The 72089-nt window shown below is 33.4% G+C and overlaps 3 protein-coding genes and 1 long non-coding RNA gene across 5 annotated transcripts; 3 read left to right on the top strand and 1 right to left on the bottom strand.

Moving 5' to 3' along the window:
* Positions 1-2434: 2434 nt before the first annotated feature.
* LOC112027312 (uncharacterized) lies at positions 2435-3283 on the bottom strand. Its single transcript, XM_024059991.2, has one exon. It carries the CDS (start codon positions 3281-3283, stop codon positions 2435-2437), a length of 849 nt encoding a protein of 282 aa, XP_023915759.2.
* A 26512-nt stretch (positions 3284-29795) lies between these two features.
* On the top strand, positions 29796-31939 carry LOC136063917 (uncharacterized). The gene is made up of 2 exons (XR_010625568.1): positions 29796-30488; positions 31711-31939. It is a non-coding gene; the product is annotated as an uncharacterized LOC136063917 (long non-coding RNA).
* Positions 31940-43853: 11914 nt separating this feature from the next.
* LOC111996103 (transcriptional regulator SUPERMAN) lies at positions 43854-47411 on the top strand. 2 transcript variants are annotated; one of them, XM_024028042.2, is made up of 2 exons: positions 43854-44931; positions 46819-47411. In XM_024028042.2, exons 1-2 carry the CDS (start codon positions 44159-44161, stop codon positions 46865-46867), a joined length of 822 nt encoding a protein of 273 aa, XP_023883810.2. In that variant the 5' UTR covers positions 43854-44158; the 3' UTR covers positions 46868-47411. The 2 variants fall into 2 exon arrangements, with proteins under 2 accessions (XP_023883810.2, XP_065621029.1); XM_065764957.1 differs by lacking the exon at positions 46819-47411 and having other exon boundaries at positions 43855-45125.
* Positions 47412-66306: 18895 nt separating this feature from the next.
* On the top strand, positions 66307-70145 carry LOC111996119 (tropinone reductase homolog At5g06060). Its single transcript, XM_024028058.2, has 5 exons — positions 66307-66524; positions 66645-66852; positions 68424-68640; positions 68746-68852; positions 69708-70145. The coding sequence occupies exons 1-5, from the start codon at positions 66430-66432 to the stop codon at positions 69900-69902; spliced, it is 822 nt and encodes a 273-aa protein (XP_023883826.2). The 5' UTR covers positions 66307-66429; the 3' UTR covers positions 69903-70145.
* Positions 70146-72089: the final 1944 nt, after the last annotated feature.

Below are 72089 nucleotides of genomic sequence, written 5' to 3'. Positions count from 1 at the left end.
CGCCAAACAAAGTTAAAATAAAAAAATAAAATCGCTTTTAAAGAAAACAAAGTTAAATTAAAAACACACCCCAGCAAACTGTCTCCAAAACCAAGAGCCACTCGTTCCATTTTAAGAAGTAAGGTGAAACACCACGAACAAAAGTGCCCACAAATATGAGAATCAAGCACCATATTTTCACCAATACCAATATACTACCAAGTAGCGTAATCCCCTTAAATATATATATATATATATAAAAGAAAATTTCTATAATAAAAAAAGTTTGTATTTGATTCTACGACAAAATAAATAAAAAGAGCCCTTACCAATATACTTTCTCAAGCAAAGCAGCCAGTTCAAGCACAAACGGGTAATAAGCAACCGTCAAAAGAGCCCTTAGCAATATACTTTCTCAAGCAATGCAACCAGTTCAAGCACAAATGGGTAATAAGCAACCGTCAAACACCCTTAAATACTTTGTAGCCATGGCAGGTAAGAACTAAAAAAAAAAGTCAGTGATAAACAAAACAAAACAAAAGAAACAGAAACTTGCAAAAGATAGAACCTGAAAGCTGTTGGAGCCTTTAACAAAGTCTGTTAAAATTGTTTAGAAACCAAATCTGAAAGTAGAAGAAGAAGAAAGGAGAATGTAGAACTAAACTGAATGTCTTTAATCTAAAGATAAACTGAATGTCTTTAATCTAAAAAAGAGAAACTGACAAAGTGTATGTGAGTTTGTAGGCCTTAAAGTATAAGAGTTTTAATTTACATATTTNGGGTTTTTTTTTTTTTTGGTGATTAGAAAATGTAGTAATCCCAAATTTTAATAAATGCTCTAAATTAACCCTTATCCAAAAAATGGAAGAGCCTCTGAGCACGCACATGAGCGCGTGCTCAGAGGCTAGTATTCCATAATTATTATATTTTTTTGCCAATTTTGTTTATGTAGTAATCAACGTGTTATTAATTGGAAGATAATGGTATAATTTAGTATTAACCTGTAGGGGGAGGACAAAAAGATCCATTGAATAAATCTTATAAATAGTGCATATAATGAAAATGCATAATGAAATCGTAACAATAAAACTATTTACAAAATACATGAGGTGACCTTTACAAAAGCTATTATGAAAATTTGATGGATCAATGTAGAAAAGTGAAATACTTACATCAGGTAAAACTATAAAATAATTCACTACATCTGAAACATGGAATATGTGAACTTATTAATATTATGCCGGCTATGGTGGAGAAGTTGGTGGAGCAATGTTATTTGTTCCACATTCTAATTGTTTTCTAGCAGCATTTGCCATGAACCTATGATACAAAATGTGTGTGTCTGTGTTATTAATAGAGACTTTAAAACATACATAATAATGATAAGTACAATAAACATCAAGCATAAACTTGTGAAATGAAATATTTAAACTAACCTTGTGATGATATTGCATAGCTCCATGTATGTGAAATGGTCTACTTCAGCTTGGGACTTGAAGAACTATCATTTAATTACCAATTTTTTTAAAAAAAAAAATTTATATCCAAACTATGTGATTAAGTATTTTTTTTTTTTTTTTTAATTTTAAAAAGTAGATGTTGTAATGATTTGTACCTGCTTTATTATTGCATCGTCCTTCACTCTTATTTTCTGTTTGTCTTTACTGTTTTGGATGTTGAAAATTGCATCGTCCTTAGTTTTTTTTGTTCGTTTATTTTTTTTCTCATGGATGTTGGAAACCACATTGTCCTTGATTTTAATTCTTCATTTGTCTCTGTTGGCAGGAGAGTTAGAGATCACTTCGTCCTTCATTTTTCCTTTTTCTTTATTCTTATGGATGTTGGAAATTTGATTGCTCTTGACATTGATTTGTTGTTTGTCTTTGTTCTTGGAACTTCAAAATGAAGAAAAAAAATTGTTTGTATATTAAGACTATCAATTAGTTATTTTCCTATTTTAAAAAATAGCTTAACATACCTTTCCAATTCTTGTGACTCTAAAACTCGTTTCACTTCTTTCCAAAGCTCTTTCTTGTCAACTCGAATAGTGAATCCCCAACCAGGTGAATAAATTTCCAATTTTTGAACCTAACCCATACGCAGCATGACATTTTTCTTAATATTAATTTTGATAAAATAATAGAAAGGGATGCTAATTAAAGATATCATTAAAAAGAAATATACCTTGTTATCAATGGCCTCCATGTTTAATATTGAATGATCATCCTTCCAATTCTCCCAATGAACAATAGGAACAGCATGCACTCCATTATTTAGCATAGTGGACTCAATCCTCACATTTGAGTTGGGCATCCTTCCTATTACCAATTAATTGTATACATAAAAAATATCAAGATTTAAAATATTAAAACGTAGACTACACAACCATTAAAATTTGTAAATTATTAAAATAAATCTATATGTAAGACAGTTCTTTTCAGTTGTTAATTAATACCTATGATGAAGGGAACAAAACATCTTTATACACAATATTTCTTGTGTGAACACCTTCCTCCTCAGGTATTCTTCCTTTTTGCACCAATAGTTTTGTGGTGGATTGGGAGACTCCCCTTGACAACGCCACATATAATTGGCCATGACTAAAAACATGATCAGGAAGATAAATTCCAACATTTGGAATTGTCTGACCTTGCGCTTTGTTTATTGTAAGTGCAAAGCTCAAACGTACAGGAAATTGTCGTCTGATCATTACAAATGGTAGGTGTACATTTTCTGTTGTCTTCAAAGGGATTCTTGGCAAAAAAACACGTGTACCCACATATTGTCCAGTCAAAATTTCAGCGTCAATTATGTTGTTAAAACATCCATGGCATATCAATCTTGTACCATTACATAATCCGGCTTTTGGATCTATATTGCGCAACAACATAATTGGAGCACCCTTTTTCAGCCTTAATATATGTGGTGGTAAACCCCCTGGAGATATAGAATTTAGGAATTCTTGTTGATATAGATGTTGCGTATCTCCTTCAACCTCGTCAAAAGAATGTAACATAAACTCATCTCCTGGAAACTGAGAAATTATCTTTGCATTAAGCTGTTCAACATCATCATTTATAGGTGTTAGCAAAGCCCTATCAACCATATACCTTGCATCATTGGCATGTTCTTGCAAACTTTGGAAAACTTGATCAATCAAGTTGTATATAGAATGCTGACCCTCCCATTGCATTGTCATTGAAGGTGGTAGTTTAATCAAATCATTCATTATAAATGGTTCATTCCCATCATCGATGTGTTGTATATACTTAGCAAACTCTTCATCATTAATAATTATAGACATTTCTCAAAGTTTTACAAAGTTTCTCTGACCTAGGGCTCCACGAAACCCTAGCCGCCAGTAGAATACGTGCCTGCTCTTTGAGTGAGGCTTGCTTGTTTTCTCCTTTATCGAGTGAGGCTGGTGTAGTGTCTGGTCATTTACGTTTTTTCAGCAAGTCTAGTGTTCTCAGTAAAACTGGTATGGAGACTTTGTCCAACATGTGGGAGAAGTTCTCGTTGACTGAATCAGAAGGTGACAAATATCAAGTGCTGGACAGTGGTTCTGTAGGGCAGTACTTGCTTGCTGCAAGATTTTTTACGAGTCGAGTATTGAACATGGAAGCCGTTGCGCGGACTTTTAAACTCCTTTGGCATACTAAAAAGGGTTTCGAGGTTCGAGAAATGGGTGACCACAAGGTTTTGTTCGTTTTTTCAGATGCTTCGGATGTTGACAAAGTTCTATTAGGGGAGCCGTGGTCTTTTGATAAATCTCTGGTAGCTTTGAAGAGGGTACAGCGGCACACTGACTTGAAGGGTCTAAAGTTCGAATCCACAAGTTTCTGAATACAAGTCCATGATCTGCCTCTGAACGGTATGTCTTTGGGAGTAGCTAAGGATATTGTTTCAACGGCAGGAAAGGTGATTAACTGTAAGGCAGAGGATGAGGAGTATGTGGGGGGAAATTTCATGCGAGTTAGGGTCAGTATAGATCTTTCAAAACCACTTTGTCGAGGTCGAAAACTTGGATTGAGCAATGGGGAGGAGAGCTGGGTTAGTTTTAAATACAAGCGTTTGCCAAATGTGTGTTATTGGTGTGGACGATTGACTCATCATGATAAGGAATGTTCTCTTTGGCAACAGAGGAAGGGCACTCTGAAGGAAGGGGATCAACAATTTAGATCATGGCTACGGGTAAACACTCCAAATTTTTCCAAGAAAACAATAGTCCGGGTTGAAGGGTTTGAGGAAAGGGGAGATGATAATACACGGCAGGAACCAAGTCACAGGCAAACTGCATCAGTAGATCAGGTGGGTTTGGAAACTGAACTGGACTGCAATGATCACGTTGATGAACGTAATGAGCAAGGAGATGTTGGGGGGAATACAGTGGACAATATGAGGGAGCATGCCGAAGAGCAGATGGGTCCGGATTCCACTACTGCTGGTCCTGAGTTGATTAGGCCGATGGATGGGTTTACTCCAAATAATATAGTGGTGCAATCCAGTCAGGTTTTTCAGGCACAAGTGGACGCTATTGATGAGGATTTGGCTCGTTATGATACAGTGGAAGAGGGTGGAGGGTGTGCCTTAAAGGTTCAGTCAGGAGGGGTGGGTTCTAAGGTGGTAGGCTCGGCAAAGTTTCTAACAAACTTGTTTACTCAGACCGAGGCACGCAGAAATATTCTAAGGACTTCCAAGCACAGCCAAATGGTTCGGACTTCAACTTCTGAGCCTATTGCTAGCTGTTTAGCAAAGAGAATGAGGTCAGATTTGGAGGAGGATGGGACAGAGGGGTCTGAATGCAAGAAGAAGAGGGTAATTGGTTTTGATAATCCAACGGTGGAGGCTGCTGAGCAGCCCCGCCGACAGCTATGAAACTCTTAGCATGGAACTGCAGGGGGCTTGGGAACCGTCGTGCAGTTCAAGAGCTTGTCGATATTGTACAAGCACAAGATCCCATGATTGTGTTTTTGTCAGAAACATGGTCAAATAAGGAAAGGATGAAATGGATTCGGGATAAGATATTTTTTGATGGGTGTTTTACGGTACCTACTGAAGGGAGGGGAGGTGGCTTGGCTCTTCTTTGGAAAGCAGGAGTTAATGTATGGGTAGATAGTTTTTCTAAGTATCATATTGATTCTGTTATTCATGGTGGTTCAATTCAGGCGTGGAGATTGACCGGGTTTTATGGAGAGCCTGATACTAGTCTTAGGAGTGAGGGATGGAACATGTTAAGAATGCTAAGCTCGAAGCCGCTACTACCTTGGTGTTGCTTTGGTGACTTTAATGAGTTAGTGGAGGTACATGACAAACGAGGTGGACCACCTCGAGCTCATCATTTGATGCAAAATTTTCGGGAGGTTTTGGATCATTGTGGTTTTGTGGATTTAGGTTTTTCGGGACCGGAATTTACCTGGCATGGAAGACGTGGTGGGGAGCTGATTTGGGAAAGATTAGATAGAGGGGTTGCAAATTATGAGTGGTTGGCTAGATTTCCTACTGGGAGGATTAAGCATTTGAATTGTTTTACTTCAGATCATCGGCCGATTCTTCTATCCTTGGATGCGGGTGGGGAGCACAAAAAATGGAATAGGAAGCCTTTTCGTTTTGAGGCAATGTGGGTGTCAGATTCTGGATGTCGTGATGTGATCACTAGAGCCTGGGATTGTACTCCTGAGGGTACTCCTATGTTTGTTACTGCATCAAAGATGAAAAGATGTAAACAAAGTTTAAAACTTTGGAGTCGAGAGCACTTTGGCAATGTTAAGAAGCGCATAAAGGAAGTGAAAGACAGGTTGTGGAGGGCTGAGGATGATTCGGCCAGGTCTGGGAATTTTGAGGAGGTTGAGTGTTTAAAAAGGGAGTTGCATGTTCTGTATGATAAGGAAGAGAAAATGTGGCAGCAGCGGTCTAGGGTTTCATGGTCGCAACATGGTGATCGTAACACAAAATTTTTCCATGGTTCTGCAACCCAAAGGAAGAGGAAGAATTTCATTAAGGGAATGCGGGATGGGAATGGGGTGTGGCAAGAAGGGGATGAGGTAGTTTCGGCCATGCTTGTGGATTTTTATTCCCAACTCTTCTCCTCCTCAAACCCTCAGGATTTGGATCGGATTTTGAGTGGGGTTCAGCCTGTGGTATCTGATGCAATGAGAGCAGATCTTGATAAGCCTTTTTCTAGTGAGGAGGTTGGTCGGGCAATTAGGGAGATGGCCCCACTAAAAGCACCAGGTCCGGATGGCATGCCACCTCTTTTCTTTCAGACTTACTGGACTGAAGTAGGTATGGATGTTACTCAGGCTGTGCTATCTTGTTTAAATTCTGGGTCTATTCTGAAATCTATTAATCATACTTTTATTGCTTTGATTCCAAAAGTCAATAATCCGGAGAGAGTATCTGATTTTAGACCTATTAGCCTCTGTAACGTAATCTATAAGATTATAAGTAAGGTGATTGCCAACCGCCTTAAGCCAATGCTTAACTCAATCATTTCAGAGACTCAAAGTGCTTTCATTGCAGACAGATTGATTTCTGATAATATTTTAATTGCTTTTGAATCTCTACATCATATGAAGACCAACTGCACAGGGAAAAAAGGTTTTATGGCCATGAAGATTGATATGAGCAAAGCTTATGATAGGGTGGAGTGGTGCTTTCTTAAGCAAATCCTCCTTAAAATGGGTTTTCAGGAGTCATGGGTGGCTTTGATAATGGAATGTGTTACCACAGTGTCTTATTCTATCCTGGTAAATGGTGAACCGAAAGGCATGATCAAACCTTCCAGGGGATTGCGACAAGGAGATCCCCTTTCTCCTTATTTGTTTCTCTTTTGTGCGGAGGGGTTGATTGCTCTTCTGCGGCAAGCAGCGGCTGCTGGTGATATCCATGGGTTCTCTTTGTGTCGAAATGGGCCTAAACTAACCCACCTATTTTTTGCAGATGATTGTTTGATTTTCTGTAGGTCTACCCTGGAAGAATGTGCTAAGATCCAAGAGTTGCTTGCTGTGTATGAGGCTGTTTCAGGTCAGATGATTAACAGGGAGAAAACAACCTTATTTTTTAGTAAGAGCACAGCTACGCAAGCTCAGGAGGCTATTAAAGTGGCACTGAATGTCCCGGCCATCCAGCATTATGAGAAGTACCTGGGATTGCCTTCTTTTGTTGGTAGAAACAAAAAGGCCTGTTTCACACAGATTAAAGAACGGATTTGGGCTAGAATGCAAGGTTGGAAGGAAAAGCTGTTGTCTCAAGCTGGCAAGGAAGTGATGATCAAGGCGGTGGTCCAATCTATACCGGCCTACTCTATGGGTGTTTTCAAGCTTCCGGTTGGTTTATGTAAAGATATTGAAGCAATGATTCGTAAGTTTTGGTGGGGTAGTGGTGACTCGAAGAAAATCCATTGGGTGAAGTGGAGTTCACTTTGTTCCTCAAAATCAATTGGAGGGATGGGCTTTCGGGATCTTCAGAAGTTTAATAATGCAATGCTAGCAAAACAAGTGTGGCGTCTTATTCACCAAAAAGATACCCTTCTTTTTAAAGTGTTTAGTGCAAAGTATTTTCCACATGGTTGTGTTCTTGATGCTCCTATTCACCCAAAATGTTCCTATGCATGGAGGAGCATTTTGCAAGCTCGTGATGTAATTAATCAAGGAGCAATTTGGAGAGTTGGGAATGGGGAATTGATCGACATTTGGAGGCATAGGTGGCTGCCTAACCTGCATCATAGCAGAATTATTTCTCCGCGGACCAATATCTCTATTAATCGGGTTTGTGAGCTTTTTATTCCCCACACAAAAATCTGGGACCCGGGTAAATTGGAACTTTGTTTTTTGCCTTGGGAAGTTGAGATTGTTAGACAAATTCAGGTTTGTATGGATGGGGTGGAGGATGTGTTGATATGGCCGTTGACGGCAGATGGTGAATATAGTGTTCGAAGTGCCTATCATTTTCTTGTTACTGCTGAGGACTGTCTTGCGCCTAGCTCATCCTCATTGCCAAATGATCATGCTGTATGGAAGAAGATTTGGAAGATGAAGGTCCCCAATAAAATCCGGCACTTTATCTGGCGTGCAGCGAAGGATTCGCTTCCTACAAAGGTGAACTTAAAGGCTCGGCATGTACCTGTGGATGATGTTTGTGAGGGGTGTGGAGATTATTCGGAGTCGACAATGCATTCCCTGTGGCTGTGTGATCAAGCTCAGGCAGTTTGGATGTCAGGCCCAGAGTTTCAGTTTTTGATCCGGAAAGGATGCAGGACGTTTATTGAACTGTTAGAGCACTTGTTCAAAGAAGGGTCGGGATTACAGGTGGCTGTGTTTGCCACGACTTGCTGGTGTCTATGGGAACGACGGAACAGGATGAGAGTGTGTCAAACCTCATGGCAGATTCATGAGATTGAAGGCCGAGCACGTATGATGGTCAGTGAGTTCTGGAATGCGAATGAACAGGAGCAGCAACGGTCTTTGCGTCGCACTCAAGCTCGTCGGTCCCCCCCACCTGCTAGTACTTACAAGGCGAATTTTGATGCTGCGTTATTTGATGAGCTGGACTGTGCTGGACTTGATGTGGTATCGGGATCATTCAGGCCACGTTATTGCTGCATTAAGTCAGAAGATTGGCCTACCCCGTTCAGTGGAGATGGCTGAAGCCTTGGCTACCAGACGAGCTGTGGAATTTGCCAGAGAACTCAGCCTTTTTGATGTCATAGTGGAGGGTGACTACTTGCAGGTTGTGAGAGCTTTAAGCGCTTCTGGTGGCTGCAATACTTTGTATGGTCATATAGTCAATGAGACTAAGAGGTTAGGGGCTGGTTTAAGGTATTGTAGTTATCAGCATGTTGGTCGGGAAGGAAATAAATTAGCTCATTGTTTAGCTAGGAGAGCAGCTTCAGCTGCAGATATTGATGTTTGGGTAGAAGATCTACTTGGGGATTTGGACGTTGTGTTCCAATCCGACTTGTCTTAATTTGTCCTTTTTCTTTAATAAAACTACGCTTACATTCTTCTCAAAAAAAAAAAAAAAAAAAAACTCTTCATCGTTAACAGACCTCATATTCTGCTTCAAATGTAACACTTTGACGTCTTTCCATAATGGGGACTTGACTATGCATGCATCAATCATTTCTACCTTTGTACCCTTTGGAACAACCGGAAGTACTTGACGAAAATCTCCCCCCAAAATTAGCACCTTCCCACCAAAAGGTAAATTTTCTTCCATAATATCTTTAAATGTTCTGTCTAAAGATTCAAGTGCACGTCGATTTACCATTGGGGCTTCATCCCAAATAATTATTGTGGCACATCTAATAAGTTCAGCTAAGTCTGATTGTTTACTTATTGAGCAAGTAGATGAAGCATTAGGAGTTAAAGGAATCTTAAACCTGGAATGCGTTGTTCTTCCACCAGGGAGTAATGTTGCTGCTATGCCAGATGTAGCTGTGGCAATTGCAATGTGACCGGCTTTTCTCAAGGTTGCTAATATTGTTTGATACAAAAATGTTTTCCCAGTTCCTCCTGGCCCATCGACGAAGAATATCATGCTTTTCTTACGATCAATAACTGTTATGATTGTCTCATATGCAACTCTCTTATCATTATTCAACTTCTCAATTAAAGTGAGTTCTTCATCTACATTAGGAACAGTTAGCTCATCTTGTATGAGTCTTGGTACAGTTGAATCATTATCACATTCTCTAGTTGAAATCGGCAAATCATACTCTGTGATGTGTTTTCCATGTTGCAAGAGCAACGTCTCTAAATCATTGAGAAGTTTATTTGTACGACGTGTCTCTGTTGTAACAGATGTTGATTGGTAATCTTCTGCCATATATAGGTAGAACTCATTCCACAATTCTCTTACTCCAGTTGGTAGACAAAATACCAATATTGTTGCAAACAATCTTCTTAAAGCTGACGGCATTCGAATGTCTCTTGCTTCAAGCAAACACTGTCGTATGCTATTATCATTCTCTAGTAAACCCCTTTGTTCAGCAGCTTGCTTAAAAGTTGGATAGGTTATCCCATTGACAGTCAATAAATCATCAAATCATGTTGGCCCCTTGACATGATTAAGAAGAACACGCAGATTGAACTTCTCTCCATCAAATGGTGAAACAGTATATATCCTGCCCACTACTTTTTTATGAGATCTTCTTCGTGTCCATGTCTTGTTTTTATAATCCCAACAATAATGCTCAGGGAACTCTCTATATAAATAATTTCGTGCATTATGATCAGTCATATTCATATAAAAAAATTCAGTGAGCATTGTCTTTTTACTTCGCTCCAAAACATTAGCAACAGGTTCATGTGGTCTAAAACGTACCTGTTGTCTATCTGGAAGATGAATTTGCAAACGAAAAACGGCAGGGTACATTTGATACATAGGAAAAGAAAATATCTTCCAACATGCCTCTAAAGCACATACCCATCTTGCATCAATGTACTATTGGACCTTATCATAATTTGGGCCTGGTCTAACTTCCATGGAGACACGATCTGGGCCTTTATACACATATTTATATAAGTATTTTACACTCTTGATACTGCAACATATTTCAACATTAATATGGCAATTATATTTCAACAGTAACCAAGGATTATATGGAACAACCCAAGTGTTGTCTACCATAATCCTGCAATGATTATTCAATGGAACAGGATTATTAGTATCATATCGTTTGTAAACAGGATATGAGTCATTGCCTTGGTAGGTTTCAGGCGAGAAAGGCTTTGGGTATCCTTTTTTACATCGCCCATTTTTTATGCACGGTGATCTTGGATTTTGTACTCCACAAGGACCATGTATCATATGCTTTAGTACAGCTTTATGTAACTGAGGTTGTTCCTCCTTACACGGTATTTCTGCTTTAACAACTCGATCGTAATCCTCTGGATTATGTAATTTATCATCTTCATCGAGAATTATAAGCATGTATGCATGTGGTAAACCCCTTTTTTGGAACTCAAAGACTTGCACATATACAATAACTCTTCTGAGAACCCCCTTAACCACAATATAATCTTTCAATTCTTCAAATTTTGATTTGAAAACTCTTGCAAGCAAGTCTGGACGATCTTGTGCGGTTTGTGCAGGTAAAAGCTCATTTTGAATTTCTTCCCATCCTAGATTACACGTCATTGTGATGAATAAATCTGGTTTCCCAAACTTTTGAACCAATGACATTGCATCTTGAAATCGTTGGATCATATCGCGCGGGCTTCCCACAAATGATGAAGGTAGAATGGTTCTATGTCCAACATTTCCTAAATATAAGATGAAAAAGTTGGGTCATTAATAAATATTGATACCAATTTTCCATTAATAAAGTAATGTAAATTTCAAGTGTAAAGTTTACATTACCAGTATCACTCTCTCCTTCATGGAAAGCATCTTGTAGGCCTTGGTACAGATCTGCCCTAATAGAATCTTGATTGTGCTTAAACCACCTAAGCTTGTGTGTTTCAATTTTTACATAATTATCAACAATATACTGTTGTGAAAGGTGTCCTCCATACCAAATCATTGATAGAGCATCGTCGCGAATCTTGGACATTAATAAAAATAGATGTAGGTTCAGTTATTTTATAATGTAAGCAGCATTTTGAAGTAAAAATTTTTTTGAAAATAACAAAACTATTACCTGAAAGATGTATGCATAATAATCACGACATGACACTTTAGTTCTATTAGTGTCACGTGTGTTGATATCCCATCAATATGTTCCAAATGGGAAAAGTATTGGGTACTACAATGGATCATAATATCCTGCTGTATCTTGAACATTGATCAAATTACCACCAAACGTTTGAACCAAAATATCTCTACCACTTAAATGACCAGCTTCTTCTCCTCCTACAATAATAGCTGCCACTTGGGAAGCACTGGGAAGGCAATATTGAGGTTGGTTTAGAGGTTGTTCTTTAATGAGGAGTTTACATTGATGTAAATTTGGACTTCGAGATAGTTGACAAAATTTCTCCACAAATGGGTTATGAATGTCTAAAATCCTTTGAATAAGTCGCACAATATCTTCATGAGCTTCTACAGATTGAGACATTCTGCGTTGTATTTCAAGATCGGTGTCGTAGATATACAATTTTAGGTGTCGTACACTTAGAGGTGTATGTGGTAAAAGACTACCAATTCTATGATAGATGGCACCTTGGGCACGAAATGTATATATTCCTCGACTATTCAAGGCCATGCTTTCATCCACGTGCACACCCATTGAGGTAAATGCAAACATGTTGTTGTAAAACCGTATATATTGCCTAAAATGTCTGCCCCGTGGCGTTTGCTCACAAATGAGCTCCCTAAATTCAGGACAAATTGGTATGTTGGGTAAGGATATTTTTCCATCCTTGTAACACATCGAGGATGTCTCTCGATGGAACAAACGGGCATTACAAAAGCAACATGTCTTTGGTTGTGGTAGTTGGTACCTAATGGTCTCTATACCTTCTTTAAAATCCTTTGCACAATTGGATCTACCTCGCATAAAATTTATTACATGTGCAGTACCATCAAACATGTTGTCAACACCTAATTTTTATTTTAAGGAAAAAATTAGTGATAAAGAGTGTTATGATAGTTGTGAAAGAAAAAATTAAAATTGTACCAAATATTATGTTGTGAAATAAGCAAAATATTAATAATGTTTCGAATATACAACTTGTTAACAAATAAAAAAATTGATAATGATAAACATGTAAATTGAAATTAAAATGGTGACATTGAGTAACAAACCTTGTTCTCTGTAGCCATCCCCGTGATTTTGATCATTTAGATTTTCAACTTCTTCAGTTCTTTCTACACCTACAATGTAATTATAGAAAATGCTCAATTGGTGAAATTATATATAAAAAATAATGATGAAAGCTTTATAGAAGAATATAAACATGAAATTGAAGATAAAAATGGTGACATTGAGTGGTGAACCTTGTTCTCTATAGGCATCCCCTTGGTTTTGCTCAACTATATTTTCAACTCCTTCAATTTTTTCTGTAACTGCAATGTATTTATATAAAATGCTCAATTGGTGTAATTACATATAAAAAATAATGGTTAAAACTTTATCAATATATTATATAAAACTTACTAGTATTAACAGTAGAATTTATATGACTTGGTCCAGCCTCAAAGTCATTTGCCATTATAGTTGGATAGGTTGGAGGGAGACCTAAATTTAATATTATAAACAGTGACTTAGTATCTTTGTATACATTGACATACAACTAACATGCCAGAAACTATGGATTTTCTCAAAATAATAAGATTCCAAGCAATGAAGAATGTTTAAAGATACAAAACTATAATCTCACCACTGACTTCTTGCATAGCCCTATGCTCAACTTGCATATTGCGTGCCAAGTTACAAATATGTGTAAGGCGACGACTTTGTCTATTCTCGTGATTAGGTGGTATTAGTGATGGGTTTGTTGATGTTGAATTAGAATGTACAACATCTTCTTCATTTAAATTTGCTGGGCCTCCCACTAAAATGTGATCACCACCCAAAGTTTGTTGTCTTTGTCTTGAGTAATTAGCATGGCGTCTTGCCAATCGAATATTTCTGCTTTCATTGTCTTCACATTGTCTTCTCAAGCGAGCATAATATCTCCATCGTTCTCGACGACGTTCTATGTCATCGGTATTCACCATCGCTGTATTTTGCGAACTCATTTTTACATAAAATAAAATTAAATTTATAGTGGTCGTTGCGCATACATACACAATAATCAATAGATTTTTCTGTGTCACAAATAGGGTGTATTAAAACCTCAATAAAGTAAATTAATTTTGAACAAATTAATCACATGTAAGAATTGTAATAATATGTGTAATTGTAATAAATTTTTAATAAAATAGGAGAAATAAGTTACACTTCTTAAAATTATTAAATTATTATTTTAGTTAGAAGTTTTGAGAATATATTTAAATTTAGGCTATGATTTGTTAGATCAATATGATGAAAATATAATTTAGAAAATGTTTAATTTATTTCACAGAATCATTTATAGTTAAAATTAGATTAAATTATCCGTACTCATTTCACACGCTTAAAAAAAAAAAAAAAAACCATGCCATTTTGGTTAATTTGGATGAGAAAATAATGTGTCTGATTGTAATTTTATGTGTCTGTGTGTAAAGGTAAGAGAGAGAAGAAGTGGCTTAGTGAGTTTAGAAGTTGAGAGTTGTGGAGGTGATGATTTAAAGGATTTGAATGTACATTTAATTTCTTACTTTACCGGATATAAATATAATATCAAACAAATATGCAAAGAGGCACCAAAGTCAGAAAAGAAAAATATTGTTGTTTTACGTTAAAACTTTTTTAATCTCTTATTTACTAAAGTGCCCTTAATTATCCATAAAAAAAATACTCTTAATTACGTGGGACATACTGATACATGGCTTGCATTTTTGGATTGGGATTTGGATGCTTCTACTAATTTTTGGGTAAAAGTTAATTTAAAGCATTTATTATAATTTTGGATTACTACATTTTCCAATCACAAAAAGAAAAAAAAAAAAAAGAAAAAAACGTAAGGGTGTGATGAAAAATTATTTCACCGCACATAATACTCATCAATGGCCTGCATGTTCGATATTGCTTGATCATGCACTCCATTATTTAAATAGTACATTTTCTATGTACTATTTTAAAAAATCGCACTTTAAATTTAGACCAAAGCATTAAACTAAGTATATTCTCCTCTTTTAATTTAATCTTTAATTTACTTTTTGAATTAAATAATACGTTTTTTTTAATGAAAAATAAAATCGTTTTTACTGTTTTCTCTTTTTCGAAAATTCAAAGTATTTGCATCTTGTACTTTGTCCTTTTTATTTATTTATTTATTTATTTATATATATACATCTATCGATGTACTAACCATGTACTATTTTAAAAAAATCCCACTTTTTATCCCACGTTAAACATCTCACGTTTTCCTTTTTTTTTTTTTTTTTTTAAATCTCTTCCATATTTTGGGAGAAAAAAAAGACTCCTACTATAAAACTATTACTATAATTTCTCCATCCATATCCTTATATTTAGGCACTAACATATATGATTTTGAAAGAAAAGAAAAGGCTAAATTTTAGGGAAATTTAAAAGATTAAGGTGGGGAATTGGTGTGACCGTATCCTTATTTAAAATTTTATCAAAAAAAGAAAAAGTACATGTTTGAAAAAATTCCATGTTCTATCCATGTACTATTTTAAAAAATCCCACTTTCTATCCCACGTTAAACATCTCAAGTTTTCCTCTCTAAATTTTTTTTTTTTTTTAAACCTTTTTGGTGTTGTTGATGTTGTACTTTTTTTCAAATTTTATATATGACAATTATCATTTTTTGTCTAATCCTAAGATGTAGTTTTTTTAATCCTAAAATTTAGTCGTTTACTACACATCCATAACATAAGTAAATAAAAGTTTAAATTGAAAACTTTATGGCAAAAGATACACGTTAATTGTATACAAAAGAAATATAGTTTCTATTACAAAAGAAATTTTTTAGAACACTTTCTTAGATAACAACCACGTTATGTGAGGTTTAATACATATAATAATTCTTGTAAAGTCTCTCACCCGAACTTATCTAATATTCCATTCCAATGGCTCCTCAATGCAATCCAAAAAATTTGTGCATACGTGAACCTGAGAGAGATAAAAGAATTAGGGTTAAACCAAGAATTAAAAAAAAAAAAAAAAAAAACTTTAATCAACAAACCAAAGTTAGTGTGCGTGAGATCTCAGATTACTATGTTTGCCAAGTATTTAAAAAAAATAATTATTAATGAAGGATGAAAATTACATTGGTACATCAGAAATGACAGCTTGCATAAACTGAGCAAACGAATCTTCCAACCAATTACGATCATCATTAATAAAAACAGCATATTGCTAACATTATGCAACACTATTAATTTGGGTGGAAGAAAGCAATGAAGAAACAAAATGTATATAAATAGCAAACTGAGCAACACAGTTGTTTCAAAGATGCCAACATCAATAGCAAACTGAGCAACGTAATATGAAGCCTATAATGAAGTGTCCACATTCCACAATGCCTTGAATTGCAGAGCAACTCTATGGAGGACCTACAATAATCTTAAACCACATAGGATGCAGAGGAGTCCATTGAGTTGAATCCAACACATGCACCTGAATCATTGTCAAATCCCCACCTATTCCCACGCAATCCACATTCAAATACTATCCCACGTTCTTTTTTTAAAAAAAAAAAACTACCTCGGCCACCCCAAAAAAAGACACTCCAGTACACCAAAAACTCCCCACGTTCATCAACGAAAAAAAAAAAAAAAAATCTCCATGTTCAAATAAAAAACTCTTCCAGCAAAACCTTTAGTAATTCAAGTAAAAAAAAAAAAAAAACTAAACACACACTCTATCAAATATCTACCCACATTCCTATTGGAAAAAAAGGTTTTTTTTTTTTGAAAAAAAAAAAAAAAACACTCCCAGTACACCAAAACACTCCCCACGTTCATTAAAAAAAACTTCTCAGTAGTTGAACTTCTCACAAACACAAATGCATAATATTTATTTTTTATTTTTTTAAACTTCACTTTCTTACTCACGTTTAAAATTATTCAGTCACCACCAACGTTTCAAAATTACATTTAAAAAAAAAAAAGAATAGACTTGTAGAACTCAAGGTTGCTACATACCTAAATAAAAAAAATAAAAAAGTTTAAAAACATATACATTCAATCATCACCAACATTTCAAAATTACATGTAAAAAAAAAAAAAGAGAGAGAGAGTTAACATGATACATAAAAAAAAAAAAAATGTAGAAATCAAGGTTGCTACATACCTAAATAAAAAAAATAAAAAATTTAACTCCAAAAACATATACAATGATGTTAAAAAAAAAAAAAAAAAAACTTTCTTCAGGTTTAATACCTATAATAATTCTTGTAAAGTCCCTCACCCGAACTTATCTAATATTTCATTCCAATGACTCCTCAATGCAATCCAAAAAATTTGTGCGTACGTGAAGCTGAGAGAGATAAAAGAATTAGGGTTAAACCAAGTATTTAAAAAAAAAAAAAAAAAACCTTTAATCAACAAACCAAAGTTAGCGTGCGTGTTATTAAAGATAATAGCATAAGTTTGTTAGAGTTTGTGTTTGATTTAAATTTTGATGAGATCATTTTTCCTAAAAATCTTATTAAAATTGTTCAAAATAAAGATACATATCTAACTCCCTACAAAATTAGACAAATTTATGTTAGTTTTCAAAGCAAACTCACTTCACTTTCGTTACTCACGTTTGAAATTATTTAGTCACCACAACATTTCAAAATTACATTTAAAAAAAAAGAGAGTTAACGTGTTACATAAAAAATAAATAAATAAATAAAAAGAAAAAAAGAGAGAGAGAAAGAAAGAAGTAGAACTCAAGGTTGCTACAAACCTAAATAAAAAAATAAAAAAATTTCACGCTAAAAACATATACATTTAGTCACCACCAACATTTCAAAATTACATTTAAAAAAGAAAAAGAAAAAAAAAGATAGTTAACGTGATACATATAAAAAAAAATACATTTAGTCACCACCAACATTTCAAAATTACATTTATAAAAAAAAAAAAAAAAAAAAAAGATAGTTAACGTGATGCATATTAAAAAAAAGAAGAAGTAGAACTCAAGGAAAAAAGAAAACTTTCTTATAAAGAAAAAAAAAGACTTAACGTGATACATATAAGGAAAAAAAAAGTACAACTCAAAGAAAGTCAATCATAAATAAACAAAAGAAAAGAAAACAAAGAAGAACTTGCAAAAGATAGAACCTGAATATTTGTTAGAGCCGCCGAGAGAAAATATCTTTAATTTGAAGAAAAAGAAGAAGATGTAGAGCTAAACTAAATGTCTTCAATTTGAAGAAGAATGAGAGATAGAAAGTGAGATAGAAACTGCAAAGCATACGTGAGTTTGTGAGTTTGTGGGTCTTAAAGTGTAGAAGTTTTAATTTACATATCCATCCCCGTTGTTGAAAACTTGTAAGTGGGTATGATGAGGGTATTTAGGCATAAAAAAAAAAAAAAGGAAAGTGCATTTTTACCGGAATGTCCTTTAGTTTTGTTTCTACTTAAATATAAAGATGTAGGGGCATTTTTGAACTAAAAATTGTGGAATCCAAACAGTGGAAGCCCCTTAAATAGTAGTATAGATGAGAGATAGAAAGTGAGATAGAAACTACAAAGCATACGTGAGTTTGTGAGTTTGTGGGTCTTAAAGTGTAGGAGTTTTAATTTACATATTCATCCCCGTTGGTTGAAAACTTGTAAGTGGTATGATGAGGGTATTTTAGGCATAAAAAAAATAAAGGAAAGTGCATTTTTACCGGAATGTCCTTTATTTTGTTTCTACTTAAATATAAAGATGTAGGGGCATTTTTGAACTAAAAATTGTGGAATCCAAACAGTGGAAGCCCCTTAAATAGTAGTATAGACAAGGTCTCAATTATGTTATCTTTGAGAGTAATTTTAATGCCACAATTTGTGGCACAACTTGCTCATGTAGCGAGTTGTGGTTGGTGAAGGGTGATGATGGGACACTCCTCCACATGTGGCGAGTTGTGCCACAAGTTGTGGCACCAAACTTATTCTATATTTGAAGTAGATTTTCAAGTCGCTATCTCTGCCATTATTTACAAGCATTCTTCACAGTAGAATGTGAAATTTGTACGAGTAATTTTAGTTCCACATAAAATATCATAATTTTTATCACAATTATCTAATTTGAATTACTAACATTATTTGTAGCTACGAGCTAGCATAAAATCCTTTTAAACATTTTTTGTTGGTTGAGATTTTTGTCTTTTGATACACCCTAAGCGAAGCCAACTCTTATCAATAACCTTGCTACTTGGGCTGTTTCATGTTCTGACTGTGAGCCAAGCTTGAGATGGGTTGGTCCCTTTTCCATTTTGTTTTCTCTCTCTCTCTCTCTCTCTCTCTCTCATAAACAATGAGCTATATAATAAGACAAACTGTTTAGGCACATAACAAAAGTTACAAAACAATTGAAAGGATAATCTCTGGTTCTTAAAACAATGGGATTCCAGTAATATCATCCCAACCGTAATATGTGGCCAGGGACGGACCCTGGTGGGGCCTAGCCCCCGGGTCCATTTTTTTTTTTTTTTTTTTAGTAATTGAGTCTCTTTTTCATTTTTGTATTTGAGTCTCTTTTTTCCAATTAGTTTAACTAGTCTAATTCAAATAATAACTACCTAACCTAAAAACTTAACGAAAACAATAAATATATTCACAATGAAGATTGTATTTTAGCAAAAAAACTATTTTACCATCAAAGAACAAAAAAAATTATGTGTTATTTGCAACTATAGTAAACTAGTATAAATATCAATTAACTGTAACAAGTTGTTAAAAATAAAATACAATATTTTATTTAGATTATATCTCTTCCTTCAATTAAAAAACTCAAATTCTCTCTCTTCATTATTATTTTAATGAGTTGTTTATATTATTTTAAACGAATGGATAAAAAAAAAATAGAACATTTGATATTGGGTATATTATAAACTGAGGTAGTAAAATAGATAAAATAGTTTTTTGAGGTATTAAAAGCTAAAATTTTTAGCACCACCATTGTAAATTTTCTAACATAAAAAAAAAAATAAATAAAAAAACTCCTAGCCAGTCTAGCATTAAAAAAAAAAAATTGTTTTTATCTTTGTTAGTAGATGATTGCATCTTAATGTATTTAGAAATAACAATTTTGTGTATTTATAATTTTTTAATACCATATGAATGTTTATTTGGAGTTTTTTTTTTTTTTTTTCTTTATACTCTAACCCCTACTAGCTTAAAATCTTGGGTCCATCACTGCATGTAGCCAAAAACTGGGTCAATTATCATAAAGCATTTCCTTCCTGTAGGGGTTAGCTCTCCTATTTGCCAAAAAGATCAGCACACCTATTTGCCTTGGAATAGACATACTTAATTGTTCCGGCAAAAAAAACACATACTATCTGCATGTAGCCAAAAACTGGGTCAATTATCATAAAGCATTTCCCTCCTCTAGTGGTTAGCTCTCCTATTTGCCAAAAATACCAGCACACCTATTTGCCTCGCAATAGACATAATTGTTCTAGCAAAAAAAAAGACGTAATTGTTATTAGTATGTAACTCCGTGCTTATGCACAAGTACATTTATAACCAATCACAATTACACACACAAATATATATATATATATATAATTTAGAATCTAATTGAATCTAGATTTTTTTATTTTTACACCCAATAATTCACTTGCCACAAAAATTAAAAGATTAGATGAGACATATGGTACAAAATTGAATCTCAAATAAAATTCAATTTAGAATTTATTTGAATTTAGATTCTTTGATTTTTGCATCTAATAATTCACTTGGCACACAAATTTAAAAATTAGATGAGACATGTGGCTCAAAATTTGACTCCAACTTAGAATTTAATTGGATGAGACACATGGTGCAAAATTAGACATAATTTAAAATCTAATTGGATCTTGATTCTTCAGTTTTTGTACCCAATAAATCACCTGCTACAAAAATTAATAAATTAGATGGAACACATGGCACAATATTCAACTTCAATTCAAATTCAATTTTGAATCTAATTAAATTTAGACTCTTTGATTGTTACACCTAATAATTCACTTGACACGTGAATTTAAAAATTATATGAGATATATGGCACAAAATTATACATGATTTAGAATCTAATTGGATCTAGACTCTTTGGTTTTTGTATCCAATAATTTACTTGCCACAAAAATTAAAAAATTAGATGGACAAATGCCACAAAATTCAACTTCAATTCAAATTCAATTTAGAATCTAATTGAATTTAGACTCTTTGATTTTCGCCTCTAATAATTCATTTGACACGCAAATTTGAAAATTATATAAGACACATAGCACAAAATTAGACATGATTTAGAATCTAATTGGATCTAAACTCTTTGGTTTTTGCACAGAATAATTCACTTACCACAAAAATTTTTTTTAAAAAAATTAGATAAGACACATTGCATAAAATTTAACTTCAATTAAAATTCAATTTAGAATCTAATTGAATTTAGACTTTTTGATTTTTGTACCTAATAATTCACTTGACACACAAATTTAAAAATTAGATGAGACACGTGATGCAAAATTAGACTCCAATTTAGAATTTCATTGAATTTTCTCTGAGATTTTGATAAGTACAAGACTGCTTTCACCACTCCCTTTGAACATTATGAGTGGCACACACACACACACACACACACACATATATATATATATATATATAGATGTGCCACTTTTTTACTATTACATTCCTGACAACAAAGACAGGGTGGAGGCTTTGGCTCTTTTTAAGATTGTGCCTGAGATTAGAGTTTAAAGTCAGCTTATTTTACTATAGCTTATTTTTGCTACTATTCATGGGTCTCATTACACATTTTTGTACTATTCATGAGTCCTATTATATTATTTTAACTATTTTTTTTTTACCTTTATGTATAGTTTTTTCAGCAAAATGTTTTCAGTTTTAACTAAATAAGCTGTTCTCAAATAGACCCTAAATATGCAAGGAGCATAATGCAATATATTTTCTATTCACATCCCTAACAAATTAATCAATAATTTAAAAATAAGTCTTTCTATTATCTTTTTTTAATATTTAACAATTGGTATGTAAAACTTTATTATTTACTTTAAATTATATTCAAACTAAAAGTCTATTATAAAAAATTTCTAAATTTAAATCCCACACAACAACCCATGTTTTCTTTCTTAAGAAAAACTCATGTTTTGACTAAGGGATAAGATCTAACAATAATTTAAAACAAATTTAAATTCTATTCAAATTAAAAGTCTATTATAAAAAATTTATAAACTTAAACATCCCACACAACCCACGTTTTTGTTTTTGTTTTTTCCTTAAGTTGCATCTTATTAAATTAATATTTTATTAGGATGTTAAGTTACAAAACTTTTAACTAAGGGATAACATTTAACAATAATTCAATTTAGATAAAATTTATCATCTAAGTCTTAGAAATTTAAATTCTATTCCAACTAAAATTCTATTATCAAAATTTTCAAAACTTTAAACTATAAAAATAGATAAACACTTATAAAGTCTAAACTCTAAACAATTAGAACTTAAAGTAAATTTTTAATTAAAATTTTTTTACTTATTTTATAATTTATTATTACTATTTATAAATAATTTAGTTTTAATTATTTTAAATACAGAGAAAAAAATACAATGAACAAATTTTTTAAATCTAAAAACACATTTTTCAAATAAAAAAAAAATCATCTACTGCCCCTACATTTGGGGGCCTTAACAATTGCATTATTCTTTCCCATGCGTGTACAAGAAATTTATCGGAAGAGTGGCGCTTTCAAATGTTATTGGCCTAGAAACAATTTTTAAGACATTGAATTGGTCCCCCTCAGAAAAAGAAAAAAAAAAGAATTGGTGTTCCTACTTATGACTAAACGTTTTTTTTTTCCGTTTTTGTGAGAGAGATTACAAGTTGAGAACACGTTTGTTTGTCTAAAGTCTGAACTCAAATGATGGGAAAACATAGCTATAGTGGCTAATGATTATGCATGTATTTCCATTTTCCACCCAAATTATAATAATAAAATCAACAAATTGGCAGGCGCAAGAACCCTCTACAGCCAAGACCATGTCAAAGGAAAATTGCAAACACAATATCTATGATTTTATAAGTAATGTTGACAGTTCTTATTCTTATTGATATCCACATTTAAAACATAAAATGAATCATGTGTGAATGATATAAAATAAGAAGAACTGTATGAGAATTAATGCCAAAGTTATATTTTCCCAAAATAAGCAATCATTCGAATGTGTTATTCGGGGCAATGTGTATGTGTAAGCAAGCAAAGTTTGTTCCAATTGAGAAAGCGCAAAGGACAACAAATGAGCTCCCCACAAACCATTGGGGATGGTAGGGTTGGTAATGCTGAAGCCTTCCTCAAATTCTCTTAAGGGAAGGTGGATTAAAGATCTAATTGGTTCACAAGGAAGCCAATTGTCTAGCCAAAAGCATCCCCTACTTCTCAAAGGTTTCTCCCTTGGATGATGGCTTTCCAAGTGTGTGAGCTATTATTAGGTTTCTTGGTCATCATAAAGGAAGTGTTGGGAAGGATGTTAGTGACACAAAACCTTTTTTGATCTTTCCCCCTTTCTGTGAAGGGATTTGGATCTGGTGCAATAGTTAACGTGTTTCGCTTATTATTGCTACTATTCATATGTTTTACTACACTTTTTGATACTATTCACGGGTCTTACTGTATTCACGTGTTTCACTTATTTTTACTACTATTCATAGGTCTCATTACACTTTTTACTACTATTCATGAATCCTACTGTATTCATGTGTTCTGCTTATTTTTACTACTATTCATAGGTCCTACTGCACTTTTTGGTACTATTCATAGATCCCACTGTACTTTTTAATACTATTCATGAGTCTTACTGTATTATTTAACTAACTTTTACCTTTATTTGTAGTACTTTCAACAAAAAGTTTTCAATTTTACCTAAATAAACTGTTCTCAAATGAATACTTAGGATTATTGCATTATGCAATTACCACATGTATGCAAGATGTTAAAGTTAACATGATAATCTTATTTATTGTTTATTTATTTGAAGTTTTTACTCTATTAGCTTTTACATCGCATACATGTGATAATTGTAACTATTGCACCAAATCTTAACCGGCTATGAACTCCATCTCCCACAAAAGAAAGACAGATAAGTATTATCAATTAATACTCACTAAAGTTATAGGTGTCAAACAATGAAAAGTTGTCATGGAATATAAGTAGATTGCGTACTTTACTCTTAAGTCTTAAACAGCTTCCACCTAAAAAGCCTGAAAGTGTTATACTTTAAGGTACAATTGTTAGCATAACTTTAGGTTGGCTAGTCCTCTTCGAACTTTTCTTCTTTTCTATTTTATTTTTATTTTTTTTTATCTTGGAAAATTCACAAAAAGAAAACCTAAACAGTAACCAGAACGAAATTGGAAATTAACCATAAAAACCCAACTATGTAGTTAATAGTCACTAGTTTCAAACTATATTTTTTACTAACATTTCGAGTTTAAGAGACTCGATTTAGGGACTATAAATCGAGTTTTAAAGGGTCGATTTTTATGTCTTGATCGGGTCTGAGTTGGCACTTTTTTCACGTGGCATCCACATGGAAATCGAGTTTCAAAAGCTCGATTTATAAGGCCATATATAATGCCAGCCCAACACAGCAAAGAAACAAATCAGAAATCAGAGCAAAAAAAAAAAAAGCTGAAGAAGAAAGCCCCAGGCAGCGGCGACCCAGGGCAGGCAACGGCGACCAGGCCGCGCAAGGCCCAGGCCGCGCGACCAGGCCTCGCGACCCAGGCTCGCGCGCCGCCTGGGCTCGCGCGAGGCCTGGCCGCGCGAGCCTGCCGCCTGGATCGCGCGGCCTCTATCTCTCTCTCTGATCTGATCTCTCTCTCCCTCTCTGATCTGATCTGGTGAGGTGTCTTTCTCTTTCTCTCTAATCTGATCTTTCCCTGATCTGGTCTTTCTCTCCCTCTCTGATCTGATTTGGTGAGGTGAGGCGCGGCTGAAACTTGAAATTTTTCGAAATTTTTTTTGGTTTAGAAATCGAGTCTTTTGAGACTCGATTTCCACGTAGTCGCCACGTAAAAAAAAATGCCACATCAACCCATGAAAATCGGTTCTCAAAAACTCGATTTATAGGCCAAAATCAACCCTATTATACTCGAGATGCTACTATGTTATATACTTTTCAAACCGGGCCAACTAACTATAAAGTTTGATATTTATGCTTAGTTACCCAGATTCCCCAGTAACCAAAGAGACAATAGAGGTCAGAAATAAAAATAAACTGGACGTACACCACCAGTGGCGAAGCCAAAAATTTAAGTTGGGGGGCAAGATTAAAAGACAAGATTGAAAGTAAAAAATTAATCTAAAAAAATTAATCAATATTAATAACAAAATAAATAAACTACCATATGATAATGTAATTGTCATACAGAATCTAACATAAAATGTAAATTTTAATTTATTTTTTTACACCTAGTTTATTTTACTCAATTGCCCTCAACGATTTTTCATATTTAAAACCGCTGCATGATTTTTTCATACTTAATAGTCTTGAATATATCTTTCTCAATATATGTGACTAAAAAATAATTCATTCATTGATTTTCTATTCGATTGCGTAATCGATTTTTAATTATATTCATTGTCGAAAAAACTCTTTCAATAGTAACTGTTACAACTAGTAGGATCAATACCAAAGTCATTAATATATATGAAACATCTTTTTTAATTTTTTTAATTATTACCAAGTGAGACCCATGGTTTTATATAATAGTTTGTACGTTTTTATTTTTAAAAGTCCATCAACCTACTCTGTAGTGTTTTCAGACTCCTATCCTATTCAATGTAGAGATTGTTTTTTTTTTTTTTTAATCATTATTAAGTGGGACCCATTGATTTTATATGTTAGAATTGTAGTAGGATGAGAAGTCTACTGAGTAAAGGTATTGTGAACTGATATATATTTTTTTTGTCTGATGTGTAAGGGGGGCAAATAAGGCATTTTTGGTCATTATAATATTATTAGTAAAAAAAATTGAAAGTTCAGAGGGGGCACCTGCCCCCCCTCGCCCCCCCCCCCCCCTCCCTCCGCCCCTGTACACCACACCATCAAGCAAAGACAGAACCACAATAACATTCGCATTCCTTTGCATGGGAGGAAAAAGGCTCAAAAAGCACACAAATGCCTTTAAATTTGTGGGATTTTTTTTCCCTGTATAAATAATTATTTCACTTTATTAAAACCAATGAAAAGAAGGGAAAGAGACCACTTGAGGATTAGGTATTTGCATATCATTTATCTTTTAATCTTGGAAAACACTTACACTACCACTTGAGAGATCAATATTATTTTTTGCTTTTTTTTTTTTTTTTTGGCAACCCATTGAAGAGTTGCATGTCTTAAATTCTTAATAATATTATTTGATTTAAATTCCTATTTTCCAATTATTTTAACAATTGAATTAAATGGTTGCATGTATTGAGTTATGTGGGCACCAGAGAAATTGAGTCAATTTTGCACCACATTTCTATCGACAAGAGTTACTTATATATTTTTGGATGAATACTAAATATTCTTCATAAACAAACAGTGTTTATTGGATTGGGCCCTAGGAATGGCAAGAGTATGACTATGATTAAGGCCTCTGTCCTATTCTGGACTCGATTTTGAGCAGATTTGTTTTCCCAGCCTTAGTTTGGGCTTGGGTCAAACCAGTAAGTTAAACATTCTCGACTATGAGAAACGAAGATTATAGATGGGCCCTTCTACTAGAACAAGCCCAAGAAAAGCCTTATAACGTTAGGTCTCCTCGGTTTTAAAAACCAGCGGGTGGAATTAAAGCGGTCACTTGTCACCCTATCGCCAACCCCGTGAGCCCATTTAAGAGCATCTGCATCTGCAATATCAAGGTAAAGTTGAAATAAATCACCACTAAAATTATTTTATTCTAGTAACATTAATTAATAACAATCTTATCAGTATCACTCCAAAATAAAAATAAAAAATAAAAAATCTCATCACTCTTATAAGAGGGGGTATTTTATTTATGTGAAAATATCAAAATAAAGAATGGAACTCTTTTGTATCCACTTGTTATATTATTTCCAAAACCGTCTAATAATATATTGTGGGGACTGAGTTTGAGCACTTCTACTATTGAGTGAGTGGACTCAAGCCCAGCTAGCCCAATACAATGAATTTGTAGAGAGCGGTTCAAGAACTAGGCCCTAGCAAGCGGACAACGCCCAATGTAGTGTTCGCCACCATCGAACGCAAATGGATCGAAATTATCCTTCAAAGTCTGTCCTCGGCTTGGTCCGAGGAGCTTGATAGTAGTCTCTTTCCCATGGGAATGGTTCCCCTTTTGATTTGTTTCTTCCCCTTATATAGTTCTCCTCTAACGATCCATTTCCTCCACTTGTTGATCATCCATGACTCTCTCTGACAACCAGTCCCATCAGTCACCTTATCAATCCCCTTGTGAGTTGCAGCTACTGAGGCAGCACTGCCCAGGGGTCACGTCTCCATTAATGCTGCCGGAACATCAGTTGTGCGCATTTAATGTGGAGGTGACAGTTCATCCTGGTTATGGGGGCCCATTACTTCCTCCTCCCATGGTCTTGGTTGGCCGAAGACAAGGTTGTCTTCGGCGAGGGCATTGGGCTTCCCCCTCCTCGGCATAGGCCTTGGGATTGGTATAAAGTGCGCTTGGGTTGCCAAATTCTCCGACCTCACAATAGCCCCTCAAAATCCTGCTGTCCGGCTCCTCAGACGGGGAGGAGGATTTTGATGTTCTCGGGCCTACACTGTGGCTTGTCTAGTCTGGTCCCAAGTCAGTGCTTGAAGTCTTTTCACCTGGCTAACGCACGTTTCTGGTGCTTTAATATGCAACACGCACCCATATTAGATTTTGGCAGCTTCATACTCCCCACGTTCAACGGTGTGATGGTAATCCAACGGCGTGGATCTTTTGCCATTATGGGCGGGAAGCCTTGCACAGTTGTCTTTGGTGAGGGGGTAAATATCCATTTGAACCGGGTTGCCTCTTCACTTTTGCATTCAAGGGTTCTTATGCACACACCCCGAATCCGGTCAAGTCTCCAACCCAATTCGCGTCTCTTCGCAGCCTAAAAAGCCTGTTCTGAGCGCCTTCCCTCATTTTTGTAAGTTTTCTTCTTACTCTATTTTATACTTTTCCCTTTCTGATTTTCCTTTTCCTCTACTCCTTTCTTCTCCTTGCCCTTCCCTAAGTCTTTTAGCCGTCTTTTAGGATGGATAGGTTTAAGAAATTGGTTGAGTCTGAGGAGGCGATGGAGGAATTCATCGCCACCTATAGGATAACCGATAACATGGGTCTGAAGTACTGTGAGGAGGGGGATTGGTATATTAGGAGGAAGGTTGGTGAGGTAGCGATTCCCATAATTGCCTTTCTTAAAGGTGGTATGAGGATCCCTATGGGGTCAGTGATGAGGGGCTACCTTAGGCATTTCCGATTAGCCCCTACCCTGTGCGCCATCAACGTGTTTAGTATCCTGGGTTGCGTGGATGCCTTGAAGGAGAAGATGGGGTTGAGGTTAACCCATCACAACGTGAATTGGTGCTACAACCTCCAGCACCTAATGGGTAAGTCCTACTACATGAAAACGAGAGATGATAGAGTTAGGCTCATCCAGTGTCTCCCCGAGTCTAGCAAGGGGTTGAATAAGGATTTTCTCATCGTGTCGAGGGAGTGGCACGACGGCCTTCACTGTCCGGCAGTAGAGGGGGAGCCAGGTAAGGTACTCGAAATATGGGAAGGTTGATCTGTTATGTTTTCACTGTTTGCATTGCTTGGTTGTTAACAAGGACTAGCTTTTTCTTTTGCAGATCTACATGCCTTTGAACGTCACTACCATTTGGTCAACAAGGAAGACTTGGAAACTGTACTCACGGCAGAGGTATTTGTGAATGAGTCTGACAACCAAGTTAGAGCCGCTCACAAGATTCTTATGTACAAACCGATTCTGAAGTCTATCTCGGCTCCTAGATACGTGATCAAAGCCAAGGACCTTAGGCTTCGCTAAATCACTATGGTGGAGCACGGGTTCTCATTTTTTGAAGGATCTTCCATCCCCGAGAGCATCCCGTTGGTAGGCTCTTCCTCATCCCACCAAGTTGTAGAGGCTGAGGGAGGAAGTTTGGAAAAAGAGGGAAAAGTAGTTGATCTGGGTTCGTCTGAGTACGAATTTGGTGCATTCGACCAAGTCCATCTATTCGAGGATCCCTCTAGTGACTTGGGTGATCCCCATTTATCTGAAGCAGACCTTTTGTTACCAAGGACTGGTACTCAGGCCAAGATGGGTTTCAAGAGACAACCTCAAACTAGCCTGTTCGACCTATTTGAAGGCCAACCGTGGAAGGACACGCCAGGGAAGTCACAATCCAAGCTTCCTTCTCCTCCACCCAAGCTTCCCCCTCCTCCACCTAAGTCTTTGCCTACGCAAACTAAGTCGTCTTCCACTCTGCCGACCTCGGACCCTCGGCCCGAGTCCACCAATCCGAAGAGGAAGAGACCTTCCAAGGGCAAAGACCCAGTGGATGGAGGGAGATCTCGTTCCTCCCAAGAGGAAGATGAAGCCCACCGACCTTCCAAGCAGCTGAGGATTGGTGGTTAGGACAAGGGAAAAGAAGTCATTTAGCAGTCCGAGCCCCAGGCCTGGCTGCCCGCTACCATGCTTCATGGGAAGCCTTTGATGGACGATGCCACCCTTAGGAACTTCCAAGGGGGCGAGGGGGCTCGCGTAGCCGACGCCCTGGAAAGGTCCCTGCTTCTCTCCACTGACATGGTCGAGCTGGGGGGCATGAAGAGGCAAGAAGTTGCCCGTAAGCTCAAGAGATACTTGGGTATGGTAAGACTTCTGATACTTGTGCCTTTGTTTGAATTTTATTCCTTAGTACCTAACTTACGGTGTTCTTGTTTTGATTGGTAGGCTGTCCAGGCCACTTTTAGGCTGGAAGAAGAGGCCGACAACCAAGGTAGAGCCCTGGATCAAGAGCACGACAAGTACTTGGATGCCGCGAATACCCTTAAGAAATTTGAGGCTGATCTCAAGAAAGCAAAGGAGGACCTAGAGGANTTTTATGGTATATACTGGACATACAGGGGAGTAACTATGTAAAATTTCATGATTTGTGGATGTGTTTGAACAGCCCGTTTGTATTTTACAAATGGGGCATATGCGGCTGGAACAGAACAGTGAACAGTATGGGACATGCCTAACTTTGAGGATTTAATTCTATAGCTAGGGTGAATGTTTTGAACTATAATTTAATATGCTTATCTCTTGGTATGTCTCGATCATAGATTAATTTTGTGTAACTTGTTTTGAGGTTTAGTACTCAAACGAAGGGTTCTAAACCATGTGATGGCTGTATTTATGAAGCTGTTTTGTCCGACGTGTTGTATGTTACCATATGAATGTATATAGTTACATGACCAGGCTTAAAGGATTCTATGTTATGCATGCATTATTGCCCTAATCTCAAATCATCTTTTGAAATGAAGTTGGCTTTTTAAAGATATGAGATTAATGTGAGAATGTTGGTTCTCTATGATTTAGTGCATCATGTTGTATGATGAATATATTTTGTGTTTGTGGGAACCTCTTTGGGGTGTGATTAGGATTTTATTGATTATGAGAGATAGGCTTTGAGATGAATGAGTAAGATATGATAAGGAGTAATGGATAGTAATAAGCTTTGATTTTGGTTTAGGTGTTACCAGCCGTCAGGTCTAAGCTCCTTCGACTGTAGGCTCTCGGTTCCTCTGCTTTCAGGTAAGGGATAAGTTATATGGGTATTTGGTAAGTCATGAGGTTATTTTAAAGTATATTATGCATTAAAATGTTTTGATTAGAGAATATGGCATGTAAGCATTATCAGACAAAGATATGTTCGTGAGCTTTCGAAACCCTATGTATATGATTTAAGCATATTAATACTATTATTAATTCCACGAACATGATGTTTAAAGAAAAGAAGGGAAATGCTATTATAATGAAATATTATGCAAAATAAGAAATGTCAGTATGATGTAAAGTATGAAATGTTTTCAGGTTATGTTCTCTGGTAATCTGAACTCTGTCAGTAGGGGTTAATTACTGACTTTCCATGGAAAATGTTTTATGATTGGCCATTAAGTGGGACTGGCTCTGCTGTACCTGCCCCTTGTTGGTTACGGCCAACTTGTGGGGGAAGCCAACCTACCCCCATGGTTGGAAGATATGTATTATGATGTGATCCCGGGAATACCTGGCATTGTGGGGAATGCTGGATGCCTAGCACTATGGTGCTAGAAGCCTCCCAAATAAGTACAGACTTATCAGATATGGACTAACCAACAAGTTATTTATGAACAACTATGTTATGTTATTAATCATGAGAGAAGTATTTTGTTTAAATGCATTGTGAAAAGTAAAAGCTCTCGTGAAAATAAGAAGTTTCTGATGAAAAGAAAGCTGTTCATTAAAGATAAAAGTTTCTGAAGTTCTGTTATGCTATAAAGATAAAGTTTCTGAAGAAAGTATAAGTTTATGTTAAGAAGTTATCAGATATCTGTTTTTTTTTTTTTTTTTATGAAACGTTAAGTTTTATGATTATGAAAGTTATAATATTTTACAAGAAGAAATTTATGAAGGAAAGTTTTATTATTCTTTAAGATGCTTCTATTTTAAGACAAAGTTACCGATTATCTGATTTTAAGTTAAAATGATCATTTTGTAATGAAAATATATATATGGTAACTTTGTAAGAAATGAAAGAAATTCAATTTGAAATGCTTTGATAATATTATTCTGATAAAAAAAGGGAGAACAATTATTTTCCTACGAAGAGCATATAAGTTATTATTATACATAGTATAAGATACTATGCATGAAAAGATGTTCTCCTATTCGAATACTCCTAGAATGAAATGATTTAATTTACATGCATACTTATTGAATTCTCATATATCTTACCTTTACTGAGTTGTGTAGCTCACGCCTTCCACTCTTTCAGTTAGCAAGTTTTATTTTGGAGCAGAGGGAGCCTTAGTCGAGTTTTGGAAGGAGCTGGTTTTAATTTTATATATATATATCCTAAATTAGGAATTTGATGTTAGTTTTATAGCATTGTGTAATTTAGGATCTAATGAAAGTGTATACCTTAAAGCATTAAGAGATGTATTATGTGAAAGTATAGAATTTGAAAAATTTGGTGGATTATGTTATTCTTTGAGTTCAGCATAGATGCTCTGAATGTCAAGTGAAAAAAGTATACCATTTAAGTAAAGAAACAAAGATGATATGAAAGAGGAAAGCCCTTGTAAAAGCTTTTCTAAAAGCTTTTGTTAAAAGTTAAGTTGGTTCTTGTTAATATCAGGTTTAAACTTGATATTAGCATGCCGGTCATGGTCACAAATCCGGATATCGGGTTTGGGGCGTGACAGCTCGGGGTGAAGGAACTTGTCCTCAACGCTGGAATGTTCGCTTCTAGAGCGATAACAGTCTTGGCCTTGCCTTGCCGAGGAGGGACTCCTCCTTAAACTGGGCAGTTGGCCCAGTATTGACCTGGACAAGGGCGGCTTGTCCCTCCGCCTTTACGCATAGTGGTAGCCCCGTTGCACCAATTTTTTCGCCACTTCTGATTACGAGGCGTCTTTTGGCTGTTCGGGTTGTGTGCTTGACATTTCGATATGCGAGGCACGCCCTCATTAATATCTTTGTGGATTAACGCAGATCTAGCAGCTGGTGGCTTCCTCAGAAATTGGTCGGGATTAATGTCGCTGGTAATTCTTCCTTTGAATTTCACGCAAATTAATTCCCACAAACTTTTGCCTTCTATATAAGGCTTTCTAGGGGAACCGTTCTTTCACACTTCACGAATCCTTGAGTTCAATAGGAACTCTGAGCTTCCAACCCTCTAATCACCTCCGATAACCTTGCTAGGATCGTGATCAGGGCTCGAGGGAATGGGATGGCCCTGGATGAGGGCCAGGGCAAGGAAGCCAAGCCCCTTTCAGGAACCAGAGATACCACCCAGACCCTGGACGACGCAATTGAGGCAAAGGGGGCTGGAGCCAAAGGTGTCCCTGCCTTTCAACCGAGCAAGAAGGGAGGTCCGCCTTCCTCAATCGAGAGCCGTGGCAGTTGTAGATTGTGTCAAACTTTCAGCGTGGCAAGGCTTGGGCGTCATCCTGGTGGTAGTGCGCCTGGCGGTTAGGTGGGAGGTTCATGAGGAACATAATGTTTTTCTCCGGTACGCGTCTATGCCTGCCCTTCAAGCTGGTAGTGATTCGCACCCAGCTTACCCGCCGATGGAGGTTCGCAAGATTACGTTACGATCGGTGCCTAGGTGTTGTCGCCTCCGATGCTTAATTATCATGAGGCTGGGGGAGCATCAAGGGAGTGTCCTGGAATGGGGCCGTCCGGTGCTTCCACTCTTTCTCCTCTCTTGTTGCCAGTACCATCCATACGGGCTCGGGAGTTGTTGGTAGCCTTAAAACAAGCCTGCCTCAGCCTCCCTTTCCTACAGTTAGCTTTAGAACAAGCCTGTTTAAGCCTCCGCTTGTACATTTAGTTTTAGAACAAGCCTGTCCAAGCCATTGTTTGTATTTTTAGCTTTAGAACAAGCTTGTCTAAGCCTTCAGGTGTATGATGTACTTTTTTCTTCATTCAATAAAAGGCCATACTGTTTACTTACTTCATTCTTTGAACTTTTCATTTTTTTTGCAACAGCTGCTTCTTGGGTGGGTGCATTGTTTTCTCTTTTTTTTTTTTTTTTTACGAGACTCGAATATATATCATTTTTTATTTGTGTTTTTTCCTTCCCCAAAATAGATGTAAAATTGGATTTTCATCTCTATTTCAATAAAGAAAATAGTATTCTTTAACAGGAGGAATGGTTAGGTCATTTCCTATTCAATTTCTTCCTATCAAACTCACAAATAAAGCAATGGATAAAACATTCTTAAAAAAAATTCATTTAATACATTATATTTAATTATCTTCTATCTTCCCAAAGGAAACTGATAGAATTGACCCATTTTTGAACCTTTTTTTTTTTTTTTTTTGAGAAACTTGAACCATGGTTGTTAAAGCTATATGCATATCCGATAAAATTGACCGATTATATATATATATATAAATAAAAAAATTAAAAAAAAAAGTACAGACAATTCCATAAATGTCATTATAATGTCATGCATACGATCAAACTACAAAACGTAGGCTATATAGGTTATATAGTTTAGTTTTAACTGTCCATCATTTTCGGTTTTAAAAGTCAATGTTTTGAAAGAGGCACTGATTGATGCCAGGTTTTTAGCTAAGTGCCCCTGCCTTATCATAATCAAATTTATATTAGTTTCCCCATAACCAGGCATAAGCTTTCAAACAAAATTTCAGTGAGTATCTTTCAAGGAATAGCATCTTGTTCATTTCAACTAATGAAAACAAACATTTAACCTATTAACCTAGAATAATATTTTAAAGAATTTTAGTGTAACCCAACATGAAATTCTTAAAATAAATAAATTATATTTTATCATGTCAACAATAATTCAAATAATACAAAAATATTAAAAATTAATGTTTGTTTAAATATTAATGACCTCACAAAATCCAATTCATTTGATTCAAAATGGATGGATAAGATTTTAAAAAATTCATGGAAAGTTACTTTAAGAATTTTAAAAGATCCTAATGTCATGTTATTTAAAATTTTTAAATGACATTACATGAATACACTTTAAATGATATATTAACCTCATCACACGAATTTCGCACGTGTGATGAGGCTTTTTTTTGTTTAGTGTCATAATTTTCCATTCATCTCAATTTGAAATGTTTATCTCTTCTATCCATTTAAACCACACGCATAGTGATTTTTATTTTGGACATAGAAAATACATTCATTAAAACAATTCAAACACCAATATAAATAAATAAAAAATCATTAAAAAGAAAAAAAGGGAGTACATTAAAAATCACATTTTTTTAATAATTCAAAAATAAAGAAGAAGAGATTTGAAAAAAAAAAAAAAAAAACCTAAAAAGAAAAAACACGTGAGATTAGAATTTGAAGAAAGGAAACCGAAAAAAAGAAAAAAAAAAGAAAAAAGAAAAAAGAGAAAGGTTTAAGTCTTGGTAAAGGGGAAAAATGGGAAGAAAAAAAAAGTGAAAACCTTGAGCTTAGAGGTTCTATTTTATACCCAAAAAAAAAAAAAAAAACTTGTGCCTTTATTTTTATATATAATTTTTATTTTTTAGAATCTAATTTATAAATGGATAAAGCAATTTGAAAATTAATAAGAGAGTGATCTTATTTTTTAGGCAATGTTTTAGTGAGAGTTAAAGTTGTATTTTACTGAATTGTCATTTAGTTTTGTCTCTACTTAAACATAAGAGTGTGGGGCATTTTTGAATAAAAAAAAAATGAGGATCCTAAATAGGGGAACCCCTTATATAGTAGTGTAGATAATATATATTGAATCAATAATCCAAATTAAATGATTCTCAAAAAAAAAAAAATCCAAATTAAATTATAGTTGTCCTCCAATTTTGTGCCAAGTGTCTTTCTAGTGTGTGTGTGTGTATCTATACTATTTATAAGATGATTTCTCTATTTGAACTGAATTTTTATGTGGTTTAGAAATACCTTTAAACTTTACGTTTAAGGGAAAAAATTTGAGGATTTCATGTACATATATACTTAAATTAGGCTAGAGTAGAATTTCTATATTGTATTAAAAACAAAAAAAAAAAAAAGCAAACTTATCCAATTTTTTTTTTTAAAAAGAAAATTATGACACTAGACCCAAAAAAAAAAAAAAGCCTCATCGCATGCGCAAAGCACGCGTGATGAAGCTTATATATATATATATATATATGTGTGTGTGTTCGGAGAATTTGGCAACCCCGGCCCACTTTATGACCAATCCTAAGGCCAGCCGAGGAGGGGGAAGCCTAATGCCCTCACCGAGGACAACCTTGTCCTCGGCCAACCAAGACCATGGGAGGAGGAAGTAACGGGCCCCTATAGGCAGCCTTCCAGGGCATCCAAGGAGAAAAAAAGTACACATGTCAGCCATGGAAGCATAGCCAAGGAGCAAGACCAAGATGAACTGTCACCTCCACTTAAATGCGCACAACTGATGTTCCGGCAGCATTAATGGAGACGTGACCCGTGGGCAGTGCTGCCTCGGTTGCTGCAACTCACAGGGGATTGATAAGGTGACGGATGGGACAGGTTGTCAGAGAGAGTCATGGATGATCAACAAGTGGAGGAAAGGGATCGTTGGAGGAGGACTAATAAGGGGAAGAAATAGATCAAAAAAGGGACCATTCCCATGGGAGAAGACTACATCAAGCTCCTCGGACCGGGCCGAGACAGACTTTGGAGGATAATTTCGATTTCATCTGCGTTCGATGGTGGCGAACACTGCATTGGGCGTTGTCCGCTTGCTAAGGCCTAGTTCTTGAACCCTCTCTCTACAAATTCATTGTATTGGGCTAACTGGACTTGAGTCCACTCACTCAACAGTAGAAGTGCTCAAACTCAGTCCCTACAATTGGCGCCGTCTGTGGGAAGAACTAGTGCGTTAGCAAGCGCAATGGTAAATTATTCCTATGTTGCTAGCTTGCACAAAGTTAGACAAATTTTCGTCGCCGCTGCTAACATCGATNATGGATTTTACTTTGAAGTACCCAACCAACATCATCAGAAAACAATCAAATTTGTAAAGGATTTTTTTTTTTTTTGAGAAAAAATTTGTAAAGGATATGAGTTTAAATAATGTTTATAATGTAGTAACGCTCTAATTATAGAATTTTTTTTTTTTTTTATTAGTGCCATCACCTTAATTGCTTAAACAGAAAACTTTATTATTATTTATATATATACTTTATGAATATTTATGAGGTATCATTCTGGTTATATTCTCAATAATTGCATCCCTAGAACACTAAAATTTCTGTCTTTCAGTTTACACTACGTTAAGAAAAATTTTAAATAGCCATATATAGAATGAATAGATCATAAAGAGTAGAATGAAATGAAATATATATGATGTATTTTATTTTTTTTGATATCTTTTGAAGTTTATAAAGAATGAATGGGAAGAAAAAATATATATATATATATATATATATATATATATATATATTATATATTTTTTATTATAACATTCATTTTTTATTTGTGTTTTTTTCCTTCCCCAAAATAGATGTAAAATTGGATTTTCATCTCTATTTCAATAAAGAAAATAGTATTCTTTAACAGGAGGAATGGTTAGGTCATTTCCTATTCAATTTCTTCCTATCAAACTCACAAATAAAGCAATGGATAAAACATTCTTAAAAAAAATTCATTTAATACATTATATTTAATTATCTTCTATCTTCCCAAAGGAAACTGATAGAATTGACCCATTTTTGAACCTTTTTTTTTTTTTTTTTTGAGAAACTTGAACCATGGTTGTTAAAGCTATATGCATATCCGATAAAATTGACCGATTATATATATATATATAAATAAAAAAATTAAAAAAAAAAGTACAGACAATTCCATAAATGTCATTATAATGTCATGCATACGATCAAACTACAAAACGTAGGCTATATAGGTTATATAGTTTAGTTTTAACTGTCCATCATTTTCGGTTTTAAAAGTCAATGTTTTGAAAGAGGCACTGATTGATGCCAGGTTTTTAGCTAAGTGCCCCTGCCTTATCATAATCAAATTTATATTAGTTTCCCATAACCAGGCATAAGCTTTCAAACAAAATTTCAGTGAGTATCTTTCAAGGAATAGCATCTTGTTCATTTCAACTAATGAAAACAAAACATTTAACCTATTAACCTAGAATAATATTTTAAAGAATTTTAGTGTAACCCAACATGAAATTCTTAAAATAAATAAATTATATTTTATCATGTCAACAATAATTCAAATAATACAAAAATATTAAAAATTAATGTTTGTTTAAATATTAATGACCTCACAAAATCCAATTCATTTGATTCAAAATGGATGGATAAGATTTTAAAAAATTCATGGAAAGTTACTTTAAGAATTTTAAAAGATCCTAATGTCATGTTATTTAAAATTTTTAAATGACATTACATGAATACACTTTAAATGATATATTACCTCATCACACGAATTTCGACGTGTGATGAGGCTTTTTTTTGTTTAGTGTCATAATTTTCCATTCATCTCAATTTGAAATGTTTATCTCTTCTATCCATTTAAACCACACGCATAGTGATTTTTATTTTGGACATAGAAAATACATTCATTAAAACAATTCAAACACCAATATAAATAAATAAAAAATCATTAAAAAGAAAAAAAGGGAGTACATTAAAAATCACATTTTTTTAATAATTCAAAAATAAAGAAGAAGAGATTTGAAAAAAAAAAAAAAAAAACCTAAAAAGAAAAAACACGTGAGATTAGAATTTGGAAGAAAGGAAACCGAAAAAAAGAAAAAAAAAAAAAAAAAAGAAAAAGAGAAAGGTTTAAGTCTTGGTAAAGGGGAAAAATGGGAAGAAAAAAAAAGTGAAAACCTTGAGCTTAGAGGTTCTATTTTATACCCCAAAAAAAAAAAAAAAAACTTGTGCCTTTATTTTTATATATAATTTTTATTTTTTAGAATCTAATTTATAAATGGATAAAGCAATTTGAAAATTAATAAGAGAGTGATCTTATTTTTTAGGCAATGTTTTAGTGAGAGTTAAAGTTGTATTTTTACTGAATTGTCATTTAGTTTTGTCTCTACTTAAACATAAGAGTGTGGGGGCATTTTTGAATAAAAAAAAAATGAGGATCCTAAATAGGGGAACCCCTTATATAGTAGTGTAGATAATATATATTGAATCAATAATCCAAATTAAATGATTCTCAAAAAAAAAAAAATCCAAATTAAATTATAGTTGTCCTCCAATTTTGTGCCAAGTGTCTTTCTAGTGTGTGTGTGTGTATCTATACTATTTATAAGATGATTTCTCTATTTGAACTGATTTTTATGTGGTTTAGAAATACCTTTAAACTTTACGTTTACAGGGAAAAAATGAGAGATTTCATGTACATATATACTTAAATTAGGCTAGAGTAGAATTTCTATATTGTATTAAAAAAAAAAAAAAAAAAGCAAACTTATCCAATTTTTTTTTTTAAAAAGAAAATTATGACACTAGACCCAAAAAAAAAAAAAAGCCTCATCGCATGCGCAAAGCACGCGTGATGAAGCTTATATATATATATATAATATATGTGTGGTCGGAGAATTAAGCTGTTGTGTTAATTGTAATCGTAATGAATTTAAGGAGGAGCCGAAGAATGCCCACTTGGTTGGGTACTTCAAAGTAAAATCCATGATAATTTTGTATTTATGTTATCTATTGATTTTATCTATCTACTTGTAAATATCAAAATGATCAAGGTCAATTGGACAAATAATTATATCATATATACAACAATTAAATTCAAGTTTTTTTTTTTTAAATAAAACAAATTAAAATTATACACAATATATGAGTTTATGGAGTTCTAAATTTGTAATACACTAGTAGGACCCATCTGTTTATTACAAGTTTTGAACACATTATTGTAAAATCGAGATTTTTATTTTAAAAAATAATCTCTGGTTTGATTCATGGATTATATTAATCGATCCAACTGACCATTCAACAGTTCAATTGTGATTTGCATCGAAACAATTAAAGGTGTATAATTAGCTACACTGGAAAAACATTGCGGTTCAAAATTGAATTTGATACGAACAATCATTTCACTTTGATTTTCAAAATAATGTCAGTAGCAACTATACCTGACATCAGGTGAGAAGAAGTGGAGAACCATTCGACAGGAACTCAGGGTCTGCTTGGTAAAAATTTTCTAGTAACATTGTTGTTGTTTTGTGGAAATACGTGTGAGTGAAAAAAGTATATAAAAATACATGTAATATTATTTAAATATTAAAAACTGTTGTTTAAACAACAGTATCAAACACCCTCTCAATTTCTCGACTGTGAAGATCCCTCAATATATATATATATATATATAAAACAACTATTTTTGTTTGCGTAAAAGCAAACATAATAATAATAAATGAACTTAATTATAAAATCATATATATATATATATCTTTATCTTATTCATAAATTCTCTTTCTTTACTAGTAGTAATGTAGTGTCTACTAAACTTATGTAGTTTCAGTCACCAAGTGTCATGTCGTATCGAATAGCAAACCCCACTTAATCCCTCAGTCGGCAAAAACGTCCAATTGTTCCTTACACTTCATTATTGGTTCATTATTAACTAAATGAGAACTCATTGTTTAATCAAACATTTTGTTGTTTTCTAATAAAGTCATAAAAACTGAGTAGACATCGTGTTTGTTTCAAATTTCCTTGTTCCACAAGTTGAGAAAGAAGACATTGTAGATAGAATCTATCTGTATAAGACAGTTTATGAAGTATTATGAAATAAGGCCTAAACAGTCTTCAGCGGTCAATCATGACATGCATTTTGATATAGACTATATATAATTCAAGTCTCTTCTATTGATAAGGGTAATCTTGCAATATTGATAAACTCATCCATATTAGGCAAAGGCGACGGTCCTAATAAACTCGTCGGCCTCACTTGTGCGTTCATATATAAACAAAGATAGTATAAAGCTGATGGCTGCACCTTGAGGTCAACAAACACCTAAACGAGAAGATTAGAATATGTAGATGGGATAAGAAGTAGACGGAAGGAAGCTGAAGGGGATAAGCAAACCTTTGACGAGTTTGACATGACCTTACTTGGTCTCCACGCATAAGTATATAAGAAAATATCTTGTGTCCCACAATTAACCCTAATCAAAGAAAGTCTTACAAGGAGAAGATTCCACAAGATACGCGAATTATAGAAGATCTCTCCCACAAGGAAAGATCCTCTATGCTAAGGAACAAATGTCAACCCTACCTACTATAAACCCTAGATTTCTCACAAACCCAAGTACGCATAATTTACCCCAACTTTGACACTCTAGAGTTGTGAAGAGTTCTCTAACTTGACATTTAGAGGGTATGTGGCCGATACCACACCGGTACTCTTCGCGAGATCTTCTTCGTTTTTGCAAGTCTCGTGTATGTAAGATCCGTGTGACTTACTGACAATTTTTAACATCATCATCTATGATTGTTTAAGATTTTGGAATTATGCAATCTTGACCAAGCATTCTCATTTCATTTGGTTTCAAATATAGATGCTTTTAATTTCAAGGCACGCAACGGCTTTTGTCCATTAATTGAAAGGAACCTCCCCTAGCACATCTTTTCGGTCTGCAGGTACAACCCCACAATGGCAGTAGTGAAGGTTAAAACAAAATTCAACAAAATTCTATGTCAAATAACTAATGCAGTAAATTTTGGTAATCAATACCTCGGAATAAAATGGAATTTTGTTAAGGAGTTAATAATAATTTATTGCTTTATCTGAAATTGTCATCATGTTCTAGTCCATTTTGAATTTGATTGATTACGGAAATACCAATAAATTAAGTCTAGTGTCACAAATTTTGCTACGACTTTGCCACGTAATAAAGTTATGGAAAATTTTGTAACACTAGACTTACTCATATCAATACAATCATATCTTTCATAACTATTTAACTACCAAATAGGTAGTATACCCAATATTCAAAACTCTGTGATATGCCACTTTGAATGAAAAGCTCTAATACAAATCATTAAGGAGTTAATGATTTATTGCTTAGAATGTTCGAGGAAGATTTTAGCTCAATCAAACCATATCAGTCTACCTAAGTGTGGGTCCAATAGACATGTTCCCTAAATTCCTGCCTATGGTATTAATAGTTACCTCAAAATATTCACAACACCATGAATTTAGGATAATGGTCACCCATAATGTGCTATCAAGTATCAAGCCCTATCGTGGGTTCCAGTTAGCTTAACTAGTAAAGTCTCTGATGATTGAATAAGAGATCTGTAGTTCAATCCCTGCTTACACCAAAAACTGATTGGTGTCTTGGTCTGACGACAAAAAGTTATCATCAGAAGCGGACGCCATAAGTTAAAACTCTCTAAAAAAAAAAGTATCGAGCCTTATCTTTTTTTTTTTTTTTTATAGAATCCACTAAAATTTCTATCTTATATATATATATATATATATATAAAGTATCAAGTCGCATTATAAACCAAATTTCATTCCATGATTAAGGTAGGTATTGATTATTAAAAATTTCAATCAAATTTATTCCCGAAGAAGGGGATCATACACTAATTTGTGGTCTCCATCACACTGGTGCCTTATTTATTTATTTATTTCATTTGAGCAGGTACTCATGTACACGTTAGCCATACAATCAATTAGTCCATCATACACAACAAGGAACTATTATAACCTATCCTCTTGTTCCATGAAATGAACCCTATACGTCATCCTTGTTAAAAGGTTAAGCACCACTACAAGGGCTAATATATATATATATATATATGATGGGTCAAATTTATCAATTGTGAAGCTATTTTTATTACAACTTACTAACTAAACAAATATGTCAGTTGCTTCAAAGTTTTTAACTGCCCTGTTAATTCCAATTTCCTATCGTTTATTGTGACCATGGATAACATCTCCCCATTTCCCATTTACCTTAATTTGGACCCTTTCTTTCTTGAACATAGTTATTAATTAATGCACAAATTCATGCTCATTTTTCATCTATCAACTGCAATTCATTTGTTTGATATTTTAGTAGGAAGGAATGGAATGGTGACGAGAGTAATGTTCATTCCATTTCATTCCCTTCTAAGCATTATTCTCAAAATATTTAAGGACATTCATCCTTTATTATTGAAAAGTATAATACCAATTTTACTTCCATTTTTAAAGAGATTAATAAAAGATGATGCGTATCTAGTAAAATTATATATTTCTTTAATTTGTGTTTCTTCTTTTATAAGCTCCCAAATATTTACATTATATTTTTTTCATAATGTATTAATTCCATTCTCTTTTATAAAGTCTCAATGATAATGTTAGTTGTTTATGATCTAAGCCGGTGTCAAAGAACTAAAATTGTTTTATATTCGGAAGAATAGTTTTGGTCAAATTAAGACGCCCCATGATTTGTAAATGGATTATATTTATAGTGTGCTTTAGAGTTTTCATATGACTCTTGTAGAACCTTTTCTTTTCAACGACACAATATTAAAAATGGATTGAATAAGAAAGGATATTATAACTTATAAGCCATCTATGAGAGAGAGAGAGAGAATGTGTGATAAAATGCCTTAATTGACTTGTTAACTTGACGTGATATGGAAGGAAAATGCTAAAGATTCTGAGCACGTTCACTACATAGACAAAAGGAAAAGTTTTGAAGTGACTAAATCAAGTTTACTCCTATCATGCAAACACGCTTTAATCATTTGTTTATCTAGTGATGAACAGAATGAATAGAATCTTTTCCAGTGAGACACCAATTGTACGAACTTGTGCAAAATGAGTAGAGATTCGGGAAATGACAATAACCTGTATATGAATTACCATTATTACCATTTAATATTAGGCTAGACATGTTGGGCCAATCTTTAAAGCTGCTCGTCTAGTTTTGTATATTTTTCAAGGACTGGTCTCTTCTTTCCATATGACTATTATGAAATACAGCTATATACGTAGCTTTCTGTGTTATATACATGCCTTCATGAACAGAAGAATTTGTTTTATGGCCTCCGTACAAGTGGCCTTTGCTTCTTTTTTATTTTATTTTTTTGTCTCTTTCTATTTTATTTGGGATTGGTGGTTGAAGAAGGGAAAATGAATTAATTATTTCTATTATTTTAGGTATACATCGTATGGTAATTATTTTTTATCATGTTTATAGAAACGGGAGTTTAAAACAAATTTTTTTATTCAACAGCAAAAGACTAAAATGTACAAAATGATCTTTATGTTATTAGGCTTGTATATGAAACTAATCCACACATCTAATCTAAGTGCTGCTGCTTCAGAGTTACAGTGATTGAACCATACTATGTTTCTCACATTAATTACCGTTAGTTATTTCAAGCATGTGATCAAATCAAATGCACAGTTGCCAAAGTAGGACCCCTCTAAAAATTGCCGAAATAATACATAGAACAACGACTGTGTAGCAAACCAGCTAAAAACCAACAGTTTAGCTTCAATGCAAGAAACAAAGACAAAGGAAAGCAGACCCAAAACGCAAAGGCTGGTAACAAGACCTTTTCAGCTGAGCTTTTTTTCTCTTCCTCATATATTCTCAAATTGCTTTCATGTATTCATTATGAATTAATACGGAAGAGACATATATTCATACATATTCCTGAACCCCCCACCATATATCTTTCACTCTTGAAGAAAGCTCAAACCCTTCCATCAAAAACACCTATTCCTTCCTTTTTATCTATCTTGGTTTCAAAGAAGAGTGATGGAGCAAGCACCTTATTGGATGTGGACGAAGAGGAAACAAGTCTTGCAGTCACATTTTCCACCTTCAATGAATTCTTTTAATAGCAGCTCATGGGAAGAGAAGGCTTTTGCAGAAGACTCAGCTGGGACTCTTGGTGGATGTGTATGGCCTCCAAGATCTTATACTTGCAGTTTTTGTAATAGAGAATTCAGGTCTGCACAAGCCCTAGGTGGTCACATGAATGTTCATAGAAGGGATAGAGCTAGGCTCAAACAATCTCTTAGCCCCTCCAATGAGCCCCTCCATAAGTCATTGGAAGGTCAGTTTTCAACTGAGATTAACAGCAAGTTGAGTCACAATCTGTTCTCTATATCTTGCCCTAGTGAACACAATTTTAAGTCTGCTTATTCGTGTTCTAGTAGTGTTCAATCTTGGTCAAATCCTGTAGGGGTTGGACTTTTGAGTATCTCAGAATCAAATCCTGAAGTGGGAAAGAATCAAAGGGATCAAGAAGATTCTGTCGGTCTAGGTTATGATGATGATTATGTTGAAACTGACTTGTCTGTGGGCATGAATTCGTTTGTTAGCCAAAATAGACCAACTGGGTCTTGTGGGGATGAGGCAGCTATTTGCAAGAAACCTAAGACTGCTGTTTCTTCACTGTCTTTTGTTCTCAAGCAATTTTCAGATGATAGATACCATCTTCAATCAGAGGTTCTTGAAGTGCTTAGCCCTAGCACCATGGAGGGCTTGGATCTTGAGCTCAGGCTTGGTGATACACCTAATGTGAAGTAAGTGCAATTTTATTATGGGCCTAATCAAGTGAATGATGCGAGAATCTTTGATCTTTGTTTCTCTTTCTTTGATCTTTTCATACCTCATGTTGACCTTATAGCTAACAGGCAGAGGTACTATATATTGAGATCTTGAATGAAATGAAAAGCTTAATTTTTTTTCAATGAATTTGACATGATTATAATTTCCATTAATGCATCTGATTTGAGGTTTCCTTTCTTCTGTTTGCTTTTGAGCTAGTGAGTAAAGTAATCAGTTTCTTTTGCACTATCTTCCACTTCCTTGCAGCTGTGATCACAAAATGACAAGTTGCAGACTATTAGTTTAGGAGATGAATACTGCAATGCTTTAGTTTTGAAAATGTTGTGCAATCTGCGATGATGCCACTACATATGATCAATTGTTAATTACTTGTGTTCTGATGGGTATATTAGCATCATATATATAATTCAATTGAAAACTTACATAATTTATTATGAATTGCCTTGATGAGCACTAGTTATGTTTATAGGAAATCGGGTTTCTGATTGTCATTCAATTGTTGTATAACAGGATAGATTTAATTTTTAGAGGAGGCTGTAGGAAAATAAAAGACTCCTCTTTTCCCCAGTTAAAACCTGTAGTTATAACTATAACTGCCTGTTCAGACTTGAATTAAGAGGAGGAGAGAGAGAGAGAGAGAGAGAGAGAGAGAGATTTGATAGGGGAGTTTGAAAGAGTGAAAAAAAAAATGGGAGCCTGGGGAGCAAACTGACATTTAAAGGTCACCTCAGCTACATAAAAAAGGACAAAAGCTAGGGACATACGTCACACAACATGAACTGCCTTTTTAGCTGTATTATTACTATCAACAAAATCCATCACACCCCCGTTTTATCCTCCACATACATTCCAAAATTTTCTGTTCTGTTTCAAACTTTTCTCTCTTAACCCTTCAAAATCTAAATAATAAAGTTAGTGACATGTTTTTCTTTTAAAAATACCTGTTTTTTCACAATTATTTACGAAGTATGTTATAATTAAAATAATATCATTTCGTCTATGAGTTTTTTAACTGATGCCATTTTTATCATATACCAATAATAATTTTTAATTTCTATCCCCACTAGGTCTCAACATAATTTGTTAATTATAGCTAAAACAACCAAAATACAGCCTTTATCTACAGGATTAAATTTAAAGCTTCCAAAACTAGGAATAGCCATCTTCACATCCTTATATACATTATTGTGATTAAAACATTCACGTGGTTCTCAAGTTGCACATCCATAAGTACTATAGAGTTTATTTTACAGTTTTTTTTTTTTTTTTTTTACTTAGAATTATTAATGATTCTCAAGTTGCACATCCATAAGTACTATAGAGTTTATTTTACTGTTGACATTTTTTTTTTTTTTACACACCAATCATAATAGACTATATATTAAATAATCACAGTAAGAACTATTGTACGCGTGTTCGAATTTCAAATAGTGCACCTAACTCCCTGGAATCAAATTGAATAATTAATAATTCCCTAGAATATCACATTATTGGCACTATTTTACGCGTTCTTTGTTTTTTACTTTTGGAACCATATATATATATATACTAGCTACCAGTATTACTCTATTTCAAGTCTGAACAACTAAGGATACCTGACCTACAACCCTAAAATTATCCCAATTATATTTTCGTTAATGTTTTAAAAACCCTACAACCCTGTCTGCTTGTAGTGCTAGCTAGCTACTGTGTCATCACACTGGTACCCACCATTTGACACCGACGGTTCCTCCAGAATACACGGCGAAGTCTTCGTGTTTCATTTTTTCAACACATCTTAACATGGAAAAAAAAATGATGAAACATCGCCTTTTGACTTGATGATTTTATTTATTTCACAGAGTAAGCAACAGAGACATCGCTGGGTATACAGGGAATTTATGTTGCTAGCTCCAACAATTCTTTTTCCCATTACAGGAAGCACTTTTGTACAATATTCTAGAGGTGGGTTCTTCTATGTTTTCTAATAAGTAGGTTTAGAAAAGAGCAAGTGAAGGTGTTTGATGAAAAGGGGCTGAAGTTTCTTTGTCCAACAGAGTTTTGCATTTGTCTTGCTTGTGGGATTTGTGAGTAGTTGGGTCACTTTTTTGGGCAACTTTTAGTGAGGTCTTATTAGCGGGTATTCTGTGTGTACTATGTACTATACATAGTATTAATGTACAGAGGAAGAGCCAGATTTCACGTGGGCACGATGATGTATCACTATCTGTTTCCTTCAAAGATCCATCTATATATAGGAATCAGGAAGTAAAAATTAAAGAAGGCTTTTAATATTCTCAGCTTTGCGTTGGTTTCTTTATTTAGGGGGTGCTTTGAAATATGTACTTTTCCTATTTATAGAGCAGTACTAATTATATCTTGGAGTAAAGTACAAAACCACCATGAGCTGTAGGTAACATATTGCTATTAATTTTTGAGAAATGTTAACAAGCAAGAGGGGTGCATGTTAAGGTGCAAAAAAGATTTTTTTAAAAACATCAAAAAAAAAAAAAAAAGGAAAAAAAAACCCCAAACGTTACTTATAAAATTGAAAAAAACTTCATTGCGTAGGTCTCATAGTGAGTCAGTGACTGTATTATGATAATTGATATGCACAAGTAAGTGTCTCGCTAATCAATGATAGATAAATAGTGACCAAATATAGAGAATGAAGCATGAGCAAAGAAATTTTCAAACAATGTTTAATAACAATTGTGCTTAATGAGCAAATACGGTATTTCTGAAAAGTTTTAGTGGTACTTGGTTATAGTCCAAACGTAAGGGGAGGTTTTTATATTTTACCCTAAATCTTATTTGAATATATTGGGATTCAAATCTTGTCCAATTAGAAGGAAAAAAGAAAATAACTTTTAAAGTTTTTTATCAGACGAGTGATATTTCATCTTAAGCATATATAGGGCATTGCACAAGATGCAATACCCTAAATATTGTATGAGATCTCAATCCAACATATTCAATCTTGTCTACTTAGCTAATTAATAGTAGTTAATACTTTTTCAACCCACCGAATTCAGTAGCTAAATAATAGTGGCTTTCTTTTGCAATACCCTAGATGGTTGTTAGAGCATTCACATCCGAAAATTCTATCTCATCCTATTTTACCATAAAAAAAAAGCTACTTTATCAACTATACTATATTATTTTACAAAACTCTCAACATTCCAACTTTTATTTTACAATACAACACATTAAAATAATATAAATTACACAATAAAATAATATAAAAAATCTCTCTCTCTCTTCTCTTCTCTCTTCTCTCTTCATCTCTGTTCTCTTTCCCTCTTTCTCATCCACCCACCACCAACCCAAACCCAGAACAACCACCCACCAATACTTGAAAAAAGCCTTGATTTTTTTTTTTTTTTCTCTTCAATGCCAATTCAATCATACTCACAAAGAAAGAAAGAGCAGAGATAAAATTCAACCACCATCAAACCCATGCAACCCACCCACGGCAAACCCATACCCAATTCAGCCATACCCACCTCTTCCTTTATGCATTGGTCACAACCAAAAAAACAAAAACCCAAGAGGGCACAAAACCCCCCAACAGGGATGGAGCTTCGTTTTGAGATTTTGCACACAAAATCTCAACCCATACCCAAAAACCCTTGAGAATCTCAATTTGAAGAGAGAGTGATAGACACAACGTGCGGATTCATCTTTTGCTTTTGACAGTGTGAGTTTGTGTCTGTGACATCAATGGAAAACCATTCTATCTGTGATACGATGGCTCCATCATCCCTCACCGACGGTTGCTCGTACCAGGTGAAGCCACCAAAAACAATGATGGATCTATTGTTATTTGGCCTCAATATCCTTGACGTTGTTGACGAACTTTCATCGGAGAGAAAGAGAGAAGCTTGGCGTTGGCAGTGATGGCGAGAGATAGATGGGATGAGAGCTCTCAAACTGTGTGAGAAGAGAGCTTCAGTGGGAGACAGACTTGGAGTGGAGAGTCTGGAACAGTTGAGAGAGAATAAAATATTAGTTTTTTTTTTTTTTACAATTGAGCTACAGTGCAATTCTACCTTTAGAATTGCACTGTAGCACAATTGCAAATATTTTTGCAATACTTGGTTTTTATAAGTCTAGATGTGGGAAATTTTTTGAGTTTTTATACTAAATTTTGCTTACATATAACCTATGGCATTTTTAATGTGAATGGTCAGGGATACATTGCCATTGTTAGCCAGTGACTCATTGTTAAACATAATTTAACACGTCCATCAAAGAGCTCAGATATACGTACTATCTACCTCTAAATGGCTTCCAGTACAATAATGTTCGTCCCTCTATTTGAGAATGTGTGGAGGATAACGTGTTAAACTTCAGCCTCATCCTTTTCAACCAGCATTGAGCTGTAAAACTTTGAATAATGTTGCCATAAAGCCGTGCCCGACTCCTGAAGCATAGGAAATACGAAAATCTTTTACTTCCAGAGGTAGTACAACAATACACAAGTTTCAAAAAACAGAAACCACAAGTTTAAGAGGTAGTACAATCAGAAACACGTCGTAAAGACAAAGCCACTCGTTTTACTTCAGAATTTTTATGCCAAATAAGGTAATTAAATTTTGCTAGTGATTCTAAATGAGGCATTTATGTTCAAATTCCCCTTTCCAGTTAAGATGTAGAGGAAAAATCCAGATTTTATTTGTTAAAAGGAAGATGGCAAAAACTCACTTAGAGCATTAGTATTGGGAGTGTAAACACCTTTCAGTTGCTATTTATCAACTCAAGACAACAAAAACTCATTCCATCTGAGTTTGTATACCTAAAAAACTTTGCAACCTATGAATAGTTAAGGTTGCATATATGCAACCTTACTATTCATAGGTTATAAAGAAAAAAAAAAAAAAATCTAATCTTGTGATTATGTGTGAAGAAAAAAAGATAGTGAAAGGAAAGAGAGAGATAAGAATATTTTTATTCAGTAATTTATATTATTTTATTGTGTTGTATGTAAAAATAAAAACTGAGATATAGGGTGAGTTGTAAAATAAGTTGGTAAAATAGATAAAGTCTGTGTTTGGATAGCAGGTTTTTCTGCTGAAAGTTAAGTTGCGTTTTACTCTTTTTTTTTTTTTTTTTTTCTTCTGGCCGCACTTGTTGACTGGGGGGACAAAATTCATTTTTTTTTTTTTTTTTTTTTTTGCATCCTCAGATGCTAGTGCTTTGGAAAAAAGAAAAAGAAAAATGATTTCTAGAACATCTCCTTTTGCAAGCCCAAACAAATTCTTAGTGTCTTTAGAACAACTTATCTAACTTTTTGTTAAAATTTTTTATTGAAAGTTTGTTAAAGTATACTTGTATTAAAAAAAAAAAAATGGAGTTTTAAAAAGCTGTACATGCATAAAAAGTTATAAGCTTATGTCAAACGGATAATTAATATGCTCTAAGCCTCTAAACTAGCCCGTCCTAGGATGATTGTCAACACGCATGGGCCAACTTGGGTATGAATGGTTCTTTATTGGAAAATGTTAAAGTTACAAATTATTTTACAAAGTTTTTTACAAATTGTTGATGTAAGGAGTGATTATTGATAAGTAAATTAAAAAAACGATATTAGTGGTAGGCCTAGATAAAAACTAATAAGAATTTACTACATCAATAATATGTAAAACTATTGTAAGCCTAGACAATTTACAAGGTTCAAGTTAGACGTGAGATTGGTTAGAAGATTAAAAAAGCAGAAGTACCATTAAGCGGCTCCATCTGACCCTCATATGGAACCTCTCAGTAAATAATTTTTCCTTGAAGAAGTGTGTTTCAAGGGAAAATGTATCTTGTATATTAGGTATGTGTAACAAGCCACTTACAATACGTGGAATCCAAAGATTGGTGGGACTCATAGGCCATTAGTATCTCGTTGCATGTACTAATACATAAGTTACCTTCTCGTTTCCTAGGGCAGCATTATGAAAAAATATCTTATGTATCAAGTATATACAACAAAACACTCATAGCCTGTGGACTCCAAAGACTGATGAGACTCACAAGATATAAGTGTCGTGCTGCAAATGCTTGATGAACAATGGTGGTACTGCAACATTTTATATAATTTTTGCCACAATTTGCCACGTGACAAGTTGTGAATAGCAGAGATATGAACTCATTATTTTATGATTTTTTTCACCAATCATTGTGACAAAAAAAACTGTGTAAAATGTTGTGATATTAACATGGCTTATCTATACTACTATTTAAGAAGCTTTTCTTATTTGGATTCCTCAATTTTGATGCCTAAAATACCCTCATCATATCCACTTATAAATTTTTAACTAACGAGAATAAATATGTAAATTAAAACTCCTATACTTTAAAACCTACAAACTCACGTACTCTTTGTCAGTTTCCCTCATTCTTCTTCAGATTGAAAACATTCAGTTTAGCTCTACGTTCTCTTCTTTCTTCTTCTTCTACTTTTAGATTTGGTTTCTAAATAATTTAAACAGACTTTATCAAAGGCTCCAACGGCTTTTCAGGTTCTATTTTTTGCAAGTTTCTTATTATTTTTATTTTTGTTTTTATTTTTATTTTTTATCATTGACTTTCTTTGAATTCTTACCTGCCATGGCTGCCAAGTACTTACCCATGAGTGAATGTGATTAAGGATTCAAAGGTGTTTGATGGTTGCTTATTATCCGTGGGTCATGCCTGAGATAGAAATTTCAAACAAAAGGGTTTGTGCTTGAACTGACTTCTTGAGAAAGGATATTGGTAAGGCTCTTTCTTTTTCTTTTTGCAAACTTTGTTTTGGGTTTTTTTTTTTTTTTTTTTTCACATTCTATTTCTTTTTCTTTTTTTAAATATTTTTTTTCACGGTTTGGTTCATCCGGTACCAGTATATAAGGATGAGGTTTTTTGTTTTGCTATATATTTTCACCTTCTTTTTCATTACTTAAGGATGATTTTTTTTTTTTTTTAATATAGAATTATTGATGTAGGTTACCATGGGATAAGGATAGGGGTCACACCAATTCTCCAAGTTGATCTTTTTAATTTTCCTAAAATTACCTTTTTTATTTTCTTTCAAAAACAGATATCCTAAAAATTAGGTTTTTTTGGTTTTGTTATATTTCTTTTCACGTTCATTTTTATTTTGTACATACGGATGAGTTTTGTTTTGGATAGAATTATTGATGGAGGTTTTATTTTTAAGGACATCTTGTGGTTTCAAAGTACAGCGTTCGGCAACATAATTGGAATTAGTTGTTGGGCTTTTAAGTCTTACTACATATAGAAACGTCCATTTTAAGATTGGGCCTCAGGTGTGGGATCCACAGTCCACACGACATGTCAGTCCGGCGGTTGACGCTACAGGCGTGACTTTGTTCGGTTTATAATAAGTATATATATATATATATAAAGTTCAATATTAATAACGGACCCGAAGAAATTAAGAACTACAGTTTAAGTCTGACACATTTTTTTCTCAAAAAAAAGTCTGACACATTTCATCAATACCTTTTTAAAAATTTCTTGAAAAATCGCTTTCGGTAACAAATATGATATCATTTTTTTTTTTAGATAATAGTATAAAAATACCAATTACAAAATAAGGTATCATTAATTTTTTTTTTTTGAAACTTTTTTAATTTTAAAAAAGGTACCTGAGCAGGTATAAATAGTAATAATAATAATAATTTGGTACAAGTTGTAACCTGTTTTACAGTAACTATTAAATAATGACATTACGTACTTATATTACTTATTATTCTTACAAATATCAAAATTAAGAATTATCTTGAGAATTTTGAGTTTTTTTGTTTCTCTTCTTTTGAATTATGCTGGTGCCAAATTTGTTACAAAACTTATGTCACAACTCCTACTGGACAAGTTGTGGCACAAATTGTGTAACAAGTTGTGCACCATATAACTCTATTACCTTACAATAATCNATAACTCTATTACCTTACAATAAATCTTGAGACACCATATTTTTCACTTTTTTTTTCACAATTATGGATAATATTTATTGTAATTTGTACATTATAAAAGTGATGTTACTCCAATTACAACAAACCATAAATCATAAATCTTTTTTTTTTTTTTTGAATGAAACTTATTCTTCAACTTAAACATTAAAATTATTATTCCCTATAGTAAAATTAAATGGTATAAAAGACTAATTTGACACCTGAAATTTGATTGAAACGAATGTTAAATGAAATTTTTCTTTAAAATATTAAGAACCAATATAACTTTCTGAGGGACAGATTTAGATTTCTATATAATCTTTAAGCAATGAAAAATACACATTTAAACATACAATGTTATTTTGTGAATAATAAACACGAGGAAGAAAAGGCTATATAGACATGTTCTTTAAAATTAAAAATAAAAGGAAGGGTTTGATATATCTTGATTTCACAATGAAACAACGTGGTATTTTTTGCACAATGGAAAGACCATAAAATAAGGCTACTTCTCATGTTTTCTAAGCCCCACCAATGAGCTTCACATCCTCCCTTTTCTTGTCTGTAGAAACTACAATACAAGAGCTTCATGGACCAAGTTTCAAAAATGGTTTACGGATAGGACCCTAGGATAATGGAGAGCCCTAACATTGAGAGAGGATGAGTGACTCGATATTTATAAAATCCATATTTATAAATAAATAAATAAATACCACTTGAAACTTGATATTTATAAAATAGAGTTCTATGTAATTTCCTCTTAGAACTTGATATTTGTAAAATCGAGTCCTATATAGAACTTAATTTTCATAAAATCAAGTTCTAAAAAAGTGGTATTCTCTTACATAATTTATAAATAATGTTATTTTGTTAAAAATTTCAATCATATGTGGTATAATGGTATTTGGTCATTTTGGCCTTCAAATCTAAGGGCAGTACTATGAGAAAATATCCTATGTATCATGTGTATGCAACGAAACCTTGAACAACTTGTGGACTCCAAATACTAGTGGGACTCATAGGATATAAGTGTCTTGCTGCAAATACTAGATATACATTATATCTTCTGATTTCAAAGGACAGCATTAGGCCCACATAATTGGAACTAGTTGTTGGGTCTTTAAATATAGAAAAGTATGCGTTAAGATTGGGCTCAAAGTATGGGATCCACAATTCACATGACATGTCTGTACAAGGGAGGACGCTACAGAGGTGTGACTTAATTACGGTGGCGTTTGGAATTAAAGTTTAAAATCAATTTATTTTAAATTTATGTTTACTACTATTTATAAGTCTTACTTAATATACTATTTAGTTTATTTTTATTATTATTCAGCTTGTGTCTTTTACTATTTATGAGTTTCACTATACTATTTTAACTAATTTTTACATTTATTTACAATACCTTCAATAAAAAAATTTTAGCTTCAGCTAAATAAATTATTCTCAATATATTTCAATATTAATAGACAATTTAAGCCTGACACATTTCATCAGTATGTTTTTAAATTTTTTTAAAAAAAATATTTCAATAACAAATATGGTATCATATTTTTTTTAGATAATAGTATACAAATAATAATTACTAAATAAGGTATCATTAGTGGGTTTTAGTTGGTTCAACTGGTAAAATCTTTGATAGTTATATAGAAGATTTGGAGTTCAATCTCCTCCCTACACCAAAAATTAATTAATGTCTTGGTATGATGATAAAGAGTTATCATCAAGCGCAGACATCATATGTTGAAACTCTAAAAAAGAATATATATCTTAAATTAAAAAAAAAAGATTAAATTCTATAAGGATGTGGTGTAAAACCCATGTTTTACCCCTCCAATCCCAACATGCCACATCATCTTATCACATATTTAAGAATAAACACAATTACACTCAATCAATTCTAATCCCCACATATAAATCCAACCAAATTGGAAATCTATTGAGATGTTATTAGGTGTGGTAAGATGTATTGAATTTTAATAAATTTTAAGTAAAATGCTGATGTGGCAATCACTTATTGAATGGTGTAAAACATAAATTTTACACCCCATCCTTATAGGATTTAATCTCAAAAAAAATACTATGAGCAGGTGAAAAAAAAAAAAAAAGAACTGAAAAGACTTGGATTGATAGGACGTCCTAGCCAGAAATTTAGAGCATTAAATATGCTACGTACAATGTGAAACTTGCTTCACACCTACTATAATATTATTATGACATTATCGTACTTATTAATTGTGGATATGATTTATTAATGTACTTTGTAGTTTGTACATCATAAAAATGATGTACTATGATGAATCATAAATGATTTTTTTTTTTTTTTTTTGGAATGAAACATATTCTTCAACTTAAACAAAAAAAATTATTATTCCCTATAGTAAAATTAAATGGTATTTAATTGAAACCAATGTTAAATGATATTTTTCTTAAAAATATTAAGAACCGATATAACTCTTTGAGGGACAAATTTAAATTTCTATATAATCTTTAAGCAATGAAAAATACACATTTAAACATTACAACGTTATTTTGTAAAGAATAATCATGAGGAAGAAAAGGCATATAGACATTTTTTTTTTTTTAAATAAAAAATAAAAGGAAGGGTTTCATATATCTTGATTTCACAATGAAACAACAAGGTATTTTTTGCACATGGAGGACCATAAACTAAGGCTATTTCTCATGTTTTCTAAGCCCCACCAATGAGCTTCACATCCTCCCTTTTCTTGTCCGTAGAAGAAACTATAATATAAGAAGAGCCTGCAGAAATTTTCATAGACCAAGTTGCAAGAATGGTTTACCGATGGGACCCTAGGATAATTGAGAGCCCTAACATTGAGAGAGGATGAGTGACTCTATGGTAGTTGGACTTGGAGCCTTGGATGTGTGTACAGTGTAGCTAATGTATGGTTGTTCTTGTTGGGGTTGTTATTGCATGGTTCGGGAGTATGCTGCTACCTCCCTGGAAGGAAACATACTCCTCAAATGGCAATAATTTTTCATGGTTGTATTATCTAGAATTTGGGTTTTTAGAGATTATGGTTATCCACATGGGCACTCAATTGGGCTTACCTAAAAGCCCAAATTCCCTTTATTATCATTTTTTTTTTTAATAGTTAGAAAGATAAAAAATTTTAGAAAATCAAAATAAAATTTACTATGACATCAATTTCTTCTCTGGAATTATAGCATCCATTGATTCCATTCTCTTGTAATCTTATCATTTTAAAAAAAAATTATATATATATATATATATGAGATTAAATTCTATAAAAATATGGGTATAAAACTCAAGTTTTATCTCTCCAATTTTAAAATGTCACATCGTTATATTACATATTAAAAAATAGACACAACCACCCTCAATCAATTCTAATTAATATTTGAAATTTCAACTTAACTGTGACTTTGTGAGTTTATTGAAATGTTATTATGTGTGGTAGGATGTATTGAGTTTTAAGTCAAAAGATGATGTGTTAATATTTTATTGGATGGTTTAAAACATGAGTTTACACGTCATCCTGACCAAATTCGTGATTAACGTCACTTCTAATTATACGTCCTACACATGATTGCTGGCTAAATTTCATATTCAATTTAATATCATTTGTTATTTAATTTAAAACTAATTTGTTTGGTAGAATATAAAATTTTTGAATTTTAGTCCACACTCCACTAACCAATTTTTTACGGTAATTGTTACGAAGTCTGCTCTTATACTTCAGAGTGCTGTTAAGCACCAAAGGCAAATTCAACTTTTCTCGTGGTTGAGCCTTAAACGACAGGAGAAGAGAAGATATACTAGGGGGAAACAAAAAACGACGACACAAACCCCACTAAAAAAGCATAATAATAATAATAATAATAATAATAAAGAGAATGAAGAAGAAAAATAAGGTATGTTACTCAATCACTTCTATAACAGTGTGCTCATTTGTTACCAACTTATTGGGCCTTTTCCCATTTAAAAAAAAACCTATTGGGCTTTTTGTTATCACTATTTTAGAATAATAATAATAATAATAATAATAATAATTGTGAGGACGAGGACCCTTAGTCTCATTTAAATGGACTTCCAAGATTATTTCCGAGGATATACCTTGGACCTCAGGGACGAGCATTAGTTAACCACGGGGACAAGCATCAACTGTGGGAGGCGCACGAACTTAAAATATCACAGAAGGAAGAAAGCACACTTGGCACAGGATTACGAGAAGGATGAAGGAAGAATGGTGTAGAAGCCATCCCCCCACATTAAATACAAGACAACCACTCCCTTGACTGCATTAATGAGAAAATGACCATGAACAGTGGTGGCACAGCTAAGATTGCAAAGTAGAAACTTACTAGTATGTTCCGAATGAGACAAAAATCCTCAGAATGCAATCTCAGTCCTCCAAATGTAGGGTTAAGATGATTTGTGTGTAAATATAAAAGAAAAATGAAGATCCATATGGGGGGGATTGGAGAAAAAAGAAAGGGGAGGACTTTGTAACTAGGAACTGAAATATTTGTTCAAGTGAGAAAGAAACACACATATATAGAGTAGGCATTCCTCGGGCCAGACCAAGGTTCCTCTCTTTTTTTGTAATTTGTTGTCTTAGTTATTTCGTTGGCTTCTTGTCTCATTGTGATTGGCTTAAACTTGTTAAGTGATCAATATCCAACCCATTTTCTTACAAATCTATTGTAGTTGGCTTATTGGGCCATTATCTGGATCACTTTTGGGCTGAGGGTCAATTGCGCCCTTACAATAATAATAATAATAATAAAGAGAGAGAATGAAGAAGAAGAAGAGGGTATGTTACTCAATCAATTCTATAAGAGTGTGCTCATTTGTTACCAACTTATTGGGCTTTAAATAATAATAATAATAATAAGTGAATGAAGAAGAAGAAGAAGAAGAAGGTATGTTACTCAATCACTTCTATAAGAGTGTGCTCATTTGTTACCAACTTATTGGGCTTTTTCCCATTTAAAAAAAAAATGATTGGGCTTTTTGTTCTTACTATTTTAGAGTAAGATAGAATATAAGAGCATCAACATTGACAATGCCAAAATTTTAGCAATTTAGCACCACAAAAAATTATTTTATCTATTTTACCACCTCACTTGACAAAACAACCAACATCATTAGTTTTATTTTAACACTCAACACAATAAAATAATACGTCTACTACAATAAACAATAACCACCATCACCAACACAATAAATTAACATAACTTTATTTATTTTTTTATTTTTTATTTATTTTTTTACCATCTTAGCTACAATGTACAGCCAAAGATGGTGTGCACTGTAACTCAACAACCAAATTTTTTGGCTTTCCCTCCACAATTGTAGCATGCTTTTTAGTATTAGTGGTGCTAAAAGTAGCAATATGACTTTTTAGCACCACTAATGCTAATGCTCTTATACATGAACAAAAAAAAAAAAAAAAAAAAAATATCTAAATAAATAAGATTTTGTAATGCGTCTCGTTTTTTTTTTAAATTGAGTTAATTAGGTTGTAACTCGTGCTTAAGTACAAAAATATTTTGTGGGTTCCAGTTAACTCGGCTAGTAAAATCTCTGATGATTGAATAAGAGATCTGAATTCAATTCTGACTACACCAAAAACCTATTAGTATCTTGATTTGATAATAAAGAGCTATCATTAAGAGTGGATGTCATAGATTGAAACTCTCTAAAAAAAAGTACAAAAATATTCAATACGATGATGATGATATGGTCTTACCTATATAGGTGAGTACTGAGGTGGTCATCTATCAAGGATGGAGCTAGAACTTAGAGTAAAGTGAGGCGGAAGCATAAAAAAATAAAAAAATAAATTCATTATAAAACTCTGAATAAGTATTCATTTAGTATTAACAAACCGTCAACAAAGACAAGACACATAATCTTGTTTCGTAATACATTACAATGAAATAATTTTATGACAAGGGAACTTCGTGTTTTTTTTTTAATTTCGAAATCATCTATAATTGAACCTCTACTAATTGTTACAATGATGTCCCATTTCAATGAATAACTCCATAGAATCTATAAAAAAAATTTAAAAAAAAAAAAAAAAAAAAAAAAAAAAAACTCATCTTCCATTTCATTATATGTTCTCTCGGTTAGGTTGCTTAGCTGCATAAACTCATCTTCCATTTCACTATATTATCTTAGATATGTGCATTTACTATTGGATAATTGAAAAATTATTTTGTTGAAGTTTTTTTAAAGGGTTGAGTTGTTTGTTTTGGGTAAAAATGATTAATTACGCTTATATTATTATTATTATTATTATTATTATTATAATTATTATTATTTTTGTAGCTTTGCTATTGGTAATTTTGTTGTCGTACTAATTTTTTTTTCTTTGGGTTGTTAACCTTGATATAAATTTAGAGACTATAATTTTTTTTTTTTTATGGTTTTTAAAGATTAATGATACTATTAAAGGAGGTCGAGTGTAATTTTATTGAACCAAATTGCTAAAATTAGTGCCTATATATAGTATTATTTTTTAATAAAAAAATCTCATTTAACATCAGTGACAATGAAATGGTCATCTTGATTTTTGCGCAAACTATTATAACTAGGGTGTGCAGCTAACCCGCCAACCTGCCAAAACCGATTCAACCCTCTTGGTTGGGTTGGTTTTTAAGGCTTGGTGAGTTGGGTTGGGTTACATATATTTTTTTGATAGTAGTTTAGGTCATAAAATTCCAAACCCGACCCGACTCACCCATATATTTAATATATATTTAAAATATATTATATAAATAAGAATTNAGTTTTAAAACATTATAGATCCCGTACCACAATACCAAAGAATATTTTTATAAAATGTTAGATTATTAATTTGGTCATCTAATTATAAATAAGATTTTGTAATGCGTCTCGTTTTTTTTTTAAATTGAGTTAATTAGGTTGTAACTCGTGCTTAAGTACAAAAATATTTTGTGGGTTCCAGTTAACTCGCTAGTAAAATCTCTGATGATTGAATAAGAGATCTGAAATTCAATTCCTGACTACACCAAAAACCTATTAGTATCTTGATTTGATAATAAAGAGCTATCATTAAGAGTGGATGTCATAGATTGAAACTCTCTAAAAAAAAGTACAAAAATATTCAATACGATGATGATGATATGGTCTTACCTATATAGGTGAGTACTGAGGTGGTCATCTATCAAGGATGGAGCTAGAACTTAGAGTAAAGTGAGGCGGAAGCATAAAAAAATAAAAAAATAAATTCATTATAAAACTCTGAATAAGTATTCATTTAGTATTAACAAACCGTCAACAAAGACAAGACACATAATCATTGTTTCGTAATACATTACAATGAAATAATTTTATGACAAGGGAACTTCGTGTTTTTTTTTTAATATTCGAAATCATCTATAATTGAACCTCTACTAATTGTTACAATGATGTCCCATTTCAATGAATAACTCCATAGAATCTATAAAAAAAATTTAAAAAAAAAAAAAAAAAAAAAAAAAAAAAACTCATCTTCCATTTCATTATATGTTCTCTCGGTTAGGTTGCTTAGCTGCATAAACTCATCTTCCATTTCACTATATTATCTTAGATATGTGCATTTACTATTGGATAATTGAAAAATTATTTTGTTGAAGTTTTTTTAAAGGGTTGAGTTGTTTGTTTTGGGTAAAAATGATTAATTACGCTTATATTATTATTATTATTATTATTATTATATTTATTAAAATATATTATATAAATAAGAATTTTTTTTGTAAATAACCAGCTCTTCATATCCTATATACACGTCAATTAGTTCACACAAACCCAGTAAATTACTCTTGTTGTTTAGTCATTAATGTTGTTTACTTTTAAAGAGTTGCATTGATACTAATCTTTGGGGTTTTTTAATATATTTTTATTTATATATATATTTTTGCTCAATTTAATAATAATAGTAATAAAAAAAATTATTCAACCCATGAATTCAACCTGACTCAACCTGACCCATGCACACTCCTAATTATAACTAGGTCATTTCATAATTTGCACCAAAAATTAAGTAAATAAAAATTACCACTTGGAACAAAACTAAACTACAATTATAATATAATTGGATTCAATTTAGATATGATTCATATATATGACCCAACTTTTCCAAAAAGCCTATTAGTTTGAGTTGAATTATGTTATGTTAACCCTTCATCCTTATCATTATTATTGAAATTGTGACTTAACTAACACCAATAAACTCAACACTCTCTTTTCTTTTCTTTTATTTCATTAAAAAAAAATAAAAACAAATCTCTCTCTATTCTAGTTAAACCTTATCAGAAAGGCTAAAACTAAAATCGTGAGTTCAACTCACGTTGTCAATTGAAAAAAAATTATGTGTAAGTACAAGTGTGTAACAAACACTTAACTTGCACTACAGTTTTTTTTATTTTTTATTTTTATTTTTGAGAATGTGCACTACAATGATCTTGGAAAAAGTATTTTGTATTAAATGATATCACGTCATTCGTATCAAAATTCAATAAATAAGAGATTGTGGGGCCAGAAAATCAGGCAGCCTCAGCCCACCTCAAACCAGGCCCAGAGGCCCGTGCCAAGAATGCATGTGGAGTTCGAGGATGAAAGTACGGTGTCCAACCCCCAAGGAACATATCCGAGGACGACCCCGTCCTCGGACATCCGAGACCTCAGAAGTACACAAGCACCACTCCACCAAAGAGAGGTCTTCTTAAATATCCGAGAAGGGAAGGGCAAGCGCCACACATTGCCGACGGGAGTACGGTGAAGGAGCAAGTCTAAGGCGAGCTGTCACCTCCACATTAAATACCCTCAACTAACGTCCTGGCTGCATTAATGAGGATAGGACTTCTGAATAGTGCTATCTTGGGTGCTGCAACCCACAGGAGGAATGGGGATGCGGCTGATGGGACAGGCTCTCAAGTGGTGGCCTGACTGATCAACGAATGTAGAGTTAGGATCAGTTCAGAAAGGTGTATATAATGTAAGGAATCTCTCTTGAAAGGGGGACGAAAAACCTGCATTAAGAAGTACTGTAGCGACTTGTATTCTCTCAACCTTTGTAATCAATCTTAAAAGAAATAATAAGAACTCCAAGCTCCAGAAGACAAGTCCGAGGAGCATCATTGTGCACCCCAATTCATGTTTAGGTTGTTAAGCCCACATGCAACCATGCAAGGCAGTTGCATTCCTTACTAGGGCCTAGTTCTTGAGTCCACTCTCTATAAATTCATTGAAGGGCAAGCTGGGTTTGGGTCCACTCTCTCAACCCGAAGAAGTGCCCAAATCTGGTCCCTACAAGAGATATGTGTGTAAAAATAATTATCTATTAACACATGTCTTTCATTTGTTAGTGGGATAGTTATTTTTTGCTAACATGTCTCACACTTACTAGATTTTAATACCGCTGACCTGAAATCATTTGATACCAAATATCATATCGTGATTCTTAAGAGAAATAATTATAAACTGCTATGCGCATATTTGCTAGTGCTCTTATATAAAATTATAATCTAATTATTAAGAATTTATGGGTAAAGAAATATAAATATAATATGATAAAAGTAATTTAATTTTAAAAATTAAAAGATAAAAGTTAGACATAGATTTGTTTCCTAAACAAATAAATAAATAAAGCAAAACAAAACTCCAAGTCTTTTGGTTAAATATTGCTAAATTTAAAACATATTTGCGTTATAGGTACTGTTCCAAGTTATTTAGGAAAATGAGGAGAGAGATTGAATTTCGGTAACATTGTTGCCGAAATTCAACAAAAAGTAGGAGAGAGAATAATAAAAAGGAGGAAAGAGAAAAGTGAAACAGTAACCTTGAATTTTGGCAACAGTGTTGCCGAAATTCATTTGCCCAATTTCCTGTGCTGCCCGGACGTGTGAGTGTGAGAAGTGCAATAATGAGTGGGTGCCCAAAAAAAAAAAAGTAATTGCGGCAATAGTATTGCTGAAAATGGTAGGAAAAAAAAAGTGAATGCCAAAATCTGGGGAAGAATTAAAGAAAAATATAATTTGCTACGTACACAATATTTTTACAATATTTTTACAACAAATCACAGGTAACTGGTCATTATTAATTCAAATTTAAATTTAACATTGAGATTACTATTTTAATCCAACAATAACAATAAGTAACAACCTGACACTTAAAATTTATTGTAAAAATATTGTAAAAATTGTGTGCACTTTATTTCTAAAAAAAAAAAAAAAATTTCCCAATTGTGGCAATGGAATTGCCAAAATACCATCGTCACAATTGATAAGTACAAGTGTGAAACAAACACTTAACTTGCACTACAGTTTTTTTTTTTTTTTTTTTTTTTAATTTTTGAGAATGTGCACTACAATGATCTTGGAAAAAGTATTTTGTATTAAATGATATCACGTCATTCGTATCAAAATTCAATAAATAAGAGATTATGGGGCCAGAAAATCAAGCAGCCTCGGCCCACCTCAAACCAGGCCCAGAGGCCCGTGCCGAGAATGCATGTGGAGTCCGAGGATGAAAGTACGGTGTCCAACCCCTAAGGAACATATCCGAGGACGACCCTGTCCTCGGACATCCGAGACCTCAGAAGTACACAAGCACCACTCCACCAAAGAGGGGTCTTCTTAAATATTCGAGAAGGGAAGGGCAAGCGCCACGCGTCGCCGACGGGAGCACGGTGAAGGAGCAAGTTTAAGGCGAGTTGTCACCTCCACATTAAATACCCTCAACTAACGTCCTGGCCGCATTAATGAGGATAGGACTCCTGAATAGTACTATCTTGGGTGCTGCAACCCACAGGAGGAATGGGGATGCGGCTGATGGGACAGGCTCTCAAGTGGTGGCCTGACTGATCAACGAATGTAGAGTTAGGATCAATTTAGAAAGGTGTATATAATGTAAGGAGTCTCTCTTGAAAGGGGGGCGAAAAACTTGCATTAAGAAGTACTGTAGCGACTTGTATTCTCTCAACCTTTGTAATCAATATTAAAAGAAATAATAAGAACTCCAAGCTCCAGAAGACAAGTCCGAGGAGCATCATTGTGCACCCCAATTCATGTTTAGGTTGTTAAGCCCACATGCAACCATGCAAGGCAGTTGCATTCCTTACTAGGGCCTAGTTCTTGAGTCCACTCTCTATAAATTCATTGAAGGGCAAGCTGGGTTTGGGTCCACTCTCTCAACCAGAAGAAGTGCCCAAATCTGGTCCCTACAAGAGATATGTGTGTAAAAATAATTATCTATTAACACATGTCTTTCATTTGTTAGTGGAATAGTTATTTTTTGCTAACATGTCTCACACTTACTAGATTTTAATACCGCTGACCTGAAATCATTTGATACCAAATATCATATCGTGATTCTTAAGAGAAATAATTATAAACTGCTATGCGCATATTTGCTAGTGCTCTTATATAAAATTATAATCTAATTATTAAGAACTTATGGGTAAAGAAATATAAATATAATATGATAAAAGTAATTTAATTTTAAAAATTAAAAGATAAAAGTTAGACATAGATTTGTTTCCTAAACAAATAAATAAATAAAGCAAAACAAAACTCCAAGTCTTTTGGTTAAATATTGCTAAATTTAAAACATATTTGCGTTATAGGTACTGTTCCAAGTTATTTAGGAAAATGAGGAGAGAGATTGAATTTCGGTAACACTGTTGCCGAAATTCAACAAAAAGTAGGAGAGAGAATAATAAAAAGGAGGAAAGAGAAAAGTGAAACAGTAACCTTGAATTTTGGCAACAGTGTTGCCGAAATTCATCTGCCCAATTTCCTGTGCTGCCCGGACGTGTGAGTGTGAGAAGTGCAATAATGAGTGGGTGCCCAAAAAAAAAAAAGTAATTGCGGCAATAGTATTGCCGAAAATGGTAGGAAAAAAAAAAGTGAATGTCAAAATCTGGGGAAGAATTAAAGTCGTACACAATATTTTTACAATATTTTTACAACAAATCACAAGTAACTGGTCATTATTAATTCAAATTTAAATTTAACATTGAGATTACTATTTTAATCCAACAATAACAATAAGTAACAACTTGACACTTAAAATTTGTTGTAAAAATATTGTAAAAATTGTGTGCACTTTATTTCTAAAAAAACAAAAAAAAAATTTCCCAATTGTGGCAATGGAATTGCCAAAATACCATCGTCACAATTGAAAAAAAAAAAAAATTTCCCAATTGTGGCAATGGTATTGCCGAAATACCATTGCCACAATTGGGATTTTTTTTTTTAATTGTGGTAATGGTATTTCGGCAATACCATTGCCACAATTGGGAATTTTTTTTTTTTGTTTTTTTAGAAATGAAGTGCACACAATTTTTATAATATTTTTAAAACAAATTTTAAGTGTCAGGTTGTTACTTATTGTTATTGTTGGATTAAAATAGTAATCTTAATGTTAAATTTAAATTTGAATTAATAATAACCAGTTACCTGTAATTTGTTGTGAAAATATTGTAAAATTGTGTGCACTTCATTTCTTAAAAAAAAAAAAAAATCCCAATTGTGGCAATGGTATTGCCGAAATACCATTGCCACAATTGAAAAAAAAAATTAATTTTCCCAATTGTGGCAATGGTATTGCCGAAATACCATTGCCACAATTGAAAAAAAAAATTAATTTTCCCAATTGTGGCAATGGTATTGCCGAAATACCATTGCCACAATTGAAAAAAAAAAAAAAAATCTCAATGGTATTTCAGCAATCGGTACCATTGCCACAATTGGGAAATTTTTTTTTTTTTTAGAAATAAAGTGCACACAATTTTTACAATATTTTTAAAACAAATTTTAAGTGTCAGGCTGTTACTTATTGTTATTGTTGGATTAAAATAGTAATCTCAATGTTAAATTTAAATTTGAATTAATAATAACTAGTTACTTATGATTTGTTGTGAAAATATTGTAAAAATATTGTGCGTAACACATTATATTTTTCTTTAATTCTTCCCCAGATTTTGGCATTCACTTTTTTTTTCTACTATTTTCGACAATACTATTGCCTCAATTACTTTTTTTTTGGAGGCACCCACTCATTATTGCACTTCTCACACTCACACGTCTGTGCAGCACAGGAAAATTGGGCAAATGAATTTCGGTAACACTGTTGTCGAAATTCAAGGTTACTGTTTCACTTTTCTCTTTCTTCCTTTTTCTTATTCTTTCTCCTACTTTTTGTTGAATTTCGGCAACAGTGTTGCCAAAATTCAATCTCTCTCATCATTTTTCTAAATAACTTGAAACAGTACCTATAACACAAATATGTTTTAAATTTAGCAATATTTAGCCGAAAGGCTCCAAAACTCCTCCTTGTCGAAGTCACGTGTTGAAACAACATTCGTATATGTCTTAAAATAGGCTTTAGTTTATGACTTTAATCACTTTATGATAGTTTTTGGGGATAGATAATGGCCTTATGATAGTACTTGAAAGTTAACATATAGAGATTCAACTCAGAAAAGAGCGTGAGAGACAAACCACAGAGGGAGAGAGAGAGAGAGATCAATGGCAGAGTCAGATTTGAGAAGCAAAGCCAAAGGCTCAAGATGGTCGCTCAAGGGCATGACCGCTCTTGTCACCGGTGGCACCCGTGGCATTGGGTCTCTTTCTATTTCTTCTTCTTCTTTTGTGATTCAAATTAAACCCTTTTGTTTGAATTTGGCTTTGTTGATTGAATTAATGAATGAATGAATATGTGTTTTTTTTTTGTTTATGATCAGACATGCAGTGGTGGAGGAACTAGCTGGGTTTGGTGCATCCGTGTACACTTGTTCAAGGAATGAAGCGGAGCTGAATAAGTGCTTGAAGGAATGGGAAGGAAAGGGTTTTGTGGTATCTGGGTCGGTGTGCGATGCATCTTCACGTGACCAAAGAGAAAAGCTCATCCAAGAAGTAGCTTCTTTTTTCAATGGCAAGCTCAACATACTTGTGAGTCCCTCCCCACCAAAAAAAAACCATTCTTTTTTGTTTTTTAAGGATAAATATTCCCACAAATAATGTCTTTGAGGTATGAGCTTATATAGTCATAGGCCAATTTAGTTGTTTTGTTTGAAAAGAAAACGAAAATTGGGTTCACTTGTATGTCAAAAATGTTATAGAGAAGCATGAAATGAGTTGGTATTGGCAAGATTTTGTGTGTGTGTGTGTGTGTGTGTGTTTCTTTTTTGCGTCTCATGTTATTAAGATTTAATTTCGATGGTGTGGTCCTTTAAATCATCGCTTTTGGGAGAAATTTGTTTTAAAGACTGTTTGGATACGCTTATTGCTGAAAACTGAAAACGTATTACTGAAAATACTATAGCAAAATAATTTTTAAATATGTAAATAGTGTTGTAAGACATACTTTTAAAGCAAAATTTACGTTTTTTTGTATTTGCGGATCCTGTAAACAGTGCACGAAACCTAAGAAAAAAGTGCCAAACGTAGACCCAGACGTGCAATCCAAACTCAGCTTTTAGTGGATGTGGGTTTTATGTTAAATACTTAAATATAATTCTTTGTCTCAATTTGAGGTGCATCAGATTTAGTCATAATATTGTGGACTGGGTTTACTCAAAGAACAATAGAGGATCCTAATCCAGATAGTATCATGTTTAAGGTATAATTGAAAATTTGGAATCTGAGGTTAATGAGAAATGTTCTAAACAAATGAATGTGAATTCTAATTAAATTCCTGATCTATAATTAATCACACATTGCAATCTGATTTAGGAAGATTTGTTAAGCTTAACAGTTTTAATTAGGTTCACCTACATTTTTTTTGCCTCAACTTCTTAATTTGTGTGACATGGAGACTTTGAATGAAGAGAAATAAACCATTTAACAGCAGCGCTATGGCCTTAGTCCTCATGTGTAATTATACAAGTATATTGTCATTCAAAGTGCCTGATGCTAAAATCATATTTGCCTTTCGTTAAAGAAACTGTCCAAAATGCATGATAGTGAAGTTCCTATGGCTGTTGCATGTATGATGTACCATCATTTAAACTTACCCATTTAACTTTTGACACGCAAATTGTGGACAACCTGCAAAAGGCATTTGATCAACTAGCCATGTAGAAGGCAAACAAAATTGATGAAAATATAATCTAGGATGTTAAACATAGCGTTTCTTGCATATGTCAATGCTACGTTATTGAATTGATTTTTTAACAAGTGGCTTATTTTGTCCAGAAAGAAATTTAAGCATTCACAAAGTCAAATTGTCTTCTGCTTAATGGCAAATGTTTTATTACAATGTGAATCATACTGTATGGAATTACTCTTATCAAAAATACCATATGGAATTACTGTTAATAATAAAAATATTTAAACAGCCATACCATATTTTTCTTATTGTTACTGAACTCTGAGTGCTTATAGTACCCATTTTATTGAGGTAAAAATAACAGTGCATTCTCAAGAATGTTTCTATTTACCAGCTGGAAAGCATCAATTTCAAAGGGTTTTCGTATTTGATGGAACTCTAGGATTTTATATCTGTGATGTTCTGGGTGTAGATAAACAATGTTGGGACAAACATAAGGAAGCCAACCAATGAGTACACAACTGAAGAATTTTCTACACTCATGGCTACCAACTTCGAATCTGTATACCACCTGTGTCAACTTGCACATCCTCTTCTAAAAGCTTCTGGAATGGGAAGCATTGTGTTCATTTCCTCTGTTGCAGGTGTTGTGCATATAGGTTCTGGATCCATTTACGCAGCAAGTAAAGGTGAGTTACGCCCCTGATACGTTGTACTTTTGCTTAAGCATGATAGTTAAACATGGTGAGTATGAAAAGGCTAAAATGATTTTCTCTCCTATCTGCGAAATGCAGCGGCTATTAATCAGCTTACAAAAAATTTGTCTTGTGAATGGGCAAAGGACAATATCAGGACCAATTGTGTTGCACCTTGGTATACCAGAACATCACTTGTAGAAAACGTAAGACTCTCCTTTCCTGCTTATCATTGCTTTTGATACTTCAACTTTTAATGTATGATTACTTCATCAGGGAATTTACTTCCATATGGTACTTAAAAAAAGTACATCAACAAATTATTTTGAACAAACATGTCTTACATATTTGGTAGAAAGTTAGTATATTGTGAAGAATGAACACTGCTATTCTCCTATCCTGTGGTCAAAAGGTTGGCCGACATATGAATCAATGTCATGTATTAGTTACTGATTGTCATTTTTTCATAATCATCATAATGACTTAGTTCTCATATAACAGCATTAATGTACATCTTCTTGGTGCATTTTGTTAATTTGTTTTTGGGGCAACTTTGTAGAATGATTGATTTGAATTGTGTAGTGGACTATAAAGCAGATTGGGTTCACATTTTTTAATAGGAAGGGGAAAAAAAACGGTTTGACATCTGGAGTTTCTTATGTTTGTATGTTATGGTGTGATATCTCTCCAAAATTGGGCGTTAAGGAAGTCTGCCAACCACCTTTTCCAGATCCTGCAAAAGCAGTAGACTTGTGTATTGGGTACAACATATTTTATTTTATTTTTTCATGTTATGGGGAAACTGTTTGCAATATGAAATCCACTAGGTTGTAAAGATCATCACCAATGTTGTTGATTTATTTTTCCTTTCCTTGTTAGTTATCATTCATAAAGAACACGGCCTAAAATAAGTAGTACAAATCCAGAATGTAGGTAACAAGGCTGAAATCACTCAAATCAACTTCAATTTTACATTCAAAACTCTATCTAATACATGGTTAAGTATACTTCAAAGCTGCAGCAACTTCTCACTGCTTAAGATGATTTTTCCATTCTTACAGCTGCTTGCTAACAAGAAATTCTCGGATGAAATGATCTCTAAAACTCCTCTTCGGCGTGCTGCGGAACCAGAGGAAGTCTCATCCTTGGTGGCATTCCTTTGTCTACCTGCTGCTTCTTACATCACTGGACAGGTCATTTCAGTTGATGGAGGAGCGACCGTGAATGCTTTTGATGCAATTGCAGCAGTCGGTTGAGCAATTGCGTCCACCTCCTAGACTGCAATTGCGTACCGTACTAGTTCATTTCCATATGTTCATAAGCCACAATTTCACATCTGATGTGGGATAATTTTATGATTGTGACTGTTAATGTTCTTTTGGAATAGTTTGCAGTTCATCTTACTCTTGCATGCAACTGCTTAATACTTGGTTTCTGAGTTGCAATCATTGTTGGTTCTCAATCTAGGTTGCTACGATTAACAGCTTTCTTGGTCATAATCATTGCGATTTACTTTCCATAAGCATATTGAAAGTGAATAAACTATCACTTGTCTCAAAAGTTTAAGCAAATAAATAAAGGTGAATTTAATCATTTAATTATTATTCTGGCAATTTTTCTCATCTGTGAATCCGAACTCCCCCTTACTAAGTGGGAATTAACAGTTGAAATTCGTTATTTTTAATTGGTATGTTCAAAATCAGATCATCTACTAGTCCCAACCAATAGTTTGAGCTAATAATGATTGCATAAGGTGATTTTAATAATTTAGTTATTATTTTAAGAAAATTTTTGACTAAGAAATTTATGGCATTCAACTTATCTGCTACAATAAAACTTTTAGGGCCCACTTAGATTAAGGGGAGAATAGAGTAAAATTGGCTGAAAATAAATTAAAATCTTGGGCCAATTTTACTGTACTTTACTTTACTTTACTTCCTTTCAATCCAAATGGATCATTATTATCTCATCATGCTGCAGTGCATGCTGTGTCAAGTATTTTAAAAATTACATTTTTATATATGTGTGTGCAAGTAGAATGTTGATAACAAATTCCAACAAACATGTCAAAGCGTTCAATTTTGGATTTGGTTATGAAATCAACTAAAAATTCTTAGATTGTTTAATAATCTACAAGAAATCTGATGCTACCCATCCAAAAAGTTGGGAAAATTTTAATGCCATTCTTATTCTCATGTCAAGAGTGACTAGAGATCTTCTTTCCTATTTTCTCAGTAATAATGAAAAAGAAATCTAATGTAAAGTTGTGAACTTTCAGGCTTCAGCTTACATTGTGAAGGAGGATGGGGCAAATGCTACTCTCCTAGGGCACAAACAAAATTAAAAGCAAGGGCCCAATGGGCCATTTCGATTTCCCAAATACTACTACTTTTTATCAAGATCTTGGGTAGTTTCATCACTTTCATGCATAATTGGATCCAAAAGGCAACCCAAAAAATAATTAATACGTGGATGTATAGAGCCTTTTTTTTTTTTTAATTACTTATTTATAACGTGATAGGATTTCAATTTGCAGTCTCAAATGTATGATAATTGCTTTTTATTATCAAATTAATGTATAAATATCAAAGTAAATGCATTGCTTACAAAAAGTGGGAAAGGGGAATTTAAATTCAAATTCTTCTGTATGAAAATTGAGTGATATACCATTAAATTACAAAACTCTTGATCGATAAATTTTCTTTTTTAATGGACGGGATTTTAAAAAATTACCAATTGAATAATTGATTTCCATAGTCTACATATTCTTTAAGAGTTATAAAAAATAAAAATAAAAAATAAAAAAAGTGCAGAACACTATGCTCTTTAATCAAATTTAAATACATAGTTGTATTTACCAATAAATTTTATCGTTGCGTTTCTTTTACCTAAAAATATTTTCAAGTATTTAGTTGTGTTCTTGCAAATGTTCTTGAAAATATTTTTCAAGTGTCTAGTTGCATTTCTAAAAATGTCATGGAAAACATAGTTTTTTACTATTTTCCCACATTATCTAAGCTCCTAATCACATATGTAATAAACAAATTCCAACCCAAAATAATAAAGAGTAAAAGGAGAGAATTTTATCCCAAGAAGAGAAAGAGAGGTGGTGACCAGAAATTGGTGACACCCATTATTTTACAGTAAACTATGAATTATTTTTAGTTTTCCCGTAATTTTAGTCATCCCAAACACTCATTAGTGAGAAAAATATTTTCCGAAAATCAATTTTCATGTGAAACAAATGTAGCCTAAGTTTTATAATTTTTTAAGAATAATAAAACTAACCAAACATTAGGCATACCAAAATTTTCTTATCTCATTTTTTTCATATATAGCCTTTTTCACCTCAAATGGGATAGGGACAAGTTTTGGTCGCCTCGTCCTGTCTTATTCTCCACACCATCCTGGATGTGTGTAGTAACCCAGAATGAAACAAAAAT

Source organism: Quercus suber, unplaced genomic scaffold, assembly GCF_002906115.3.
Source record: "Quercus suber isolate HL8 unplaced genomic scaffold, Cork oak 2.0 scaffold_594, whole genome shotgun sequence".
NCBI classification, from domain to species: domain Eukaryota; kingdom Viridiplantae; phylum Streptophyta; class Magnoliopsida; order Fagales; family Fagaceae; genus Quercus; species Quercus suber.
Note: the sequence above shows the minus strand (reverse complement) of the source record. Positions and strands in the feature narration are given on the sequence as shown.

Bases quoted from the DNA above. Each gene is read 5' to 3' on its own strand.
- LOC112027312 (XM_024059991.2), bottom strand. From the start codon at position 3,283: ATGTCTATAATTATTAATGATGAAGAGTTTGCTAAGTATATACAACAC.
- LOC111996103 (XM_024028042.2), top strand. From the start codon at position 44,159: ATGGAGCAAGCACCTTATTGGATGTGGACGAAGAGGAAACAAGTCTTG. The intron at 44,932-46,818 runs GTAAGTGCAATT...TTTATTTCACAG, and splicing joins GGTGATACACCTAATGTGAA to AGTAAGCAACAGAGACATCG.
- LOC111996119 (XM_024028058.2), top strand. From the start codon at position 66,430: ATGGCAGAGTCAGATTTGAGAAGCAAAGCCAAAGGCTCAAGATGGTCG. The intron at 66,525-66,644 runs GTCTCTTTCTAT...GTTTATGATCAG, and splicing joins GGTGGCACCCGTGGCATTGG to ACATGCAGTGGTGGAGGAAC. The intron at 66,853-68,423 runs GTGAGTCCCTCC...TTCTGGGTGTAG, and splicing joins ATGGCAAGCTCAACATACTT to ATAAACAATGTTGGGACAAA.